This window comes from Camellia sinensis, chromosome 6, assembly GCF_055761805.1.
Source record: "Camellia sinensis isolate YWXY chromosome 6, ASM5576180v1, whole genome shotgun sequence".
NCBI classification, from domain to species: Eukaryota; Viridiplantae; Streptophyta; class Magnoliopsida; order Ericales; family Theaceae; genus Camellia; species Camellia sinensis.
This window is the reverse complement of record NC_138966.1, coordinates 120897647-120969735: the sequence shown is the minus strand read 5'-3', so window position 1 is coordinate 120969735 and position 72089 is coordinate 120897647.

Below are 72089 nucleotides of genomic sequence, written 5' to 3'. Positions count from 1 at the left end.
GTCGGAGGAGAGATCCGAGGGAGAGGCAGAGATAGGGATGGCCAGAGCTGCCTGCCTCAGTGACTTATCGGAGACGTTCAGGGGAGATTTGCCAAGTCTCCATTAAGCTTGCACCAGCCGGTTATGCGCTTGTCGGAGTTCGAGGCCCGACTTCGGTATGCACTAAACTTTACATTTTGCATATTTACTTCATTTCAACTATGCTGTATAAAATATTGATCCCTTCAACGCACTTGCAGGCACCCATAGAGTACACAAGGCAGGCCCTCGGGTAGTGGCTTCCCTGACTGAGATGGTACAGACGAGCTTGGATCTACTCAGCCTCTACAGGATCCCGATAATTTCTTTCAACTTGCATTTCATGCCACGAAATTTTTCTGCAGACACATTAGCACTTCAACTGTTCCACACTACATTGATCTGACACATTGCACCAAAACACTACATCGATACACTGTTCCCACACATTACCCACGGCATACATACACTACAATCATTTACTGCTCATGGCACATCCATTGGAATCATTCACTGTTCACCACATACACTGCAATCATATACACCGCGACTAATGCATTCTCACGAATTGCGCTTTTCAGTTTCCTTTCAAGATGCCAGTCCCATCACCACCCCAGCAGGAGCAGCGGCAGGACATTTAGTTCCTTCCCCAGTAGCAAAGAGGAGAGGGAAACAGGCTCAGGCACATAGTTGGAGCGGAGTTAGGGGCACCCGTGGCGAGAGTGGCCCTTCAGAGCCCATTTTGGGCGATGATGATGATGAGACAGGCGAGGAGGCTGGGACAGCGAGTCGACAGTCTAAGTCATCTGATGGGGAAGGCGACGACGCCGGCTCGGGCTCTGCCAGTAGGGAGGCTGGAGAGGCTAAGGAGGGTTCCAGTTTAGGCTCTAATCTAGCTTCAGATAGCAGTGCCGATGGTGACAGTGCTCCAGAGTCTGCTCAGCCGAGGAAGAGGATGAAGAGGGCATCTCAATCTTGAGCTGGATGACACCGATTTAGATGCTTTTTGCTTTGTTTTCTCTTTTTGCTAGTAGTATTAGTACATTGTACAACCTTAGGCAGCTTTATTTTCTTTAAAACTTGTACTTTTTTGCAAAAAGAAACCATGATTGGAATGAAAACATCTTTTTGGTTCAAAAAGTGCTACATTCTACATTCTAAACATCGCATAGCATCACACAATATGAAAATGAAATTGATCCTTGTTTGAAAACTGCACAGTCAAATTGCATTGATCTTAATCAGGTAATGAACCAACTAACAACTGAAAGAACAAAGCAACTCGATAATCAACATGCATACAACTCGATAAGCAAAATGCATACAACTCGATAAACAAGGTGCAACAACTCGATCAACAAGGTGCAACAACTCGATAATGACAAAACGCAACTTACCAAATAAGACCAGATGGTTATAACTTAAACAGGCATGCTCAGGCCTGAAAAGAACCAAAACTAGACCCCGAAAGGTGCCAATAACATAATACAACTGTTGGCAAAAAATTGGATCTTCACACAGGAGATCATTGAGCATGAAGGGAGGCTTCCAGCCATGGGGAATGGCTTGCCGACCATTGATGACCCCCTGCAGGCCATCAATGAGCCACTGCCGGCCATCGATGAGCAGAATCTCCGAAATGTTGACACTTGTCCTCCACTCAATGCCTCATCTTCCATAAAGGTTCTAGCTTCATAGTTTCTTCATTTCAACTTCATTTTTGCCCCAAATGGAAGCATTTCTTGCCCAAAAACTCTCTGATTGGCTTGCAGCTTTAGATGGCTCGAAAAAGTTAAATTTCTAGGGTTTCAAAATAAATACACTATTCATGCTGAGCCGCACCCCGCTGCATTTTCCGTTCCTCTATGTCATGGCTAGGTGTTGGAATCCGGTAACTCATGTTTTTAGCTTTGGCGGACAAGAGATATGTCCAACTTTTGAAGATTTCCAACTTTGATGGAATCTCGGGGCGATGAAGAAATCTTACCCCAATTCCATTTTTGGCCACATCCAAGCTTTAGGATGGGCGTGTGGGCTTACTTTGCATGACGCTCGGTCTTTGATTCACGACGGAGAGCTGGATATTCCGAGCTTGATTCATCGGTTTTCTGACGCCTGTGAATGCAGCGACCATCTTTGGCAGAGTTTTCGGCGACACGCCCTCTACTTATGCATGTTGTCTCATTTCTTGCTTACCCCAGGCTTCGGAGGGTCTAGCATCTGTTTGATTGAGGTTACCCAAGGCTTGAAAGAGGGCAAGAGCTGCATCGACATGACACTAGCTGAGACTTTGATGCGTTTGGATGCTTTCCGTCGCCAGGAGACAACCAGATTCGCAGGGAGTCCACTACTCTTACAGGCAATGTTTCCCACCCTTCTCACATGTGTATTTCTCACATCACTCGACCCTCAGGCTCTGTTTTTCTCTCAAAACCCTTTCTCACTTTTCTCTCCACGTACACCTCTCTATTCTTTAATCCCCATTATTTTTTTCATCCCTTCCCAGATATGGCTGATGGACAAGTTGAAAGTGGTGGACTCATGCCCAGCATATTCAGCACACGGCTATTTCTTCCAGCAATGACTAGTTGATGCCCCAGATGAGGGATGATGGTGCGAATGGATGTGCAGCCTATCTGCTGTCAACATTGCTTGGCACTGCCCTTGGCTCAATCTGCTGGCGATGAGCTACAGCAAGTCCCGGCAGCTTGGGATTCAGCTGATTGGCTTGACACATTGTGTCTTCTACTTCCCATTTCAATTCAGGCGACAATTTGGGCATGATCAGATCTGCCCAGAAAAGGGGATAGAGTACCAGCTTCATTTCCGGTCCAAGGCTCACAGCTAGCTCGGTATGCAACATCATGGAGAACAAGAGAACTTTTGGCCCTTGCTTCCAGTTTCAGTTGTGCCTTTTCTGGCGAGTGCATAACTTGGCTTGAAAATGAGGCACAAATCGGGCCTACTTTGGCATCAAAGGCTTCCACCAGCTCTGGGAGGGGATGCAGGAACACCTGACTATGCCCTAAATTTATTGCTTTAATCTGTACTTTTAAGTTTTTTTTATGAATGTAATAAAAAGCAACTTCAATTTGTATAAAGAGCAGAAGAACTCTCTATTGAAATCAATGAAATTGAAGGTAGTGGGTATTGAAAATTTTCCGTTTGGTCCAAAAATGGTCTCAGTCGTAAAAAGATTAATTTGAGCAAAATCAACTTTTATTAAAACTTTTCAAAATCATTTTCGATATGGATCATAACTAGACATGCCCGGAATCTATCCTCGAGATGCACAACCCCGGATCCAGCAACTGAAAAGTTGCCCCTAGTCTGAATAGCACTGCACTGGAGATCACAACCAAACTCTTGGATGCAGAATAGACGAAGATAACCAACATGATCACATGGACAAAGTTGATTTGGGAAGTGTTTATAGCTGGACTTCAGAATGAAGTTGCCTACGTATCCCAAAGATGGGAATCATAATTTGGTTCAAGTTCACTCGTGTGTTAACACTCTCCTTTTGCGCTCTAACTTTTGCCAAGGCTGCCCTTTCTGGGTTTTCAACCTTACGAGCTCAGTTTTTATTATTTCAAATTTTTTGTGCTCTAATTTTTACCTAGGTCGCCCTTTCGGGTTTTTGGCCTAGCGAGCCACTCAGGGATAGTATTTCTTCAACTTGTCCATGTTGATTGGCTAAGAGAACTCAAGGCCATCTAGGTCCATAACAACGACAGCTCCACCCAACCAGATAGACTTGATGATGTAAGGACTAGTCCAATTAGGTCTGAACTTGCCCATTTGGTCGTGGATGGGAGCTCGGTTGTCTTTAAGCACCAAATCCCCTTCTTTTAAATTCCTGGACTTAACCTTCTTGTTGAAAACCCTGGCATTTCTTCGTTGATAACCCTGGACGTGAGACAGTGCTTTCAACCTTCTCTCGCCAAACAGCATGAGTTCTTTGAACCTGCTTTGCTGGCAATCTATCTCAGCTATCTGGCACTCAGCGATGACCCGCAGTGATGGAACCTCAACTTCGATAGGCAAAACAGCCTCCAACATATAGACCAAGGAGTACGGAGTTGCCCCAGCAGAAGTTCGAATTGAAGTCCGGTAGCCCCAAAGAGCAAATGGTAGTTTCTCTGGCCAGTCCTTGTAGGTTTCCACCATTTTCTGCAAAATATGCTTGATGTTCTTGTTGACGGCCTCAACAGCTCCATTGGTTTACGGCCAATATGTGGATGACTTATGAAAAGCCATGTTGTACTTCTCTAACAAGTCAATCACCTCCTTTTTGAAGTGGCAACCATTATTTGAAACAATCTCATTCAGAACCCCATAGCGACAGATAATGTTGTTCCTGATAAACTTAGCAACATGCGATGCCTTCAACACGGTGTAGGATTAGGCCTCGACCCACTTTGTAAAGTAGTCTATCGCTACCAGAATATACTCATGCCTGTTCGACCCCTTTGGAGTAACTGCCCAAATCATATCAATCCCCCAGACTGAAAACGGCCACGGTGAAGTCATGTTGTATAGCTTTGACAGTGGAATGTTCATGCAGTTTGCATGGATCTGGCATTTGTGGCTTCGTCGAACAAAGCCGATACAATCCTCCTCCATGGTTGACCAATAATAACCCTATCTAAGGATCTTCTGGGCTTGCATTACCCCGTTCATGTGCGCTCCGCACTCTCCTCTGTGGATGGCCTCCATTAGGCGCTTAGATTCTTCAGCATCAACACACAGTTTGTGCATCCCAAGATGACCCCGCTTGTACAGTTTACCCCCGCAGACGACAAACTGAGCAGCCATTCTTTGAACTGCCCTTTGATCTTTGGCATTTGCCCCTGGTAGATAAGCCTCATTTTTCAAGAAGTTCCAGATGTCATGATACCAGGGGCTTTGACATTGTACTTCATCTATGGCGGCAGTTAGCTCATAGGCCGGTACATACCGCTGTTCAATGATACTTGGACGCATCCGGAGTCCTAAAGGGATGTCTATCATAGAAGATAGAGTTGATAAAGTGTCTGCAAACCTGTTGCTCTCTCTCAACAGATGGGTGAAGGTTAACTTCTCAAACCTGGGAATTAGGACGTCCAGAGTTTGGTGATAGATTTTTATCCTTTCTTCCTTCACTTTCCAGTCTCCTTTCGCCTGAGACACAACCAGGTTCGAGTCGCCAATGACGTCCAACCTTTTTGCCCCTAGTTCTAGGGCGGCTTCTAAGCCAACGATACATGCCTCACACTCTGCCTCATTGTTCGATATTTTGAATCAGAGTTTGAAAGCCAAGGGTATGTGGGAATTGTCGGGTGCTATCAGTAACACCCCTATCCCATACCCGTACTGATTGGACGCTCCGTCAAAGTGCATGGTCCAGACCTCTTCTTCAAACTGCAGAATGGCCTCGTCTAGGAACAGATATTCTACTGCTTCATCTCCCTCTACTGGGTGATCGGCTAGGAACTCCACTACCGCTCTCCCTTTCACAGACTTGCGCGTCATGCACTTCAGATCAAATTCGGAGAGAAGAAGCAACCAACGGGCTAGCCTACTCGTAAACGCTGGTTTCTCGAAGAGATATTTAATGGGATCTAATCTCGAAACCAGTATTACAAAGTGAGCTAACTGGTAGTGCCTCAACTTCCTGGTAGCCCATACCAAGGCTAGACAAGCCTTCTCCAGCGGAGTGTAACGGGTCTCATATTCCAGCATTTTCCTGCTCAGGTAGTAGATAACATTCTCCACCTTATCCTTAGATTCCTGCGCAAGCATGCAGCCCATCATCGTGTCAGTCACTGATAGATACAGAATCAATGGTTTCCCCTACTCTGGCAGCGACAACACAGGTGGATTCTGTAGATATTGCTTGATCTACTCGAAAGCAACTTGGCATCAGTTATCCCATTGGAACTTCTTTCCTTTCTTCAAGAGACCAAACAGTGGTTCACAAGTCAAGGTTAATTTTAGAATAAACCGTCTTATGAATTGCACTTTACCCAGAAAGCCTTGCACCTCCTTTTCAGTCCTTGGTGGTCGCATTTCTAAGATGGCCTTAACCTTGGAAGGATCGACCTCGATACCCCTTTATGTGATCAAGAACCCCAGTATTTTCCCTACTGTAGCACTGAAAGCACATTTCTGAGGATTCAACCGCAACCGATACTCTCTGATTCGTTGAAAGAATTTCTTCAAGGCAGTGTCGTGGCCCTCTTTTTCCTTGGACTTGACAATCATGTTGTCCACGTACACCTCAACCTCTTTGTGGATCATGTCGTGCAAGATCGTGGTTGCAGCCCGTTGATATATAGCCCCAGCGTTCTTCAAACCGAACGGCATCACCCTATAACAGAAAGTTCCCCACGGGGTAGTGAAAGTAGTTTTCTCTCTGTCTTCGGGTGCCATCAAGATTTGATTGTAGCCAGAAAGCCCATCCATGAATGAGAGCAGCGCATGCCCAGCAGTAAAGTCTACCAATTCGTCGATATGCAGCAGAGGAAAGTCGTCCTTCGAATTGGCTTTGTTCAAATCTCTAAAGTCCACACATACCCAGATTCTGTCGTCCTTCTTCAGCACCGGAACTATATTAGCCAACCATGTCGGATACCCAAATACTAACAGGAACCCTGCATCAATCTACTTGGTGACCTCTTCTTTGATTTTCAGAGCCCAGTCCGGGCGAATTCTTCAGAGCTTCTGCTTAACAAGTCGAGCCTCTGGGTCAAGAGGGATCCGGTGTTGTACAATCTCAAGATCGATTTCAGGCATGTCTTCGTAGGACCACGTGAAAACATCTTTGAAATCTTTTAATAAAGCGACTAAGCACTCGCGTTCCTTAGAAGACAACGTGGACCCTATCTAGACCAGCCGTGAGTCCTTCTCAGTACCAGCATTAATTGAGGTGATTTCATCAACCAAAGGTTTTACAAACCTCTCCTGCTCTTGATTAATCAAATGTTTCAAAATCGGAGGAATTTTTTCCTCGTTGTTTTCATCAAAGTTTTGAAAGTCCTGATTAATGCAATAAACTAAAGGCACAGAAAAGTACTAAGAAGCCACAGCAACACCATTCTCATTAATAACATCTAGTTCGTCTGATTTTTCGATTACAACCGACTCAAAGGAAAATGAAAAAGACGACCTGGACAGGACAGTGGTTTCTGGGTTATCAACCCCAGGAATACCAGACTCTGACTCAGAAGAATCGGAATCTGATTCTGACTCCACAGACTCTGCAGAATCAGATTCTGGTTCACTACTTGACCCAGAATTGCTAGATAAAAAGCCTTCATTGTACTGCCAAACAAGGGAATGTGCGATAGATGCATCCAGAATGCCAGAAGAAGTGCCCACAGCCAAGTTACCCCCAATCATGGAAACTGAGAAATTATCCCCCAAGCACTCCGGTGTGATCTGAGGATCTGAGAGGAGACAAGTAGTGCTACCCCCATCTCAATTTCTGTGCTCTCAGACTCATCCTCCTTGCACTGCTCAGCCTCAGTTGGTAGGTCAGTCTACTCTTCCGCAACTTCATCCCCAGATAACTGAAGGTCAAAAAAGATCTCGAAGCCGGGCAAACGCCGCTTCTCTAAATTCAACCATGGCTCCGAAAAGCTGCAAAACAGGAAGTCTTCCCCCTCCCGGACAAAGCGTCCGTTTAGGGTTCCCTAGATAGGTCTGTATACCAACTTGTAGTGCTTCCCGGCTTGCTTAGCCTTGGCTCTTCCAGCCATTTCCCTTTCTTTCCTTGCCCAATCCTCCTTAGTAAGCAAGTAACCTAAACCAAAGGTATAAGGGTTGTGTGGCACTTCGGACAATGTAGCGACGCCCTTCCGGCCACTCCGTCCTAATCCCATTCCGGGTATGTGTTGAAGCTTGTTCATGAGGTAAACAGATTGCGCGCTAACATACAGTCCCTTATCAATAGCCAGCAAGTCCTGTACTACCCGAGCCTCAGCCAAGGTGAATCCCTACAAAAAGACATCCTCCATGCCATGTTCAATTTCCAAAACTGGTGTAGAAACCTCTGGCGGCAGATGTATCGAAGAGTTCCTGAAAACAATTGCTACCCCCTTCCCGTGGGAGTACTTCAGCATCTGGTGTAAGGTGGAAGAGACAGCTCTCACCTAGTGCAGCCACGGCCACCCAAGGAGTAGATTGAAAGTGGTTGGAACATCCAAGACATAGAACTCGATGTCTTGTTACCCCGGGCCGACCTGAGTTTTGATCCGTACCGTCCTCATCACCTCCCGACTGGTGTTATCATAGGCCCAAATTACCTGGGCTGTTGGTATGAAATATTCAGGCTTCAACCCGATAGCATACGCCGTTCTCGATGGACATACATTGATTGCAAATCCCGTGTCAACCAAGACAACCAGTATCCATTTCTCCTTACACTCCATAGAGATATAGAGTGGCCTGTTATGTTCAGCGCCCGGTAGTTCTTTATCTGTGCAGGTTAGAGTCGGGGAAGCTCCACTCGGAAAAACCAACCCTATCAACTACTCGGGCATTGTATCAATCGAAAGTTTGGCCCTGTCCATGGCTAAAAGGATGGCCTGTCTATGCACCCTTGAGGCCATAAGCAGTCCCCAGATGGAGATGTCTTCTTGAATTTTCTTTAGATATTTCAGCACTGCTTCCTCCTCTAGCAGTTTGTCTTTCTACTTCTTTATTTTTTCCGGACACCTCTGGCTAGTCCAAATATGGGGGCTTGAAGTACCGCCCACTTCGAGTCATATGGTCGACCTTCTCAGTGTACCAGGTGTCATCTGGTTGATTCTGCCCCCAGTCCTCGTCTGTGTGGAAAAAATGTAAGTCATCGTCTTCCCACCACATTCCATTGACAACCGACAGACAACTGTCTGATTCCGCTGTAGCTGTTTCTATGCTCACAACACATTTTGCACCCTCAGGTGCCTTGGCTTTTCTAGCCCTGTTGTCATTCTCGATCCTCTCTTGCTCAAACCTCTTCAATGCAGCCTCATGTTCAGTGTTTGCTATACACAAACTGCCCAAGTCCCGAGAAAAATTCTCAGCACTGGTGCTCTTCGGCGATTCTTCCTGATTATTGACTATTCTGGCCACTATAGATATTCCTGCTTCTGACTGACCCTGTTCTGATCGAGGCACCTCAATAACATTTAGCTCGTCACTGAGCCACCCTGCATTATCTGCCGATTCATTTAGGTCGAACCAATTAATGCTCACATCCCCCGAATCATGCTCGTTAAAGAACTGCAGATTAGCAATGTCCTCCTCCAGCACGGCAAGATCATCTAGCCCCTGACTCGGCCTATCCTCTCGAACCACATGCACCTCTGCCCCAGTTGGCAACTCTACCCTCGGTTTAGCCTGATCTGCTGATATAATATAACCACACGAGTTGTATGCTTCCTCAGTAAAGCTCCCAGATCTCTCAGGTTCTGAACCAACATTCCCATTCTCCTTCAAGGTCACCCTGGCTTTGTCTTCGAAAGTCACCACCACTGGCTTGGGCTGGGTTAGAGAGGTGCTCATCATGCACAAGTCTATGCTATCTGGGATGAACACCTCAGGCTTAGGCAGGTGGGAGGGAGTGATGTAGATGTTAGGGTCGTATAGAATGGCCATGGTTTAGATCAAGTTGATTTGCTTGGGTGGTAGAGCTTGGTTATGTGGTGGGAGTGGGTTGGTAGTGACATTTCTCTTGTCGGGAGACGCAATCACCTTGTTGTCAATGAGGTCCTGGATCTCATGACACAGTCTGAAGCAGAGGTCGGTGTCGTGACCGTGCTGCTGGTGAAAGGCATAGTATTTGGCCGGGTTATGTGTTGGCGGGAGATTATTTGGTAGTGGGCGTGGTTCCAGGGGCTTCAGATGCCGCTTTCTAATTAGAACCCCCAAGGCTTTGGACAAAGGCATTTACAGCGGGGTAAAAATCCTCTGGGTCCGGGGTGGATATTTTGCTGGTTGTGAGCTGGTTCCGGATGTACCGGTGAAGGGTGTAGCTGTTTTGGGCGTGGTGGTGACCATGCCGACGTCTGAAGTTCTTGCGGCTGCCCTACTATTGGTAGCTGCATTCGAACCGCGTGTAAATGCCCTCTTGGGCTGCTTTTTTTCCTGGTCGATCAGACCTTGCTTCATAGCATCTTCAATCTGTACTCCAATCTCGTGTAAGTCAGCAAAGGTGGAGAGGGGTAAGACGATCATTTTCTATAATAACTTGGGTTGCAGGTTGCACACAACCATCCTTATCTGATCCTTTTCGAGTGGCCGAGTTGTCATCATGGAAGTCTTAGCCCTCCATCGAGTGACAAAATCAGAAAAGCCCTCTTTCGGCTCTTACCTGGTTGCTTCAAGATCACGGGTCGTGACCTCGATTTGGGTGTTGTAGGCATATTGGGCAATGAAAGCCTCGGCCATTTCCTCCCAACTCCTTTTCACTGAATCCTCCAGCTTGGCATACCAAATGGCCGCAATACTCGACAGGGTCCGACCGAAGAGAGATAGTTTATGGAGTCTAGTCAAGCCCATCGGGCACAGAATATCCGAGAATAACCTCAAATGAACCATAGGATCGTCTATCAGCTAAATCCTCAGATCGATGAATTCTCCGAACACTGGTCCAGAGTGCTCGGGGGGTATCTGCCTCGTTAGAAACAAAAATAAAACACTACCTAGCAAAAAGGAAAATAAAGCAAAAAGAAAACAACAACAATCAGGAAACGGATAGCGTCCCGGCTCAAAATAGAAACAACATATAGTTAAAATTATAAGTTGGACAATCTGTTCTCAAACACTGATTCCTGCCCCCAAATCACTGCCTCAAATCTGATACCCTCAGGTAAAACGGATACCCCCAAACATTGATGTCCTCAGACATGATACCCAGACTTGCATCTGATACATACATCCTGTAGAGATACACCCTAACAGCATATATCAAGCAAGTGAAAGCCAAAACACCCCTATGGTCCTGCTACTACAGTTCGGACTCCTATCACAGTTTTGAATGTAATCTCACAAAGTGTAATGCCAGACTGATAAACACCAAAGAGTCTAAATCTGGCAATTGGTTTTGAAAAATCAACTTTGAATCAAAAAGTGCCAAACATGGACTGCTTTGTCAGATTACAGAGTCGCCACCTAAATATTTTATTTTTAAGAAATTTAGGAAACCCTTACTCGTGCCAAAGGCCACGTGTCCGTCATCACTAAAGTTGCCTCGGCTCGGGAACTTGGGTACGAGAGGAGAAGATTCTGAAATGAGCACCCCCGCTCACCCGATCAAAGAATCGGTCTCTACTAAGCATGATATGTTGTTTTATAAACACGTGTTCTTTTTCTGATTATTAGCTAACTTACTATGTGATGCACACAACATACAAGTATAGACTCAATCACGAGAATTGGAACAAAACAATTCATGTTTGTTTTCGAAAATAGTTTGAAAATGCTACTCGCAAGTAGGCTAAAGAGCGGATTTTTCCACCCTCAAGTGGGCTTAAAACATGATTTGCCACTTCTCAAAGTGGGCTTAAAACTCATTTTTGATGAATTATCCCAATTCAAGCAATAAAGCCTCCATCCACAGGCATTCGTGCAGTTTATCAAGTAAGCACATAGCCTCATGGCAAGCAAGTAAAATATGGCAACACGTACACTCATGCAAGGATGTTAAAGCATAAAATTTACAGTGCACTCCAAGCCAAAATAGAAGCTAGTTAGAAATATGCATGATCCTAACTATGCTAAATGCCTAATGCAACACATGCAAAGAATGCAACTAAATAGGCTCGGCTATCTAAGATGACACATGAATGCAACAATTTGATACATGTATTCAAATAAGTATTGAATTATAATGTAGTTTGAATGATGCGCCGAGCCCGGTGCATGCAAGACAAATGAATAATGCAATCATGCAAGCATAAGGTATGCTAATCGAAATATGCCCTAATCTAACCATTGAAAGGGTTAAATAAAAGGGAGAAAGAAGTGGGGTTGGAAGACATGCACACACACACACCCTTATTACAACAACACGCCCTCTCGAAGGAAGGTTCGAATGAATACGCTAAGCTTATCCAAGCTAGGCTAACCAACTAATATAATTAAACTAATTAGACTAATTATTACAACAACTAACTAACTAACAAATTAATTAATTTACAAATTCAACCTAACTAACGAGTAAAGCTTTAAAACTACGCTGCCTCGGCTCTGTTCGAAGAAGTAGAAGATGCATGCTCGGTTTTCGCCCCAAAAAACTCTCCGGTTTGCTCTTTAGAGGCTTTGTTTTGCAGGGTGTCCCCAAGAACTTCTGCTGAACCTTACCAAAACAATGCTGAGGAGTGCACCAGTGACCTGCCAGCCATGAATGGTGGCTGCCGGCCATCTGCCGGCCAAGAATGTGCCTCTGCCAGCCAACAATGCAAGGGTGCCGGCCAACAATGAGAGGGTGCCGGCCACTAGTGTGCTGTGACACCAAACTGCAACAGAGCACAAAATAGAGGAAAATAGAGGGTCTCCCAAGGACATGTATGTACTATGCCACTCCTTATCATCTCAAGACATCAAGATAGAGGCACTATTGGATCCAAAACCATTAACCAAGTATACAGTGCATGATGGCCAAAGATCTAACTTGCACAAATTCAAATAAATGCAAGACAAACAAGACTCTAGGACTATCACCTTATCATGAAAGATCAAAGGCAATGGAGACAAAGGGAATTGCCTCATTTTCATCACTTTGAGTATAAAATGGACCAATTCACCTTATGTTTAATATAACGTCCGATTGAACACAATGCAATGCAATGCAAATGTAACATGCTTATCTTGACATGTTTTACTTGATTCAATTCTTGTTTACCATTTTAAGTTACCAAACCATTCCTTAATTGATTTGTCCAAATGTGAAAGTCCTCTAATGAGATGAAGGTCAATCAAAAGATGACTTAAGACATGAGAGAAGCCATGCCTTTGACTAGTAGAAACCCCCAAGAGAGGATTAAAGCCATTTAAGCATAAGCCTCAATCCCATGGCTTAAGCACAACTTAAGACCAACCAAGCCTTAAAGCAAATCAAAAGTGAAGAAATGGTGGGGCGGGGGGGGGGGGGAGAGGGGGATGGAAGAATTTCAGTGCTGAAATGGCATGAAACATGAGACACTAGCATGCAAACAACTCATGTGCAACATGTTTGGAGACTTAAGCATTGAGACTAGTGAAGGTCACAACACTAGGACCATGCAACGCAATGCTCTAATGGTCAAACCAGCTATGGACCGACCTCGAACATGCTAAAACAGTGGCCACAAAGTGCTGAGATGGTAGCATGGAAAGCAAGAAATTGATACTCATGCATTGGCTCATGAACAAGGCATAAGGCACAACCCTTAAACACAATGAAAAAGTGATACGTGTGAGAGTGTGACAGAGCAATATGCTCTAAAATCACATGCTACATGATGCCAAAACATGCAAACATCACAAGCAAAGCATGCTAATGACCTTAAAACTCAAAGCTAGTAAGGGCCAACAACACTATAGCTATACAAAGCAAGGCATGCATGACTAGAGCTATTCAAAACAGAGCTAGAGCATGCTAATTAAAGGCCAAAAACATGCTGGAGTGGAGTCAACACATGCTAGGATAATAAGCTAAAAAATGAAGCATGCAAGTCTAGTGAGCAAGATTACACTACAAGTGTAAGAAGCATGCAAGAAGTGGTGTAGACACCCCATTTTTGACCGACCTTGACACTCAGACGTCACCAGTTGAGCACTTGGTGATATTGCATAATGTGCTCGTTCAGAAGTTTCAGAGTCGCGGCTGCGAGCCCCGCCTCCGGACTTCCGGACCTTCTTCGGTGCCTTGTCTCGGTTTGCGAACCAGACTCGGTTTTCTCTGTTTCTTTTCCTGAGGAAAGGGAGAGGTCCCGTAGACTATCTCTCAATGCCCGTGGGCTACATTTGGTGGCCGTAGGCCATTTTTCCCATTTCGGAGCCCGGTTTCCGGTTTTCGAAGCCGTCAGGCCGTGTGCCTCGGTTCGGGACCGCCTAACCATCTCCGTTTGCTCTGATTTTTGGCATACATCTTATTTTCTCCCTTTTGAGGGACACTGGGGTCTGAGAAACCCACTTCGTGGCCGAACGCCACTTTCGGTGTTTAACGGGCACTTTCCGGGGCCCCGAACTGCGTGTTTTGGCCCCCGAACATTCGTTTTGCATCGGTTTTCGTTCATTTTTGGCAGGTACCTCTGTTTTATCACAGGGAAGGTCACTGAAGGGTGGGAGGCCAGCAATTGTTGCAGCAACTAGTTATTTCTCTTCCGGAGCCTCCCGGCGCCCGTTTTTCGCACTTCCGGGCTAATGTTGAATACCTTGGAGCTAGTGTTGCCAACTTTCAACCACATATCTGTGATCTACACACCTGAGAGGCCACTAAAAGTTGGTGGCCGGCCATTAAGGTCACCTGACCCTTTTGACCCCTTTCTTCCGGGCTAATGTTGAACCCCTTGGACCTTTTTTCTCGAACTTTGAACCACATATCTGTGATCTACACACCTGAGAGGCCACTAAAAGTTGGTGGCCGGCCATTAAGGTCACTTGACCCTTTTGACCCCCTCTTTCCGAGCCAATGTTGAACCCCTTGGACCTACTTTCTTGGAATTTCAACCACATGGTTGTGTTGTACACACATAGGGGTACCTCTCCAATAGCTGGCCGGCCACAAAATCTCATTGACCCTTTTGACCCCTGGCCGGCCGGCTAGGGGGTGTGGCCGGCCGGCCACCTCCAGCAAAAGTAAGAGGCCGGCCTGCTTCCTTGCACTGTGTACTTTACAGCTGTGGGGCAATATCCCCCAGATATTTCCTGTATCCGGGGGATATTTTGTGGGGGAGTTTTACCCTCCTTTCCCCCCACCTTTACACCCCTTCTTTGGCCTATATAGCAAGCAAACCTTGTTCTTTGTTAGGGTTAGAAAAACTCTCCTTCAAGCTTCCATAGCCAACTCCATCTTCTTCCTTCTCAATTCTTCAAAAAACCCTAAGCCCCTAACCATCATTCCTTCTACACCACCAAGCTCTACCACCACCATCTCATTTCCAGCAACAAGTAAGGATTCTTGAAGGCTAAAGAAGCTGTAAATCCATCCAAGAAGCAACAAAAGTTTGAATCTTCAAGGGTAAGTAACACTTTTACCCTTTTGACCCTTTTTCTTGATCTATTTCTAAGCCCCATTTGCTTTTTGTTTCAAGCTCCGGCCCTAACTTAAAAGGGCCCTCTTTTGAGCTCATCTTCACTTTTCATGAAGGGCTCAACCTCGTTTGAGTCCTCCATAATACACTTGCTTCATTGATCCTCTTATGTGTCATGATTTTGCATGCTATTTTTGGCCCATGAGAAATCTGTTTTTGAGCATGTTATAAACTGATATGAGGCTTATTTTGAGCCCCTATTCAACATTGGAGAAGGGCTCAACATTGTTTGGTGTCTCCATGTGTCACTTGTAGTTATATCCCTTATTTGGCCCCATTTTTGCATAAATTGGCAACCCTCTTTGCTTCTGTTTTTGGACCTTGGTCCGAACTTAAAGTGGTCTTATTTTGGCCTATACTCCATGTTTCATTCACACTTTTTTTCTGTTTGGTGAATATTTTGTATACTTCATGTTATAGCCATTGTTGAGCCTTATTTTGCATCACATTTCTATCATGTTTGTATACTGATTTTGAGGCTTCCATATACTGTAAATGTTCATATTTTTGGTCCATCTTCAGTGTTGTAGAAGGAAATTTTTCAGTTTGGGTTTTTCTTATACCACTTGCATCATTACCCCTCTTTTGGCCCCTATTCTTGCATGCTATTTTTGCCATACCTATACTTGCTGTTTGGCCATGTTCATAACTGTGAAAGTGCATCTTTTGGGACTGTCTAGCTTCTGTCTTTGCATTGCATGTCCATATTGTGCATGTTTGGCATAGCTATAGGCCATTTCGGGTGCCTTATGTTGCATTTCGGGGCATTTCCTTGCATTTCATGTCATTTCGCTTCATTTCGGGACTGTTTTCCCCCGTATTTTGTTGCTGAAATTCCATTAGCATGCTTGCATATCATTTTTGCCATATTTCATTGCATTTCATCATTGCCTCGGTTTGCGTGCCCGTGTACACGCATTTCGAGGCACTTCATTTTTATCCGACGGCATCCTATGTGAGTGTGGCTGAGGCTCACTCATGCTGGTATAAGCCCATTTGTCATTTCCATGCCATTTCATTTCATTTCATCATTGCCTCGATTTGCGTGCCCGTGTGCACGCATTTCGAGGCACTTCTTTTTTATCCGACGGCATCCTATGTGAGTCTGGCTGAGGCTCACTCATGTTGGTATAAGCCCATTTGTCATTTCCATGTCATTTCATCATATTTTTGCATCGCCTCGGTTTACTTGCCCGTGTGCACGCATTTCGAGGCACCTCATTTTCTGCTATCGGCATCCGATGTGAGTGTGGCTGAGGCTCACTCATGTTGATATAAGCCCATTTGTCATTTCATCACATTTCATCATTGCCTCGGTTTGCGTGCCCGTGTGCACGCATTTCGAGACACTTCTTTTTTATCCGACGGCATCTTATGTGAGTGCGGCTGAGGCTCTCTCATGTTGGTATAAGTCCATTTATCATTTTCCATGTCATTACATCATTCTGCCATTGCCTCGGTTTGCGTGCCCATGTGCACGCATTTCGAAGCACCTCATTTTCACAGCATTCTGCCATTGCCTAGGTTTGCGTGCCCGTGTGCACGCATTTCGAGACACATATCATCGTCTCGGTTTGCGTGCCCGTGTGCACGCACTTCGAGACACATATCATTGCCTCGATTTGCGTGCCCACGTGCACGTACTTCGAGACACATATCATTGCCTCGGTTTGCGTGCCCGCGTACACGCACTTCGAGACACATATCATTGCCTCGGTTTGCGTGCCCGCATGCACGTACTTCGAGACACATATCATCATCTCGGTTTGCGTGCCCGTGTGCACGCATTTCGAGGCACCGCATTTTCATAGCATTCTGTATTTTCTCGGTTTGCGTGCCTGCATGCACGCATTTCGAGGCATTTCATTCCATAGCATTGTGTATGTTAGGATTGCATCTTAGTTGCATTTCATCCATATCATGCATATTGCATCATGTCCGGAATAGGAGTTAGCCTGAGCACGGGAAACGAGGTACATTTCGTACTCCGAGTGACGGAATGTGTCTCAATTCCCCCAGTCACCGACACTCCGGATTATCCATGATGGAGTTAGGTTTTAGCTGTAGTTTCATGTGCATTCATCCTATATTGAGTCGTGCATTTCGACTCCTCGGCCATCATGCCTCAGTATGCGTAATTGGTGGCATGAGGATCGAGACATGCATATATCTGTGCAAATACATTGCTATGCCCCTTTCCTGCTCTCTGTTGTAGCAAAACCAGGAATCAGCAACCTTTTGGGGCTTGGCACGCATTTCAAGAACAGGTGTAAACAGAGGCTAATTGGGGCATTCCGGTGGATTTCCGCGCAAGACAATCCGGACATGCATCATCCATCAGAAGCAAGGCAGTCCCTGGCTTGCACGCCAGTTTTATTTGCTTTCTTAGTTAATTCATTAATTAATTAGGATTCTGTAATATTCTCATATTCGGACTGTAATATTTGGACTGTAATATTCTTTTATTTGGGACTGTATATTTATTCGGACCCTCTGCGCGAGGGCCACAACTGTAATAAGTGTGCGTGTGTATGTTGTATGTCTTCCAACCCCACGTCTTTCTCCCTTTTATTTATCCGCTTTTGATGGTTAGATTAGGGCATGTTTAAATTAGCATACAGTATGACAGCATGTTTGCATCATTCATCTGTATTGCATGCACCGGGCTCGGCGCATCATACTAACTGCATTGTACTTTCAATTTCAAAGTTGAATACATGATAGTTGTAGCATTTCATATACCATCTTAGAATAGCCGAGCCTGCTATAGTTGCATTTTGCATGTGTCACATTAGGCATTTCTGTATATTTAGGATCATGCATGATTTCTAATAAATTCCTATTTTGGCTTGGAGTACTCGGTAAGTTTTATGCTTTAGCATCCTTACATATGTGTGAGTGACTGCCATGAATAGCATGCTTACCATGAGGCTATGTGCTTATCTGATATATCTGCCTGAATGCCAGTGGGTGAAGGTTGGGTTACTTAAATTGGAATAAATCATCAAATGTTTCAAGCCTGCCTGCGGGTAGCAAACCATTTTCAAAAACAAACATGAAATGTTTCGTTCCAATTCAGGCGACCCGGTCTACATTTGTATGCTGTGCACATCATATAGTAACCTAGGCTAATAAACCGGAATAATAACTCACAATGTTTTCAAAAATTGATATCATGGTTAGTAGAGGCCGGTCTATGATCGGGCGAGCGGGGGTGCTCACGAAGTGACCTTCCCCAATCGTACCCAAGTTCCCGAGCCGAGGCAACTTTGGTGATGACGGACACGTGGCCTTCTGGCACCGAGTCAGGGTTTCCTAAATTTCCCAAAATAAAATATTTAGGTGGCGACTCTGTATCTGGCAAAGCAGTCCATGTTTGGCACTACTTTTTCAAAAATCAGTTTCTCAAAATGATTTGCCGGATTTGGACTCTTTGGTTCAGATTAGGAACCGTGACATTTCAAGAGTCCGAGCTGTAGTGACCCCAAATGAACAGAACGGGAGCCAACCCTCCCGGGGCGTTCGGGGACGTCTACAAGTGGCCAAGCCAACTAAAAACAGAGCTTAACCATGCTGAAATAAGGCCAAAAATATGCTGAGATCAAGTTAAGAGATGGTAGAAACACATGCTCAACTACTAAGCAATCAACACATGCAAACAAGATATGAAGAAGGGGGACCACCGCCTCTTATTTTGGTCCTCAAAACCAACTTTCTGCCACTGAAATTCCTTTGAGTTTCAGTGGTAGAAAGGCCAAGAAAAGGGTGTTTCAAAAAGCTTTGAAAGAAGGCTCAAAGGCTTTTCAAGCCAAAGAGCAAAGGGGGGTAACCACCCCCTAACCACACAAGGCTCAAGTCAACATTTTTAAGCCTTAAAAATATAAATTTTTTTATACTAAAACCAGCTCAAAGTAGCATACAAAGATGGCCAAGCTATGAACTAGAACAAAGCTTAAAAGGGTGAAATCCTTACCCTTGTAGCACAGCAACAAATCAGCAAACTTCTGAGCCAAAACCACTCCAAGGAGTTCAAATAAGGCCTCCAAGATTCTCAACACTATGGTGAAGGTGTTTGGCTAAGGGTGCTAGTGCAAAGGTGAAGAGAAAATACACTTTCAACCACAAAATATAGAGAAAGTATTCTAGAGAGAGAGAGAGAGAATTCTAACTTAGCTCAAACTTTTGTAACCCTTTGCATGCATGTAGAAAACCTCTATTTATAGGAGATACAAGGAGCCTTCAAACAAATCCAGCCCTCCACGTGCATGCAGATGAGCTAATCTGGAGCATTCTGTCGCGAAAATCGAACACTCGACGAGCAATCAAACTTGTTGCTAGATGAACCTACAAGAACATCCAAGTCTTGAGGACGGTCAAAAATAGGGTGTCTACAATATCATTAAATCTTAAATACCATTGCCTAGAAGCTTGTTTAAGGCCATATATGGATTTCTTTGCAAGCTAAATGTTCTTTACCTTTCTTTGCAAATCCTTCTGGTTGCTCTATATAAATTTCTTTATCCAAATTCCCATTTAGAAAAGCAGTTTTCACAACCATTTGATGCAACTTTAAGTCATAATGAGCTACAAATGTTAGGATGATTTTAAGCGAATCCTTCTTAGATACTGGAGAGAAGGTCTCTTTATAGTCTATGCCTTTGTTTTGAGTAAAACCATTGGCAACAAGTCTAGCTTTAAATCATTCGATATTGCCTTCTGCGTCGCACTTGGTCTTGAAGACCCATTTACACCCGACCTTTTTTACAATTATTAGCCAATTTGATCAGATCCCAAACACCATTCTATTCCATGGGTTTTAACTCTTCATTTATAGCATTGGCCCATTTAGTAGAATCATCACTATTCATGGCTTGTGAAAATGAGAATGGATCTTTGTTAATCCCAATATCAAAATCAAATTCCTGTAGATACACCATACGCCATCTGGAATGGCAGGCTTTCTTTCCCTCTGAGATCTTCTCAAAATTGCCGGTTGTGGTGGTTCTACAATATTTTCAATGGTGGTATTTCATGAAGTGGTGAAACATGAGATGGCGAAGGATTTTCATTATGTTGTTCGTTTTCCCTTAGCCTGTAAAATAGTATGAGGAACAATAATTTTTTGATAACGGTCAAATGTTGGCACATCTACCCCAATTTCCTTGAAATTCACCACTCGTGTTTTCTCACTCCCACTACTTTCACCATTCTCTAGGAATCTAGCATTACCAGTCTCCACTATCCTCGTACAAAACCAATGAAATATCCAGATATCATTCTTGAGTCTAACTTTTTCTCTTGTGGGTTGAAGATTCTTGCCTTTACTAGACAATCTTAAATATGTAAGTGTCTCAAACTAGGTTTCTTACAAGTCCACAACTCAAAGGGAGTTGTTGGGACCGACTTACTAGGAACCCTATTTAAGATATATATTGCAGTTTTTAAAGCTTCACCCCACAGTGAAATGGGTACAATTGAGTAACTTAACATACTCCTAACTATATCTTTAATTGTATGATTACACCTTTCAGCAACTCCATTCTGCTGTGGCATACCAGGCATTGTATATTGAGCACGAATGCCTTTCTTTTTTAAGAATTTAACAAATGGGCTAGGATTTTGGCCTGACTCATTATATTTACCATAATACTCACCACTCCTGTCTGATCTCACTATTTTAACCTTTCTATCTAACTGTCTCTCGACTTCACTTATGTACACCTCAAGGATATCAATAGCTTGAGACTTTTCATGAATTAGATACACATATCCATAACGTGAGAAATCATTTATAAATGTGATGGAATATTTTTCACCACTAAGACATGGGATGTTGAGTGGCCTGCAAATATCTGTATAAATTATCTCAAGAAGCTCATTACTTCTTGTGACACCTTTCTTGGTTTGTTTGGTTTGCTTTCCTTTAATGCAATCCACACATATCTCAAAATCAGTGAAGTCTAGATTTTCCAAAATCTCATTCTTTACCAATTTTTCAATTCTATTTCTAGAGATATGCCCCAACCGTCTATGCCACAAGATTGAGGATTTTTCATTAATTAGACCATGTTTTAAACCAATATTCGAATGCAGAGTTACTAATGATTGTGCAAACTCATGATTTAAGGTAATTTCATATAAACCATCACATAAATTACCTGAACCAATCATTATTGAATTAAACATTAAATTGACTTTTCTATAACTAAATAAAATTGAATATCCAACATTATCTAATTTGGATAACGAAACTAAATTCCAAGAAATTAAAGTAACATAAAAAGTGTCTTCTAGATCCATTTGATGACCCGTCTCTAAGATCAGTCGATAGGTTTCTACAGCTACGACTTCAACTTTGAGATGGTTCCCCATATAAATCTTTCACTTTCTTTCGGTTTTCTAGTTGAGAGGTATCCCTGCATAGAATTTGTAATGTAGGTCGTGGCCCCAGAGTCAATCCACCAAGTGTTAGAAAGTACTTTAGTAAGATTTGATTCATAACAAACAAAAGAAAATTTCTTACATTTCTCTTCGAACCAAGCCTTTCGCTTGCTGCAGCCTTTCTTTACATATCCCTTCTTGCCATAAAAGTAGCACTTGATAGTGAAACCATTCAGAGCTTGATTTCCTTCCCCAGGCCCATTCTTGTTCTTTATAGCTCCATGAGTTACAGCCAATGCAGTTTGACATCCTTCCTCCCTTAACCTCACTTCCTCCTGAACATACATATTAGTCAGCTCATTCAAACGCCACTTATCTGTGTCGGTGTTATAGTGAATTTTGAATATGCCGAAATGTGATGGAAGTGAGGTGAGAATAAATTGCACGAGGAAAGTTTCATCAACTTGTATCCCTAAAGTTTTAAGCTTTGCAGCTTTGTCAGCCATATTAAGGATGTGATCCTAAACTCCTCGGTTGCCATTATATTTCATTGTTGTCAATTCAGCCATAACAGTGTCAGTAAGTAAAGGGACGCCCGATGCAAGAGAGTGCAATAAGGTGGGAACTATCACTGAAATAAGATAGAACATGTGACGCCCCAAATTTTACTCGAAAGGTTAGGGTATCGTCACTAAAGAGTCCTTTAGTCAATAACCAAATAAGATCCTAGGAAGGTCGGGGGAGTCAATTTAGCCTCCCTTTTAAGTCCAACCACCATAGATAGCAAGGTATCTTTTTGATAGATCTTAAAAGGTATGAACACAAGGTCTCATAAGTAATGCGAAGATAGGCATAAAAAATATACATATTAAAGTTTTGATAATTATAATGATGAACTATTGATATCACAAAAGTCTTTCCTTTAGGCAAAACTTAGGTATATCTATTGTCCACTCGTCAAGAATCACTTATGTAGGTCTGAAGTAATTTATGCAACTTTTCAATTAGTCATGTTACATTTGGGTATTCAATTCTAATTTATGAAAGTACATAAGTTACATTACCCTACTCAATTCATAATTATTTGAAAGTGACTCTCCTTTGGGATAGTCTCAATCTCCTAATGATAATTGCAATTGAGAATATTATCGACCTTAATGTTATCCTTTTAACAATTCTTTTATGTAGTTCTATAGTCATTAGTTTTTACAAATCTAGGCCACTTTGGCAGCTACTAAATTAGTAAACCTTACAAATACGGAACTAACCAACAATATTCTTGTTCGTCCAGAGTTATTATTATTATTATTATATTGGTAATTGCAATCATATAAAAGAATCAAATTATGCAATATAACAATCATGAATATCTCATTTAATGATTAATAAGAATTACACCTAATATGGATTAACCACTTCAATATTTAATATTCAATGTCATAAAATTATATCATGATATCAAATTTAAGTCATGAAAATTTATAAATATCAACAATAATAGACAATAAGTGTACATAATCAGATAAGATAAAGACATAATTATCTAACATAATACAGTCAAATAAATATATCTAACATAATCAGACAAGGTAAAAACATAATTATCTAACATAATACAGTCAAATAAATATATTTATTTAATAGACCGAACAATTCAACAAAATTCTAAAATTGCTTTTAATCTATGCACTTTGCCATAATGGCAGTCAATATAAATATAACACTCAATTTAGTGTCATATTATAATGATTATAAAAAATATTATTGCTAAAATTAATAATAAATCGAAGCATGCATATTACGTGTTTATCATGCAATTTCAGTCCCTCATTATTGGAGCCGATAGACCTGCTCACCTCTTTAACCTTACTAGGTGAATTGGCTTCAGATGGTTATGCCTCAGAGGACACATCAGAAAAAAAGCAAGGGACCATACTCAGTATCATGAATAATTATAATTACAATATAATAACAATATTCATAAATATATTATTATTTCAAGCCGTATTGATTCACAAAACTAAGGCTCTGATACCACATGTCAGAAATTAATGTACATGTAACCATAATAATAATGCGGAACTGAACATTATAGGATCTTGAATTCAATACAACTCAAGAATAAAACAAACATACCTTTGTCAGCTATTGAATTAGAGAAGTTGAGAAAATACCCTTAATAGTTGAACCTTGAATTCTTGATTCACTTTCTTCTTTCTGTCTCTCTTAATTAGGATGACTATAGAACTTAGAGTGATGGAAAAATACTCATATCATGTAAGGAGAGTCACCAATCTTTATATAGAAGAGAGAAGAGGGCCAGATAAACTCTATCAGAAGAATTCATGTCCATCAAGGTTTCCTTATTATCTTAGAAGAGTAATTATCACATATTTAAAATTCTAATTATTGAACTTTATCTCAAATGTTGGCTTTATCTAGTTGTAGAGTCCAAATAAAATAAAACATGTAAAAGATATGTAGGCTATTGGACCACACCAGAAAATAAACCCAACATTGGGTTCACACACTGCATACTTTTAAAACAAAACACAATACAACACAACACTGCCCTCTATAAATAATATCCTAATTTGTTCCTCTCCATCTCAACACAACACAACACAACACTCGATTCATTCACACACACACACACAGATGGTAGCTAAGGGATGGAAAAGCAAGGGCAAGATGGAAGAAGAGAACTTGTCTAGTGGAGGAGAGGAAGGAGGTGAACATACCAATACTAATGCCGAAGGGTGGTTCAAACCCAGAAAGTCCATCAAGGAGATCATGGCTCATCTTGTTCTCCATTCTCTCCCTTCCAAAAACAACAACCACCACAACTGAAATTTATTTCCATTCTAATATCCTCTCAATGCCCATAAATCATTGTAATATTTCACCAACATCAACTATACCCACATATATATATATATATATATTTGGAGCATAGTTCTAAATCGCAATATCGGGGTAATGTAATGGTATTGATCGCAGAGTATCGGTATCGGTAGTATCGGTTGGTACGTATCGGGAATCGGCTGATGCGGCCGTGAAATTTTAAAAATCATTAGAAATCCCTCTAAAACTCAATTTTATGCATTTTTTTTTTACTCTTTTAGCCTTAATTTGTCACATTTTAATCAAAATTTTGATATATAGGAGCACTTTTGACTTAATTTCAACTAAATGATATATATTTATTTGAGTCTCAAGCTTTTTTTGGCATATGTTAAACTTTTAATTAAAAAATTCTTAGGTTCGAGTCTTCGCTCCTGTGAAAATATATATATATATATATATATATTAATATAAACAAAGAAGCAGGTGTATAAACAAATAAATAAAAGAAAAAAAAAACTAAACATTTACAATCTACAAATCTACCATAAACACATGCACCTACATGTACGTGAGTACCTCTCTCTGCTTATCCATTTCAATAACATTCCTATCCTCTCTCTCTCTCTCTCTCTCTCTCTCTCTCTCTCACACACACACACACACACACACACACACACACACACTATTTATCTATCTCTAAAAGAAAAAATATATATATGAAATACGAATAAAAAACAGAGCATAGAAAGAAGCTTGCAGGTTGCATAGGTTCTGTGCTTGCCCACTTTTATTAAAGCTCCACCCAAGAATGTAGTGGTTACTAGTAAATAGTCTAGTAGAAGAAGAGAAACCAACAAACATAGAATCCAAGAGAATTGAAGAAAGATTGATGTGTGTTGACAAGAGAGGTTGGTCTGGTTTTGGACTTCAAATAGGAGTCGGCAACTCAGGGAGAACAACAGCACAACAACAACAAACAAAAATAGCAACAGAGCATAAAACAAAGCACAACTCATCCATGTATTGGATTGTATCGGACTGTATTGCTTCATGTATCGGATTCAGGCCAATACGTATCGAGACTTGGTCGTTGCAGTTGCGAATTTTATTCTCGTTGGTATACCGGTCCATATCCGAATCAGCACTCTAATTTTTCGATACTAATCGGCCAGTATGGTATGTACTGACCGATATTTAGATCTATGATTTATAGTCAATCACTTCTTCACTGATGCAACTATACTTTTCACTTCACTATATATGTATGAATTTTTTTTGTTGATTTGATGAATGGAAGTGTGTGGGGGCCGAATATATGGAAAAATCAGATGGTGCGTACCATTGGAAGACTGATATTAATCGGCTATATCCTACGAGAGTGGGGAGTCGAATATAATATATGTGCCAAATAAGTGTAAGTCCTTAGTGCCGAATAAAAGAAAGGACAATGATTAAAAAGTAGGCCCTGGCCCCGAGGATCCAAAAGAACAGGTATAAATACAAGGACAACGATTATAGAAAGGTATGTAAGAATCATTCACAAAACTTAGTAAAGAAGCTACCTTGAGTATCTGAACTAACTTGTCCGTCGGAGTGCTAATTCCGGCACCCCCGACCGGAGTGTTTGTATCTTTTCAGGTGACTAGCTGAGGATCACTAGCATCTCCCAGGATTCGAATAGAATTTTCGAACTACTTCTCCACAATTGGCACCGTCTGTGGGAATACTCAAATACATCCATGGCAGGCGTGACTGAAGATCCTCCGGCAGCCATTGACGAGACCACACAGGGAGATGACCTCACTCCAGCAAATATGCTCGGAAAAGAAACCATCGATGTAAGACGCACCTTGAACTTCGACTCACCAACGACCTCAGCGCAAGAGACAATGCAGGCGATCATCGAACAAGCAAAACAGAATGAACAAAGGCTGGAGAACATGATCACTGAAAATGAACGTCTCTGTCAAGATTTGGCCCTCGAAGTCGCAAAATCGAGAGAAGCCATGCGCCAAGATCCCGAACGACCTCCGAGGGCCGGTGGACAACGACCTCGAGCCCGATCAAAGGATACCGATAGCGACTCCAACTCATTAACCACGGAGCTCAACAAGAAGGGACGATCCGAAACTTCCAGCTCCTCCGAAAAGAGTCTACATACAAGGAACAAGCGCAGGAGGAGCAGTTCAGACGAAGAGGACCAGCACGATCCTTTTGTCTGACGGATTGTAAGGGCAACCCTGCCCAAGAAGTTCAAAGCTCCGTCATTCACTCTCTACGATGGAAAATCAGACCCCACTAATCATATTCGTCACTACAAGCAGGCCATGACATTGCATGCAGACAACGAAGCCCTCATGTGCTGAATATTCCCCAGCAGCCTGGGGCCATTAGCTGTCAGGTGGTATTACAAGTTGGAGCCGGCCTCGATCAAAAGCTTTCATCAATTACAGAAATCCTTCAGGGCCAGGTTCACCACCAACGAGGTGCAGCCGAAACAGGCCGACTCTCTCTGGGCTATGCAGATTTAGTCAGGAGAAACGTTCAGAGCGTATTCGGCGCACTATTGGAAGTGCTTCAACCTCGTCGACGACGCTTGCAACGACTCCATGGCCATCACCGCCTTCAAAATGGGACTATATTCTAACAGTCCTCTTCGCAGTTCCCTGACCAGAAGACCTCCCAAAACAGTCTGGGCGTTGATGAAGAAAGTTGAAGAGTATTGCAAAGTGGAAGATGATGCCTTGAGAATAAAAGTCGGCCAAATGTCCAACAAAACGGCCCCCCTGAAATTGCTCAACCAATAAGTTCCACGCCACCTCCTAGCCCAGAGCCTCGGTAACGCGCTAAACGAGACAAAAGGCGGGATACTCGCCGATCAAGCGATCAATGCTCCCACTAGACGAATGAACAACTACAAGTCGACAGCAGGTGTTCGAGGCGTGCCGACAAGAAGTACACAGAGTTGTCAGAACCAATCGCTGCAATAATGACCAAAGTCCAACACCTTCCATTCTTCAAATGGCCGTCAAAGATGGTGGGGCCGCCTGTGCGAATATCACAAAGATCACGGCCACGAAATGGAGAGTTGTTACGCATTAAAAGATCATCTGGAAGAACTGGTGCAAGACGGCCGACTGCAACAGTACGTGAGAAAGGGAAGCCAACCACGACACTGGCCTTAAGGCAGGACTCACCTCCACTTGGCGTGATCCATATGATCTACAGCCTGTATGCACCCCCAACCGTGCACACAATTCAATCGCATCCAATCCCCCAAAAGCAACGTATTCCGACTGAATGGCCCAAAGAAGCTCCGACAATTACTTACAATGACTCCAATCTTAGTGGCACAACAGCTTCCCACATCGATCCGTTGGTCATTAAATTACGCATAAATCGGTTCACCATTGAACGCATTCTCATAGACCCGGGGAGTACTTCGGAGGTTATGTATTACCAAACTTTCATCAAACTCGGCCTCAATGAGTCAAATCTGTCTCCGGCGCCTCACCCATTGTTCGGCTTTAATATGAATCCTGAATACCCGTTAGGGAAGATCATACTACCTGTTCGAGCGGGCTTCAGAACGGTCGAAGTAGAATTCCTGGTCATAAAGCTCCCTTCGCCGTATAATGTCATTATGGGGTGAACCTGGATACATATTATGAAGGCCGTTCCAAGCACTTATCATCAGCTTGTGCGCTTCCTGACAGCCCATGGCATTGTAGAGATCCGTGGCTCCCCCCAATTGGCACAAGCAGAGATTTAATGAAAACCCTGTCACTGAACCGACCTGTGGGCTTTGATACTTGTATATATATCACTTCTGCAATGCAAACCATTTTTCTTCGTGGCTCCATTCATTTCTCAAAGCTCCCTTGGGTGCATGACACCTTAGGGCCGATTAAAGTCGCCGAATTCGGAGCCCCCTTGGGTGCACGACACCTTAGGGCCAATTAAAGTCTCCGGATTCAGAGCCTCTTTGGGTGCACGACACCTTAGGGCCGATTAAAGTCTCCGGATTCGGAGCGCCCTTCGTGGATATCACGATTGGCCAAACAAAGTCTCTGAATTTGGAGCCCCCTTGGGTGCATGACACCTTAGGGCCGATTAAAGTCTCTAGATATGGAGCGCCCTTCGTGGATATCACGATTAGCCAAACTAAGTCTCCGGATTCGGAGCCCCCTTGGGTGCATGACACCTTAGGGCCGATTAAAGTCTCTAGATTCGGAGCCCCCTTGGGTGCACAACACCTTAGGGCCGATTAATGTCCCCGGATTCGGAGCCCCCTAGGGTGCATGACACCTTAGGGCCGATTAAAGTCTCCGGATTTGGAGCCCCCTTCGTGGATATCACAATTGGCCAAACTAAGTCTCTAGATTCGGAGCCCCCTTGGCTGCATGACACCTTAGGGCTGATTAAAGTCTCCGGATTCGGAGCCTCTTTGGATGCATGACACCTTAGGGCCGATTAAAGTCTCCGGATTCGGAGCCCCCTTGGGTGCACGACACCTTAGGGTCAATTAAAGTCTTCGGATTCGGAGCGCCCTTCGTGGATATCACGATTGGCCAAACAAAGTCTCCGGATTCGGAGCCCCCTTGGGTGCATGACACCTTAGGGCCGATTAAAGTCTCCGGATTCGGAGCGCCCTTCGTGGATATCACGATTAGCCAAACTAAGTCTCCGGATTCGGAGCCCCCTTGGGTGCATGACACCTTAGGGCCGATTAAAGTCTCCAGATTCGGAGCGCCCTTCGTGGATATCACGATTGGCCAAACTAAGTCTCCGAATTCGGAGCCCCCTTGGGTGCATAATACCTTAGGGCCGATTAAAGTCTCCGGATTCGGAGCCCCCTTGGGTGCATGACACCTTAGGGCCGATTAAAGTCTCCAGATTTGGAGCTCCCTTGGGTGCATGACACCTTAGGGCTGATTAAAGTCTCCGGATTCGGAGTGCCCTTCGTGGATATCACGATTGGCCAAGCTAAGTCTCCAGATTCGGAGCCCCCTTGGGTGCATGACACCTTAGGGCCGATTAAAGTCTCCGAATTCGGAGCCCCCTTGGGTGCACATCACCTTAGGGCCGATTAAAGTCTCCGGATTCAGAGCCCCCTTGGTTGCATGACACCTTAGGGCCGATTAAAGTCTTCGGATTCGGAGCGCCCTTCGTGGATATGACGATTGGCCAAACTAAGTCTCCGAATTCGGAGCCCCCTTGGGTGTATGACACCTTAGGGCCGATTAAAGTCTCTGGATTCGGAGCCCCCTTGGGTGCATGACACCTTAGGGCCGATTAAAGTCTCCAGATTCGGAGCACCCTTCGTGGATATCATGATTGGCCAAACTAAGTCTCTGTATTCGGAGCCCTTTTGGGTGCATGACACCTTAGGGCCAATTAAAGTCTCTGGATTCGGAGCCCCCTTGGGTGCACGACACCTTAGGGCTGATTAAAGTCTCCGGCTTCGGAGCGCCCTTCATGGATATCACGATTGACCAAACTAAGTCTCCGGATTTGGATCCCCCTTGGGTGCATGACACCTTAGGGCCGATTAAAGTCTCTGGATTCGGAGCCCTCTTGGGTGCATGACACCTTAGGGCCGATTAAAGTCTCCAGATTCGGAGCCCCCTTGGGTGCATGGCACCTTAGGGCCGATTAAAGTCTTCAGATTCGGAGCGCCCTTCGTGGATATCACAATTGGCCAAACTAAGTTTCTGGATTCGGAGCCCCCTTGGGTGCATGACACCTTAGGGCCGACTAAGTCTCCGGATTCGGAGCCCCCCTTTGGTGCATGACACCTAAGTGCCGATTTAGCCTCTGGATTCAGAGTACCCTTTGGCACGAACAAAACAAAACTCGCCAACATCGCAAATAAGATGCTTAACTATGCATATAAAAAATTCAGAATAAGACGCAAATGTTCGAAATAAAGCTTTTTATTCAATCAAACAGTTGTTACATAAACGCAACCCGCATTTGAGCATTACAATTTTTATTTAATGACATAGTTGTTACATTAACGCAACTTTCATTTGAGCATTACAATACCCATTTCCAAACTTAAAAGCTAAAAAATGGAGAAGACGCATTGGTAAAGCTGTAGCGCCGAATCAACTCCCGTCACCCGGAAGTGCTCCGCGGTTTGCAATGCCTTGAGCCAACCGTGCCCAAGTCCTCCCCTGATACCATTGACAATGTCAAGGCAAAGATCCAGGACAAGGAAGGATAAAAACCCAACGGTCGTTGCCTTTCCTTTTGGGGTGATCTGCTTCGATGACTTAAAGATTCATGCCAACTTTTGGACGCCCTACTTCCCATACAGATAGGTCCTCTACCACGCTCCGTGGCAACACCAAGATCGGCTGAACTCCAGTCTCTCTAACTAACATCCCCACTTATCCCACCACACATGAGTGATTGTTTATCTGCGCGAAGCGCCCACTCCTTTTATTTTCAATACTGGCAGCGATCTCGAGGCCCCAATCCCGAGGCGATTTCACTAACACTAAACTCCATGAGAAAAACGTCGGTTGACATTTGCCATGGCATAGTTATCCAAATGAATTTTTGAAACACGTGCACTGGCCGAAAATCTAGGCCCCGAGCCGAGTTGAATTTACTGCAGCCACTCAAGTTACAATAGCCTCATTCAGGGATAAACGGCTATCATGTATGGGTCGACCCTGCCGATCAACATTTATACATTCATTCAAACATTTACAATAAAACGAAATGCATACATACCAAATACAAACTGCAACAAAATATTTATCATAGAACATTTTTTATTCGATAAAACAAGCAATATATTACATAGTTTTGAACGCGATCTGCGTTTCAACCTTACAATAAGTATACTTATACGGCATCACCCTCATCCTCACTCTTCTCGACTTCAAAAGCAGAAAACAGAAAATGTTTACTGTGGTAGAGTGGCGATGCCGAATCAATGCCCGACGCTCGAAGAGCTTTTGCGGCTTTAGATGCCTTGATCCAACCGTGCCTAAATCCACGATTTTCACATCGGCAAACTTCTTCGGCAAGTTTTTCCTTGGTCTTTTCGATTCCAACTTTTCAGCCGTCATGAAAACCTTTCTCATAGGCCCTCCCCTTCGCGTTCTCCATTGCGAACATACTCGCCGTCTCACGATCAGCAAGCGCGGAACTGATGAGCCGACTAGTAACCCTTTCTTCCACGATTAGGTTTCCGTGCCCGACAGGTTGTGCCTGGGCCGTCTTGGTCTTCCTTAACTCGCGCTCAGCCGCCTCCGCGCGAGCCTCCAAACTTCAAATACGTTCCTCTTTCTTCTCAATCTCTCGGCGGGCAGCGCGCAACCGCATGCCAATTTCATAAGCAGTGTAAAGCCCCTTCACCGCGCTGTGAATGCCTTCGCGAAATACTTCGCAGTCCTGACGACCTACCATTGATTGCTGAACCTCAAGAGGAAAAATTGTCGAGCAAATTCAACCGCTACATTTCGGTCCCGAACGATCAAGTCCACCTCTATCATAGGTCTATTCCCCCACAAATACCGCAAAGCTTAATGGGCACGGATTCGAGTCAGATCCCTTCTCGACTCGAGGTTGAGAAGATCTGCCTTGCGACTGCTTGTCCCGCCTGGGCGACCTGCTTCGACATCGAGGAGACTGACGTCTCTCTCGATCCCTGGAACTCCTACCCCCTGTGCGCGAAGGGTCACCACCTCGATGCATGTCTCCACCCAACTCAGCTAGCGTCTTCGCTTCCCCTCTGCTGTTAAAGAAAAGTCTGTTCGACATTCACGCGATACCTTCAAAAGCTAGAGTCAGTTGTTTACTGTGTTCATAAAAGTTGTACCCTTAATCATTTATCCTTTACAGAGGCAGCACCCTCAAGGCAATTTCATTAATTGTGAAAACCTCAATCGGCCAGCGCTGACTGGATAGACCCACTAGCGCCCGAATGATCATACACCGCCTAGGGCAAGGACGTGATAGATTTATCAATATATTCGGCTTAAGTGCCCCAGTCGGCTCATGAATCGACTTCAGAATGATCATGCGCCACCTGGGGCAAAGGCGTGATAGATTTATCAATACATTCGGCTTAAGTGCCCTAATCGACTCATGAATCGACTTCAGAATGATCATGCGCCGCCTGGGGCAAGAGCGTGATAGATTTATCAATACATTCGACTTAAGTGCCCCAGCCGGCCCATGAATCGACTTCAGAATGATCATGCCCCGCCTGGGGCAAAGGCGTGATAGATTAATCAATCTATACAGCTTAGGTGCCCCAGCCGGCTCATGAATCGACTTTAGAATGATCATGCCCTGCCTGGGGCAAGGGCGTAATAGATTAATCAATCTATTCGGCTTAGGTGCCCCAGCCGGCTCATGAATTGACTTCAGAATTATCATGCACCGCCTGGGGCAAGGCCGTGATAGATTTATCAATACATTCGGCTTAAGTGCCCCAGCCAGCCCATGAATCGATAACAAAACTAAGTTCGCCTCCTCCGGCGCCCGAATGATCATGCACCGCCTGGGGCAAGGGCGTGATAGATTTATCAATATATTCGGCTTAAGTGCCCCAGTCGGCTCATGAATCGACTTCAGAATGATCATGCCCCACCTGGCACAAGGGCGTAATAGATTAATAAATCTATTCGGCTTAGGTGCCCCAGCCGGCTCATGAATTGACTTCAGAATTATCATGCGCCGCCTGTGGCAAGGGCATGATAGATTTATCAATACATTCAGCTTAAGTGCCCCAGCCGGCCCATGAATCAACAACAAAACTAAGTTCACCTCCTCTGGCGCCCGAATGATCATGTACTGCCTGGGGCAAGGGCAGATTAATCAATCTATTCGGATTAAATGCCCCAGCCAGCCCATAAATCGTTTTAGCATAATACCAACGAACTATTCGGCATACGAATGATAAGATTGCCATGATATTCAATCATAGAAAAGTCAACAAAGTAGTCATTCTAACTAAAGTAGTGAAAGGAAAACATTCTACACCAACATAACATCACAAACTGCGTATTAGTAGTGAAACAAGAAGATAATTTTCATTAATAAATTAAGCGCAGACAGTAGCCAATTTATACATGAAAACTACTCGGAACCAACAAAAGTCCTAAAAACAAAAACATACATTAAAAGGGAAAGTATTTCATAAAATTCGAATGACTCCTAGATCAATCCTCGGGGTCAGACTCAAGTGGCTCAACGTCCACCTGCTCATAAGGAATTGGCAAGGCCAATGTAACCCCAGCGGCATCAAGGGCCTTGAGCCACCCGTGTTTGAACCCCCGATTCTCAAACTTGGGGACTTCATCTACGTATTCTTTAAAGGCGGCGCCTTTTCCTACTTCGAATGCGGCAGAAGCCTCAGATTCTGCCTTTTCCTTGGCTGCCTTCAACTCTACTAACTTAGTCTCCATCTTGTTAAGCGTCTCCTCAGCTAGCCTAAGCGATTCTTTGCTCGCATTCGCCCTATCTTCGGCATCAGAACAGTGCTGATCAGCAGCCCAAGCCCTTTCCACTTCGGCTTCGGCTCGCGCAGTCTCCATAGCGGCCCTCATCATCCCAAACTCGGCCTTGCTCTTTTAATCGACCACTTCTGACTGCAAACAGTCAATCCTCTCAAGGGCATCGTGTAGGCGGCGGCCCAAGTCGGCGATCCTGCCAACCGTCTGCAAAACGAGTTGGGATCGTTAGATGCCATAGGCAACCAAAATCAAAACAAGTCAAAGTTCAGCTACCAAAAGGGCCGACTGCGCAGATAGGGCTATAGCCACCAAATCCGGCATGGCATGAAAGGATGCCTTATCAGCTAGTAGGGAGACTAACGCCGCCAGGCTCAAGGCTACCGCCGAGTCGGTAATGATGGATGCGTCAGAAGGAATCGGCGTGTCTCTAATCTTTGGCTGAACAATAAAAGGAACAACCACATCCGATTCTTCTAAGCGAGGCCTTTTGTCGGCAAGACTATCTTCTGAACCGGCCTCTCCCTCGATGCTACGCTTCTTGCCCCGCTCTTCTGGAATCAACCGTTCATCAATGACCGGTTGTTCAACCTCTTTCGCTATTTTGGCGGCAACAATCTTAGCCGGCTCTTCAATAACAGGTTCGGAAGACTCAACCAAGGCAGGTCCAGAGCGGACAGCCTCGGCCTTTTTCTGGGCGGCCATACACTCAGCATTTTTCTTTCAAGCCATCTGCGTGAGGCTTTCCCCAACCATACCTTCAAAAAAATCGCCGGGTAAGTCTCCCAAACCTCCAAAAATATCTCCAAAAGAAAACTTCGCCCAACCCGAAGTGGACGGCGAGGTAGGCTGATTACGTCTGGCTGCCTCAAACGCCGAGTTTACGGCCTCGTCAACCTCTTTGGCCTCCTCAGCGAACTCTTTGTCTGGTTCGGCGACTACCTCTACCACCGGCTCGACGTCTTGCCCCAAGTCAGAGGCTTCGAGACCAACTTGTTTGAGACTATTGAAGCTAAGGAAGATAAGAGCTGCAAGCTGTCGATCGCCGGATGGAATTAGAATATTGTCAGCAGCCGAAAAAGTAGTGTAAGTAGGCTTGTATCGAAGAAGTATATGGGCCGCTCTCCCTTGCTTTTGTAAGTTTGGACGGCCGAAGTATCCGAGTGCAGTCGCAACCTGCACAAAGACCGCGTTGTCAGTAGAAACCAGAATCTTCTTCAAATTACTGCCTGCAAAAGCAAAGGGTTAGACACATGGGGAAAACTGAGTAAAAGAAAAGTTCAATAAAACACAAGGAGACACACGGCAACCTGGTTCACCCCTCCGTCTGGGAATAGGGTCTAGGCGATCCTCGCCTTTGCCAAATTCCCAGTTCCCTCGGATATTGACCATTACGTCATCCACACGCTTGCCAGAACTGGCGAGCATGGTTACCAAATAATGGTCAGTATCCTTGGCCCTAAGAAAGTACCGCCCAAGCCGACCAGAAGATTTGGCTAAAGCATAGCAGTGCCGAATGGCCAGAATCCCAAGGTCTATCCTGAGGTGCCAGTTCAACTCTACGATCCCCATTACAATTTGAAAAAAGTTTACGTTGGGCTGAGACGGAATCAAACCCCAATAGCGGAGGACGGCCCTAAGGAATGGATATAGGGGAAAACAGACCCCGCCCTCTGCAATGGATAGGAGAGGAAAGACGATTGAATTTTGATCCTCCCTCTCCATATCCAGAGTGTTGTCCGTCACTAGAGATAGATGAACATCATCGGGGATGGAAAAGTGTCACCGGAATCTGGAGACACGACCCTCAGAAAGGAGGTCTTTCAGGTGTTTGGCCATTTCCACGGGGAATAAAGGGTTCACCAAAATGAAAATAATAAACAAAAAGTAAGATTGTAAAGAAAAGAGAAGAAGACTTACGAGGAGCAAGGGAGACGAGGGTAGACGGAGAAGAGTTGTAGAGAATGCGAGTTAGAGAAGGGATATCTGCTGGCAGTCCAAGAGTCTCGAATACTCGACGAACTGTGCATTCGAAAGGACTGAAATTTCAAATCACAATAAATGCGAGACGCACGATTGAAACGGGAAAGCGTAATGATGAACGAAAAGGTGTGCGCATCCTGACATCTATATTGGGGTACGCGAAGCCGCCTGACCTATTTTAACCTTTCCAATTCAAGACCAAACACGCCGATTAACTTCCGTCAATGGGGAGTTCGGGGGGCAATTATGGAGGCTGAATATATGGAAGAATCAGATGGTGCGTACCGCTGGAAGACTGATATTAATCGGCTATATCCTACGAGAGTGGGGAGCCGAATATAATATATGTGCCAAATAAGTGTAAGTCCTTAGTGCTAAACAATGATTAAAAAGTAGGCCCTGGCCCGAGGATCAAAAAGAACAAGTATAAATACAGGAACAACGGTTATAGAAAGGTATGTAAGAATCACTTCACAAAACTTAGTAAAAAAGCTACCCTGAGTATCTGAACTAACTTGTCCGTCGGAGTGCTAATTCTGGCACCCCCCCACCGGAGTGTTTGTATCTTTTCAGGTGACTAGCTGAGGATCACTAGCGTCTCCCAGGATCCATAGAGTATTTCCGAACTACTTCTCGACAAAGTGCATTTTGCTTTTTATCTATGTTTTAGTTTCTATATAAATGTAAGAGTAATGATACATAACTCTAATTTGAGCACTCTAAATAGAGTTCTAGTGAGGTAGAAAAGAGAGAGTAGAGAGAGATAGAAAGAGGAGTATGGGTCCTACCTTCATATGGGTACTCTCTACATCGTTAAAGTTATATTAGAGCTATTGTAAATGTAATCAGTTAACTTAACATATATATATATATATATATATATTTTATTGGCAAAAAGAAGTTTACTAGTGAAAATGAGGGAAGAGGTTACATCAAGAAACATGAACTATGGGGGGAGATGCATCGTAACTGGACTTAATCCATGGTACAATATCCATCTCATATTTATATATACATTTATAACACATGGTTTTCTTAGGCAGCACTTCTCACTGCTACAATTATTGAAATATTCGCTCACTAAATATCAACCCATATCTCTTAAAATATTCTGTATTTATTAAAAATAAAAATAAAAAAATCAATATAGTGATTTGGATCTGGTGGTGGCTGATTAGCTTTGGCAAAGTTAAAATCTAATCTCTATCTTCATCGAATGTTGAAAAACTGAGACAGTCTTCCTTCCCATAAGGAATATTTAGTGACCGACCATGTGCATAGCTGACATCATTTTTCATTTGATTTATTACGCAATAAATCGTTATATTCTTCTTAATACATTTTTAAAAAGGGGAATTTATCGAAAAGTCCTATATGACTAAATTATGATCTGTTTGGTCCCTCTGATTTGTTGTTCATTCGACAATACCTATTGCGTTGTGATTGCTTACTGAAAAGTCCTTTTTTGAATGTTTATGACTAGTTGCTTGACGGATATGCCCTCACGTGGGTTATGGGAATGTTATGTTTGGTTTGGTATGTGTAATCCTGACTTTCTTGGGAGGTGGGAGGGGTGAATATTTGTTGATAAAGTTTTCAAACTAGGGTTTTCATTTGTAAGTGCATTTGTATTGTGTGACAGTCAGGAAGTGCAATAGTTAACGTCGACACCATCGTTGAACACAGGTATGTCCGGAATTTTGTATTACAAAGTCATCCTTCATCATTCTCACACATTCACACCAGTGCACAAATCAATGTCCTAGTTATCACACCGACAGTGGAACAAGAACGGAGAAACATTCATACTTGTGTTTGACGCCAACAGTGCAACAATCAATCTATTTTTTTTCGGTGACAAAATTTTCTGTGTGACAGTCCAACAGTGTTGTAGTTGACATCAACCCCACTCACTCCATCTATAACATGGTTTCGGAATCACACCATAACTGCGTGAACCCAACAATGAACAACTATAAAGTGAACCCACTCACTCTATCTGTAACGTGGGTTTCAGAATTAGGAATCACACCATGTACTTAATCTATAATGTGATCTCAAGGATGAACAACTTACCTACACAAAATTGATCTGAAAACTATTTCGAATACAGTCCTACAAATCATGTTTGTGGGATTTAGTCACAGGTATTTGAATTTCAAAACCCACGACAACAGCAATTGAAAAAAAAAAAAAAAAGGTCAGGTTGTTGAATGCGAAGACGAAGTTGAGATTGATGTACCCGTCGGAGCAAGATCAGAGATCCTAGAGGATGATGAAATCTGGATTTTTGGGTACAAGCAGTGAAATCGACGAGGACGATCCTTTTTTGGATGAAAATTTGCTTGAAGAGTTCAAGATGATGAAGTTCAGTACATGATCTGTGATTCAATTAATGAGTTTGATTTTGATTATTGGTGCTTTAGCTTGTAGCCTTGCAATTCCCAGATTTAGGAAGAAAATATTGTATGAACTTGAATTGTGGAAATGGGAACTCATGATTTTGGTTATGATCTCGGGTTATGAGAAATTTGAAACGGAAATTCGAAACTAGTTCAGTGTGCCTTATTGCGCGTGTTCACGTCACGCACGAAACAACACTTATGACGTAACCACGTTCCATTTCTATGCGTGTTACAAACCTACAAAATTAAAAAAGGTATTAGTGTACTTTTTGGATCAACGTGACACACAAACACTCATTCACCTTCCCTATACAAACCCACGCCAACTATCAACCAATAATACTAGCAGTGGCAAAATAGTCAACAAATAAATTAAGGGACCAACCAGTTACCAAGAAAACATTTAGGACCTTACGGATTACAAGTTCACAAAATAGGATTTACTGGTCAATTCCCCTTTAAAAAAAGTATTTTCAGTATATTCTTGATAAGTAAATTCTTATGTGTAAAAACAAACTCAACAAAACATTCAGTTGAGTTATATTTTTTGAATATTATTATAAAAAAATTCTTATATATAATAATACAATAATTATAGATATCAAACAAATTATTAGAATTTAGTGATAGAGAATCAATGACAATAAAGAAAGTCTACTTGCTCAATGAAACATCAACTGTTTTAAAAATTCAAGTTAATTAGCCAAAGAATTATATATCGCAGAGATTTCATACACATAGAAGCATAAATAGAAAAAAAAAATGTATATGGGAAATTCTATGGTATACATCACATTAAAGGGAATGTATCATATGTATTTGTTATATATTTTTAGAGTGTAGGTTATGTATTTTTGTGATAAATGTTATGTAATTTTTTGGTAGAGTTACGATGATTTGTAATTCAAAAATGAAGTGGCTCATTTTGGGGTGATATTACAAAAAAAAAAATTCCGAACATTTTCTAACAAAAAATATGTAATATTACCAAAAAAAAAACTAAATGCATAATTTCATTTTTGAACCATAAATTTTTGTAACTCTATCAGAAAAAATACATAACAGATATCAAAAAAATACGTAATAAGAATACATATAGTATATATTTTTTGAATAGTGTATACCATAGTATTACCAGTTATATAATAATAACAATAATATTGAGTTAAGATTTATAAAACTTATGGGTGGAACCTTTTTTTAAATCTTTTTTAATCATTTGTACATATATATATATATATATATATATCTAATTTTATGTATAATTAATTGATTTGTATTTATGAACTTATTCATTTATATTATTCAATAGTGGTTTTAGATTTAATAATGTTTTTTTTTTTTTTTGTTAATATGAAAAAGTTTACTCAACTACAAGATACAAAACAAATATCATAAGCCTGTTTGAGTTTTTAATTGGTATTAATAATTTCAAGGTCAATGACCACCACTTTATGACCGAATTATTTTATCTAGAACAAACCGTGCCTCAAAGTTAAATGTGGATGATATATGAGCTTTTTGTTTTAATTTTATTTTTATTTTATTTTTTTTTACTTTTAATATTATGACCAAAAACTCTAATGGCAAAATTCCTTTGCCCATCCTGAGGTAATCTAGGCTTGGCAGGGTTCGTGACCATCAAGCCAAAATTTTGGAAGGTTTTGCTTGCCGTATTGGTTATACTTCTAATAATATAGCTGAATTATGAGCTCCTCGCATTGCTCCAAAAAAAAAAAAACTCTGCATGCAAACTATAAAAACTTAATTGTTGAATTTGATTGCATTCGAACTCGTATTGGTCTAAAAAAACACGCGTGTATCAAGCTCTTCTGTAGGACTCCCTGCAGCTTCTGCATAAATTGCGCAATATCTGGTTTTGCTTTACCTATTGAGAGGGCAATCATGGGGCTGACGCTGTTGCAACTTTGCAGCCATCCTTTTGCATGAAGTTCTGTTTATACACCATTCTCCTTTGTTTTTGTACCCTTTTTTGAATAAGGACTGGTGTGGCCAGGGGTGGAGTCACGTTGGAACTAGGAGTCACGTGCCCTCCCTCAAATTTTTAAAATTGCACTTTTACCTTTATTTGAAAAGTAATTAATTTTTAAAATTCAAAATATGTCATAATTTTTTATATCTCATCTTCTTCTTCTTCTTTTTTTTTTGTGACAAAATCTTTGCTAAACCAACAGGGTTAATCTATTAGTCAAAATTTTTGCATTTTCATTAGTATGAGGTTAGAGGTTCAAATATCTCAATTTGGTTATTGATTGTATTTTCCATGTTATTTATTTATGATTTCTCTCTCTTAATTTTGAAAATATTTATTTATATTAGTTATATGGTGTATTAATTTTCATTATGATTATAATTCATTAGTTTCATCATAATATGATTCATTAATTAAAAATAAAATACAAATACTTGTAATTTGTCATTGTAAATATTTAATTTTTTAAAAATATTTTCTTTTAAATTCTATATTATTTCTCTCTTTTCTCTCATGTCTTTCTCTTCCACTCTCTTTTTCTTTGGGTGTATTTTGGTATAATTTTGTCATTCTCATTTTTAATAATATCATGTATATTATGTGATCGTATTTTAAATTACAATGGTCATCATGTTCACAAAACTAAAACAGCAAATTATATTAATAATAAATAAACAATCAAAAATCAAAAACATAAAGTAAAAAAATTAACTAAATTAGGCGCAACTTTAAAATTTTAAATATGAAACTATGTGCATTTTCAGTTGTTTTATTTTCAATTAAGAATCAAAATTATTTGCATTGTGATAGATCACTGTGATCTTAACTTAATATTATCCTTCATAAATCGAAATCCTGACTCCGTCACTAGGTGTGGCCCTCCTTACTTTGTTTTTGTATCCAATGTATTAGACTTATCTTTTACTTTGTTTTTGTATCCAATGTATTGGACTTCTCTTTTAAATTTAATGGATTAGTATTTTGTTGGAAAAAAAAAAATGACAATTCCTTTATTTTAATCCGATTTTAATATAAAAAGTTTGAGAAAACGTTGATTGAATAAGTCGAAACTATTAAGTTTGGAAAATGTCTCGTAACTCAAATTTTGTGTCTCAAAAGTGACTCAAATGGCCAAAACGACGTCGTTTTGGCCATTTTTATGTTGTTCTGTACTCAAAACGACGTCGTTTTGGCCATTTGAACCACTTTTGAGCCACAAAATTTGAGCTACGTAGCATTGTCGATTAAATTTATAATAAAGTATGATCAGGGAAGTCAGTGTCCTGTTGGTCCTGGGTTTGCTATTAGACCGAAGGTAGGTGAGATGATGTTAGCAGGGCGGGTGTTGCATAAAGAAGGGCTGCAACCTGGTATTGCGCAATGGATCTCACAGCCACGCGATTGGGTTAAGTTGAATGTGGGGGTTGGGTTCAGGCACAAAATCCAAAAAATCTAACTGTTGCCCTCCCATATTATTCAGGGTCTATTTTTTTATTTCTAAATAAATTATTTTTTAATTAAAAAAAGTCATAAAGTAAATAGGCTATTTGATTTGGTTAAATAAATAATTTTTTTATCTCAATAGAATTGTTTAAAGATGATTTTATGCTCTAGATAATTCTCATTTGAAAACCCATTATTTTAATATTTTTTCATTTTTTGTAAAAATATATAAAATAAAATAAAAAGTAATTTGATAATTTATCATAATTTTTTAATTTTTTTGTTTAAAACTTCAACAACACCATAATTATAATATGACAATTTTTTATATAAAATAATAGTAATCATAAAAAGACTCATAACTTCCTTCATAACAAAATATATATATATATATATTTATCATTTATCTTCAGCACACACGTGCGGGTTGAACTATAGCCGTCAACAAAGGGATGAAGTGTGGCCCTACATATTTGTGGTTCATTTCTAGTAGTAATAATTAATATATTGAAAAAGAAATTTTAACTTGTTGGATCAATTAATATTGCCTTTAGATTATACTACCTGTTACTTTTTTGTATATTTTTTTTTGGCAGTGGCTTTGGCCCAGTCCAAGATCAGACTGGATCGTGCTGTTGGGCTTGTGGGGGCCCACCACAAGTCCCGTTTTGATAATCTGAATCGTTCAATGTGTAGAACTCGTCGAGTACTATATGCCTGTAAAAAATCACGTTGATCGGATATCGATAACTATATGAACAAAATAGTTTTTTTATCAACCGTCAATTGTTTCACCGTCTATTTTTTTATACAAAATTGATTTGATCACATAGCTATTGATATCCGATCAACGTGATTTTTTACAAGCATGTAATACTCGACGAGTTCTACACATTAGGCGGTTCGAATTATCAAAACGGGCCCAAAAAATGGGCCCCATGGGCCGAACTGGACGAATCCAGTCTTGATCTCAACTTGAGACAAGCTAGAATCTTTTTTTTTTTTTTATAATAAACCATGTAAAAAAAAATACTTTTCAACATAGATCTATATGTACCTTTTTATAAATTGATGTAATTATATTATAAAGTTTTATAATATCAATAACAAAAAGTATAATTTTATTACAAATTAACGTAATAAAAAATATCGAAGCAAAATTATAAACTTTTGAAAAATGATTACAAAATTTTGAATATTTTATTACGTTAATTTATGATGATACTACACATTTTATAATTAATATTATAAAATTTTATGATAAAATTACATAAATTTATAATAAAATAGATATAGTATGCACCCCTAAAAAGGTACACACAATAGACTTTTCCCATCTTTACTTCAATCGATTCCATTTTTTGAGACATCTATTACATTCGCAGTAGAAGATCTGAGTACGAGTATGATAGTAGTAATCCCAAGGGTTTAGCCTTGGTGGAAGAAACCTGGGATTTGGAGGTCAGGTTCGACTTCCCTCCATAGCAAAATTTTTGAGGCTACAGATTATAGAGAATAAACTTATTTCAAAAGGTTTGTTTGGATGGTTGGGACTTAATTTAGTATACACAAGTTGATACATGATACTCTCTATACAAATAATATAATAGTAGTAAAAATCATTACGCTCACTGGCAGAGTCAGGTTTTCGATTTAGGAGGAGCAATATTAAGTTATAAGATCATAGTGATCTACCAATGCAAATAATTTTGATTCTTAATTGAGAATAAAACAATTGAAAATGCACATAATTTCATATTTAAAATTTTAAAGTTGTGCTCAATTTAGTTAGTTTTTTTACTTTATGTTTTTTATTTTTGCTTGTTTATTTATTATTAATATGATTTGCTATTTTAGTTTTGTGAACATGATGACCATTGTAATTTAAAATACGATCACATAATATATATACATAATATTATTAAAAATGAGAATGACAAAATTACACCAAAATACACCCAAAGAAAAGGAGAGTGGAAGAGAAAGACATGAGTGAAAAGAGAGAAATAATATAGAATTTAAAAGAAAATATTTTAACAAAATTAAATATTTACAGTGACAAATTATAAGAATTTGTATTTTATTTTTAATTAATGAATCATATTATGATGAAACTAACGAATTATAATCATAATGAAAATTAATACACCATATAACTAATATAAATAAATATTTTCAAAATTAAGAGAGAGAAATCATAAATAAATAACATGGAAAATACAATCAATAACCAGATCGAGATATTTGAACCTCTAACCTCATACTAATGAAAATGCAAGAATTTTGACTAATAGATTAACCCTATTGGTTTTGCAAAGATTGTCAAAAAAAAAAAAAAAAACACAAAACACAAAACACAAAACACAAAATACAAAACACAAAACACAAAACAAAAATAGAAGATGAGATATAAAAAAATTATGACATATTTTGAATTTTAAAAATTAATTATTTTTGAAATAAGGGTAAAGTGCAATTTTCAAAAATTGAGGAGCGCACATGACGCTCTGGTCCCAACGTGCCTCCGCCCCTGACTGTGCTTATGTTTATATTATAAATTCGATTATGAATTTAAAAGTGATTTTAAACATAATTTAATTGAATATCCATCTATATATTATATAAGTAAAAATGAATTTTCAGTGAGAAGAGTTAAAAGAATTCTAAGTACTCAATCTAAATTTCTTGATTTTTTAATTTAAAAATATAATTAATAAATCACACACTAAAACTTACTTTTTGAAACAAGAAGTACATTTTTTATTCTTAAAATCATTCCTTCCTTACCATCAAACACGGAAGGACTTTTCTAATTAAGAAAAAATAATTAATAAATCACACACTTAAAAAAAGAGTTTTCCAATTAAAAAAAATTAATAAATCATACTCAAAAATATTTTGTCGTAAAATATTTTCTATTAAAATATTTTAAATTCTTCACCATAAAATATAAAATAATTTATATAATTAAAATTTTATAACATGTTTTTTTTCCTCTCACCATGGCCATTACTACTCAACGTATATATCATTAAACCTCATTATTTTCATACACAATAAATATTAATATGGTTTCTTTACGCGTCAAACTCTGAACTCAATTTTTTTTTTAATTTTAAATTTTTTAAATAATGAAAATACTAAGTGTCATTATGGTTTGCATTTTAATTAGTTCATAATTAAATTCATGAAGTTTTATATTAAGCTCTAAAATTATGCCACCATAATTACTATTTCAAATTACTTCCTTAATTTATATTCACTACACCAAATATATTTTCAAAATTGCTTCCTTAACATTGCATTAATGCATGATTTTGATATATTCATACATACACATATGGAAAATAATTAATTCTTTAACTTCAAATTTAAACATTATTAATTTTTAAACATGACATGGGCTACTCTCTAGTCCTTCATCAGATTGGAGAGGTGCTGTTATTTTTGGACCATATTTTAATACTCTGAACCATGCATATTTTAAGATTTATTGAGTACATCATCCTTGTGAAAAATCAAGTCGATCAGATAATGACAATCATGTATTATTAATTTTATATGGAAAAAAAATGGACGTGAGAAAGCAAACAGTTTATACAAAATTGATCCAAATATGTAATTTTTGTTATCTGATTGACTTAATTTTTTTTGCAGAGATGATATACTCGACGAACCCTAAAATGTGAATGGTTCTAATCATCAAAATGAGGCCCAAAAATTGGCCCATTGAATGTTTAATCTGATATTGGAACCCCAAACAAGCTCATATCGGTCACGAATCGATAAATTATGATATAATTTATACATAATGTTTAAATTTATTATTATCAAATATTTTTACTAATTAATTGTTAATTTTTTAGATTAAGTGTAAGAATAAAGCTAAAATATGACAAATAATTTAGGGCAACTCTATTTTAGATAATCTTTTAATTTATGAATATATAACACTATTTATTTAATAGCATTAACACAAATATATAATTTTTTACCTAAGTTCAAACTTTTTTTAATAAATATGCATAAAATATATTCATATTTGTTATTTAAAAAATAAAAATTAATTATAGATATTTAATTACCAATTTAATAAATAAATAGATCAAATGATTCATAAGTTGGCATAGACCACGATAATTTTTAATAATTAGGTGAAGGTCACGTTAGCATAAATATACAAGTCATTTATGTGTAACATTGATAAAAATGAATAAAATTTAATTGACTATAAATCATTTTTACTACATATTTTAGATAAATTTTATTTTATTGTTTAATTTTAAAATTAATTTTTGATTATTTATTTATACTCGTGTATAGCACTATCAAGGCCACTTTATTGGCTCTTAACACAGAGTAAAAATAAAACAAACTAAGATTTTAAAAAGAAAAATGATTTTTTTTTATTTATTTAGTAGTTTCAGAATACAAAAAAAATGTTAAAATTTATAGGTTATTGACACAAAACAAAATTAAAATGAAACTAACTAAGATTTAAAATAAATAAATAAAAAAGTGATGCTTAATGTTTTTTTTTATTATTTAGTAGCTCCAGAATACAAAATTTGTTGAAATTTATAGGTTATTGACACAACAAAATTAAGAAATAAAAAGGTGGTCCCTTGAATTTTTTTTTAATTAAGTAGCTTTAGAATACAAAAATTGTTAAAAATTATTAGTAGTAGACACAAAATAGAGTTAAAATTTATATACTAAGATATCATAAATGCTTATTTTACAACAATACAAAATTTAAATTTTAAAAAATTATAGGTGCCATTTAACTCTTATCTAATTTTAACTTACTACAGATCAGTTCTTATTTTTGATTTTTTTTTTTTACAAATTTTAAAAAATTATAGATGATATTTCACTCTTATCTAATTTTTAAAGTACTACCCTCTTCTATTCTATTATTAGAGTTGCATTAGATTTTTTTTTTTTCAAGTTTATCTTATTTTATTTTTGAATTTTTAAATTTCAACTTGATTTTTTATTTTCAATCTTCATTTAATGTTTTTTGAATTTATCTCTACTTCATTTTTCTAAAATTTATTTAATTTTCTCTTTCTATATTCTTATAGTTCTTCCTCAAATTTAAACTTAATTTTTTTTTTTATGTTTTTTATCTTATATTTACAAAATCCACTCTCGCTCTTAATTTTCAATTGAGTTTATTCTTTTTCAAAACTTTATCTAATTTTCTCTTTCTATATTCAGTGTGTTTGGTTTGAGTTTTTGGATTTTCGTTTTTTTTTTTTTTTTTTTTTAGTGAACATTTTAAACATTTTTTTTTTTACTTTTTTAGATGCACCTTACTTAGATGTATCTAAAAAGTAAAAAATTTGTGAAAAAATATTTCAAAAAATTAATAAATACATAAAAAAAAAAAATGCACTAAATTCTCTTCTTTTTTTTTTGGTATTTGGTGAATTTTTAAAAGGTTTTTGTTCCCAAATTTTTTACTTTTTAGGTATATTTATGTTAGGTATGTCTAAAATTTTTTTAAAAATTACTTAAAATATGAAAAAAAAAATCAGTAAAAACAAAAAGTACGGAAAATAGGAAACTAAAATTTTCTGAAAAGTGTTTTTAAAAAACTTTAATCTTCAAAACTTATACATACATATATATATATATATATATATATATATATATATATTTGTTTATCTTATATTTATAGAATTTCACTCTTACTTTTCTTTTTCAATTAAGTTTATTCAATTGAATGTATTTCAAAAAAATTAATTAGGCCTACATATCAATATACACATAGGGTGTGTTTGATTGGACGGACTGGATAATGAGGGATTAGAATCCATCGGACTTGAATCTTGGAACTTTGAATCTCCCGGACTATTTGATTGGATTGGATATGTATCCCGTATTTGTTTTTTCATGAGATTAGATGTCTGGCAAAGACTATTTTTAGTGAATCCATTGTTTGGTTGGACGGACTGGATAAAAAAAAATGTGCAAAATACTATTTTACCATTTTTCAATTGTTTACTAAATAATAGCAATATTAAACATATCTTTAATATTTTAATTATTTTTAGCTAGATTAAATAAAAAATTATTTGTTTTATTTTTTACACAATTAAATAAATTTATTTTTAAAAAATTAAATAAATAAAATATCAATAAAAATATATGTTATTTTCTTAATTAAAAATTTAAATAAATTTATTTTTTAAAATAATAATAATTAAATAAAACATCTATTAAAATTTAAATAATGAAATTAAATAAATTATAAACAAAATTTTAAAATAAAACATGAATAAAATATCTATAAAAAATTATTTTAAAAAATTAAATAAATAAAACATCAATAAAAAGTTAAATAAAATTATTTTATTTTTAAATTGAGACATTTAAATTCTATTGAATTTTACTAAATATAATATATAATTAAATAGTAAATGGTCAAAATGGTCATTTCACCAGATAATCCCAACAGTGATAGTCCCCCGAAAATTGTCCCATACCCTCACATGATACAATAGTCCCTCATATGGGGGATAAGGAGTCCGGCCAAACTCCATGTCCGGCGGACTAATAAAAAACAAATGTCGAATTGAATGCTTCCCCCAGATTACAATCCACACAGTAAATACTCTCCCCCATTATCTCTCCAATCAAACATATCCATAGTGATCACTCAAATCTATTATTTAAATACTCATTTAAATTAATATCATAGTATTTAATCAATTTCATGGGTTTTACGCTAGTTTTTCAATATGTTAGAAAACATGTTACTCTTACAAATTATTGGTTTTTTTAAAAAAAAAATTAACCACATACTTCTACACTTAGACCATCTCCAATGGTTACTCAGATTTGTCATTTGAATTTTGTGAAAAAAACTCCTTTTTCTACTCTAACATTTTCATCAAATAGGTATCAAATGCAGAATTTCACTTTTCTTTCATCAAACTGAGGACCATTGTGCGTTTCATTAAATCACTGTTCATAGCCGTTGCCGGATGTCCCCCCTTATGTTCCCCTAGATGTCCTCCCGAATGACCATCTCAATGAAAAAAAATTGTGAAAAAATTGCACTACCCGATCGACGACCTAAAGGAAAAAAATAAAAAAAAAATTATATTGGCCGATCGATCAGCCGGATATCAGTCTGTAGCCTAAGGTCCCTTACCTACACTCATATATCACACCATTTCTCTCTCTCTCTCTCTCTCTCTCTATATATATATATATATATATATATATAAGAAGGATTGATGTTTGTGGTGGTGTTTTGGAAAGAATCGGCTAAAAGATTAGCCCAACAAGTGGTTTGTGCTTAAAAACGTAAAAAATTAGGCAAGGCAATGGATGATATCTCTGTTATCTGCCTCTTCTTCTACAATTCGACATATTCAAACTTTCATAGCTGTTTGTGTGTATATTCTTTTTTTACTCTAGTGTACCTAAAAATGAATATAGAGTTGAATAACAAATATATTGGTGACCATGTCCCTATTTTCTGTACAAACAATAATATATATGTATATATATATATATTTGTAAGACACATATTTGCATCACTTGTTGAATTACTTCCCTTATAGAAGGAAGAATTAAAGGGTTGACAAGAAATTATTCTATTTTTTCTCTCTCTTCTCTGTATAATATACATAGAAATTTTTTCAAACTAGAGAAATTTCCAAAACACAAAAAAAATCAAAGAAATTTCTCTGAATTTCTCTGAGTTAGGTGAAATTTCTCTAAGTCGAAATTTCTTTGAATTTCTCTGAGTTTGGCAAAAATTTCTCTGAGTCGGGCAAAATTTCTCTGAGTTGGGTTGAAATTTCTCTGATTTTGGGCCAAAATTTTGATATATTTTCTCTGGCATCTGAATTTTTCCTAATCCATGAAAATATATTGCTTGTTTGATTTTCACTAGTTAGTTGTGTCCTTGTGTGTAATTTTCCCCTTGAGAAAAATTTTCTCTAGCATCACAATTTTTTTTAAACACATTGGATTCACTTTACTCTATATGCCTCGCTTGATTTTCTATGGCTAGTTGTCTCTTTGATTTTCTCTCCAATTTTCTCTGACATTTTAATTTTCCCTGACCACATTAAACTCCCACTAATTTGTGTTGTTTGTTTGATTTTCACTGGTTAGTTGTTCTTTGAGCTGAATTTTCTTTGGCATTTGAATTTTCTCTGAAAATATTAAACTCTTACTACTTTAGGTTACTTATTTGATTTCACTGATTAGTTGTCTTCTTAGGTGTAATTTTTCCTTTGAGATGAATTTTCTCTGGCACTAAGATGTCCTCTTTAGATTAATTTTCTTTGAACATATTGGTGTCTCTTTCTCTCTGTGCCTTGCATGATTTTCTGTGGCTAGTTGTCTCTTTGATTTTCTCTCAAATTTGATTTTTTCCTGACCACATTAAGCTCCCACTAATTTATGTTGCTTGTTTCTTTGACGAACTTAACATGGTGTTTTCTTGTAAAAGTTATAGAAAAATTGGTTTGTGAGCAAATTAATTTTCTTTGTAATTTTCAAAACATAGAGAAAATTGTGAACAAATCAGACAAAATTAGTCAAAGCACACAGAAAATTGTGAGCAAATCAGAGAAATTTCCAACTAGAGAAATTTCCAAACCAAAAATTTCTTTGTGTTTCGAAATTTCTCTGTAAAAATTTGAGTTACCCCAATTACTATAAAAGTATTTCATGTCCTTTATGTTATAAAAACTTAATATGAGAGACCTTAAAAAAAAATCTCCTTTTTTAAAAAAAAAAAAAAGATTTTCATGCATTTTTTTTAGGTATATAAAGTGTATCTAAAAGTTTTTTAAAAAAAATTGATTAAAATATTACAAATTAAAAACTTGGAAAATTGTTTTTGAAAACTCAAAACCAAACATGGTGTTTATTCTTACTTAAATAAATAATAAATAAATCGAGTGTTACAAGTTGAGTTTATTCTACCTTAAACGCGACTAAAAATATAGTCCAAGTTTGATTATACTGACAGGGATGATATCCCCAGTTGTGTCATAAGGATGTTGTGTAATAAGGCAAAATAGACAACCTAAAGGGGTTGGCTTGATGGGTACAACTTAGGGTCTGGAATTGTACTTCCTCCAAGTTTTAAGTTCAATACTCACTTACCTTAATACGCTTTTTGGGGCTAAACCATATAGAGCCCTTTTATTCTGGCTTTAAATGGAGCCCTTGTAAGTAGGCGATAGGATTGATCCTCTATGATTAGTTGAGATGTACGTAAGTTGACTCGGACACCCAATTATATATATATATATAATAAAAAAAGAAGACACAACAGACACATCATACTCAGGCCTCATTTGGGACACATGCTATTTTAGTAACTTTTTAGCTTTTTACGAAAAGATGTGCAGAAAAGTAGAAAGAGTGATGTGCAACTCATAGTAATTTTTTGACTTTTTGGCTAAAATAGCTACTCCTCAAACGAGATTGTATTATAATCTCATGCTATAAAACAGTAAAAAAAATAACATTTATTGCACTTTCAAAATTATCATTTTAGGATAACCAACAGGGTTAGTTTGATTGGTTAGAACTATTGTATCTCGTTAGGATGTCAGTAGTTTGAATCTTATTACTTGTATGTGGTTCTTACTCCTTATGTATTAATTTTATAATTGTAATTTATTGAATTTTATTGTAATATTTCATATGAATCAAATCTATAAAAAAATATATATTATTATCATTTTAGGACACAAATTTGGATGTTTCCAATTCAAAAAATGATACAATGATGCAGAGAATTTGATAATGACCATTTGAGCAAGTCAAGGTTCGAAGGATGTGAATATGATTCCTCTTTTCTCTGGGCTAGGCTTATTATGTTGGGAAAATTTAGGATAGTTGTCTCTGCATTTTGATAATTATATTATTTTAGTATCTGTAATTTTAATTGACTCGATTTTGATCTTTAATTTTAAATTTTGTGTCAATTTAGTCCAATTGATAATATCTTTAATATTTTTTTAAAAAAATTATCACTAAATTGATTGAGATTATTTACTGAGTTGAGTAAGTTTATAAGTCCAATTGATTACCCCTCTTTGTATTTTTTTTTTATTAAAATTATGACACATGACACTTATGTACATATTTTTTATAAAAAAAAAAAAATCAAAGAATGATAATCAATTGGATGAAATAAATACAAAATCTAAAATTAAAGGAAAAAAATATGCCAATTAAAAATATATGGACTAAAATAATACAATGAGTAAAATATAGACACCATTAATGTAATTTTACCTATTTTGTTTTTCTTCAATTCTCATTTGATTCTATCATGACCATGACTATGATACATAACCTTTTGATATAGTGATCCCGGTTTCTCCCCGTCATTTATTGTATTTCGGACACGCGTTCCATGGTTCTATGTCGTTGTCTATATCTTATTTCCATCGTTTATTCTTTCTATTTGAGTTGTGGGATGTGTTGAGTAAGTTTGGAACAGGTTGGTTGTGAGTTGGAACAAAAGGTTGCTGCCCAGGATTTGGCTTCTTCGCTCGAGCGAGGCTTCTTGTGCTTGAGCGAGCCTTGTTTGGTGTGTCTCTTCGCTACGTCTGTGTCTCTGTGAAGACCTGAAGGTTGCTATTCTTCGCTCGAGCGTGTGATGCCCCGAATCTACACTATTAGTTTCAACAAAGGAGAGCCACTAATAAGTCCTATGGTCAATAATCAAGTAAGATCCCAGATCGCCGGAAGAGTCAAATTGGCCTCCCTTCTAAGTTTAGCTTTCTTAGGCAGCGCACTACCCTTTTGACTGATCTTAAAAGGTATTAACACAATGTCTCATAAGCAACGATAGGGTTTATATTAGTATTAGAATATAAGTAGATAATAACCACGAATGCCCATAATTACAAAAGCTCGTTCCATTATGTTATATCCCAAAAGAAAATTTAAATCTTCATATGAGCCTTACAAAATATGAAAAGGAAAATTTCTAACTTTTCTAAGATAGCCAAAAGTCTTCGAAGGTTTTAGGCTCGTCGTCTCCAGCTATAAGCTCCACTTCAGCACCTGGTATGATACGTCGTGAGCTTTGAATGCCTAGTAAACGCACACACACCCCGTCCCTTTTTCCCAGTCCAATACACAATCACAAATATGACAGCAAGTAATAAAGCATGATATTCAACTGAACAAATAAAGGGTTACAAGATTAGATGTTAGTAAACTAAAAATCCCCCAAAGAGACTTCGTCCTCCCAACCACAAGAATCGGACACGGATTATTCGGTATGCTCTCTCTTTTGCTGCTTTGTTGCAGAAGTAACCTCGGATGCCTACCAATGGTTATATACCGCGTAGTGCCAACCGCAGGGCCTCAAAAGAGATGGCAATAATGGGTCTTGCCCAAATCCCTCCTCACACCAAATACCTAGGGTCCGAATACAACCGCTCCATTCAAGGGTTCCGAAAACCACTTGCGCAAGACTTTAACTTCCAAATAGGGAACGCATCCCAACAATCCATACATCACATATTATCATCTTTTCATTACTCAAGTGATCGAAAATCCAATACTATCCCATTTAAGTTTTCCGTTTGGATTAGTGTTTAAGTTAGTTAGTACAAGCAAGTAACAAGAACATACAAGCAAGTAACAAAAATAAACTTGGATAAGTGTAAGCATCATTGAAGGGCTAGAATATAAGATATACAACCATGGCAAGCGTAATATCATATTAGGAAACATTCATATATATATATATATTAACAAGCATATTCATAAACGCAATAGCATGAATACCAATGCCAAACAGAAATTTCAGATTTAGTACCTGTTAAAGATTAAAATCAAAAGGGTGGTTTCAGATTTTCGAAGAGAATTTAATCTAGTTTCTAGAACATATTTTGGAAATGGGATAGCTCTTCTATATTTTCAGTTATTTAAGAAACACTCCCGCGCTGTCCAGATTTGTCAACCGTTATGAAAATCGGAATTTCTCACAAATCGTTCACTCGTTTTTAATGAAAAAAATTTTAGATAAAAGAAAACTTCCTAAGGAAGATTTTGACATAAAATGGTGGTCCAAAATATTTTTCTACATTTTTCTAGAATTTTTGAAACTTGGTTGTAAAAACAGATTTTTAATGCACAATACTAAAAAACAAGAGGAATTGTGAGAAGAGAGATCCACTAGGGGAAATTTTTATTCCTTTCTTTTGTGTGATGAAAATGTGCTAAATAATAGATATTAAACTCAGAAATTTATCTTGAAGGTGTGCCTTTGGAAGGTTTGAGAGATTTGTATAAAAAAGATAGTTTTGTACCGATTAAGAAAACTACAAGAAGAGTAGAATCATGGCTCAATTCTTTTCATTTTTAACACAAGGAAATTATTAAGACACATCTGAAAACAATGTTTAGAACGCTTAAGAGCATGCATTTGAAAAGGAAAATGAAAGAGAGAGTTGTGTTGTGGCTTACTTGCTAGGCTTGAACAAGATTGCTTTCCTCTTCCTTCCTCTCTCTCTCAAGACTTTTCTCTTGCTCTCCTCTAGGCCGAATGTAGGTGTGTGTGTGTGTTATTTGTGTATGCTATGCTAAGAGGGTGGTTGTATTTATAGGTAAATTTGGTGTGAAAAGACATAAAGGCCCACTAGTTGGAATTGGATTGAAAAGTTTGGATTTACTTGGAGTCTAATGGAGTAGGGAGTGATTAGGGGGCTTAATTATGTGATTAGACAAGATTTAGTTAGCCTCTAGTTGGGATGGAACTAGGTTGGAAACACAACCCTTGTACTTGGTACTTTGCTTCTAGAATGCCATGAAGCCTTGAAAATTGATCCCTTACACTCTCCAAGGTTGGCCGGCCATGGGGAAGGGAAATGAGGAATATTTTATTCAATATAAGAGTACTATGGACATATTCTCAATGTATATATATAGATCTCAAATTGATTTGATGGAACTTATAGTGTAAAAAGTACATGTACTAGTTTTGGGGCAATTCTTGAAATTAATAAAAGAAGTGAGGACTTGGAATTAAACTCATGTATTGGAATCTTATTTATGTAGAATTAAATTAAATTAGGCTAAGGAATCTAATTCGGTTAGGATATTCTTGTTCTGATAAAAATTAAAAAGGCTAACCGACAAGATTCAAAATAATTTAAGAAACTAAGGGGCTTTAAGAAAATAATTCAAACGTAAGGGTTTTTAAAGAAAATACATTTTTCAGGGGCTTCACAAAGCGAGCCTTCTTACGCTCGAGCAAGACCTGAGTTTTGTGTTTCTTCGTTCGAGCGAGCACTCTTGCGCTCGAGCATGCGTCTACGAGAGTGGCAGAACTAAAGCTTCGTAGTGTTCGCTCGAGCGACGCTTCTTGCGCTCGAGCGAAGTCCTTGTTGTGTCTAGTCACTCAAACGACAAGTCCTTCGCTCGAACGAGCCTCGCATATATCAGTTCGCAGCAACGTGTTTTTACACCATTTTTGAACCTCTTCTTCTTCCAAAACCCTAAATCGGTAGACTCTCTCTCTAAAATACCCCTTCTCTCTACAAATATTCTTGATCTAGAGTTCTTCTACCCTATTTCCTTTGTAAGAAGGCTAGAGTGTCATGTGGGCTTCCTTGTGATCCGAAAAACGTGGGATTTGGAGCATCTTGGGTTTCACTCTTCTTCTCCTTTGAGCATCTCCATTTGAGGTAGGGATAATCTACTCTTTGATATGAGTTTTGACCTAAATATTAGTTATTTTGTATAAATGGTGGGATTTGGGGAGTTAGGGTGAAGTTAGGGTTTGGATTTGAAATTACGAAATAGGGTTTTCTGTTTTTGGGCTCCATGTGTGTGTGAGGTCTTGGAAATGGGACTAGTTGTGTATTATGGGTGAAATTTGGCCTTGAGTGTAATATTTGAGAAAATGGAGAAATACCCTAATTTAAATTATATAAACTACTTTGTATAAATAGTGAAATGATTGTGGAAATATGAAATTGGCTTGAAAATCATGAAATTGGAAGAAATTGTGATTAAATGGTGTAGTTGGATTGATAAATTACTCACCTATGGAAAATGTGATAATTTGTCTATTGAGAAATCTATTTATCTGTTTAGATATATCTGTTTTGGGCTATCGGTGGAGGATAGCCATGAATGTTGTAGAAATTGCATGATGATTAGGTGAATTGAAACTAATCAATTGGATTATGTCATTGAATATGACGGTTGGATATAAACATTGAATATGTGATTTAATTGGTCATTGTATATGACAACGTGTTTAAATACATTGTATATGTATTTTGTTTGGTAGGAGATAGGTGATGTACTGCATTGTGTGGGAGGAGATAGGAGATGGACTCCATGGATAATTAAGTTGGTCAGAGTGTCCAGAGTAAAAGTCTTAAAATCTTATATATATGTGGGTGCCGGTTCCGTCGGACGTAGTTCCGTAAAATGGCAAGATGATGGAAGTGTATGAATAATGTTTATGAATGAAATGTTAATAATATGAGTTGTAGTCTCATTTTGAAATGTTTCGATATCAATGAACAATGTCAATGAATTGATTTGGATGAATAAATGGAAGTGGATTGAAATATGAAGGTTAATGTTGTTGGATTACGGAAAAGATGTACGTAGTTTACATGTGTTAAACGGTTATCGGATGCTAATGTTTTAGTTAATTCTCATATATTGTTTAGCATATCTCTACTGGGCATTGGGTTACCCTACTTGGGACACCATTTTTTAGGTACAGGTGATATGCCGCTTCCAAAATCTTAGCTTGGGACGTTTTGGAGTTGAAGACTCCCTTTTATTATTTTGTTTTGATGATTAAATGTAAATTCGAGCTGAGGGCTTTATATGTAAAGAGTTAGAACTCTTCTTTTGCTGTAACCACGTTATTATTTGGAAAGATGTAAACCCATAGGGCATTTATTTGTTTAATATCTTCTGTAAAGAATACTCTGATGGATGTAACATGTAACATTTCTCTTATGTTTTATGGATTTTCTGAATGGATGATTGTCTTATTTTGAGGACGTGACATTTGATGTCAAATATCCTATGATATTATGGGTATGTCATAAATTTATTATTAGAAAAATGCTTAAAACATTTAATTTATGACATTTAAAAATTACGCCTAAAAATTTTAATTTGTTAAATATTCTATCGTATGAGATATAATCTCAATATCATATCATAAAGAGTGATTAGAAGGAATAAATTAAGAGATATAGCATTACTATTATTATTATTCATGGTCTCTCAAATAATTTTGGATATAATTTTCATGAGATTGTTGATTGTAAAAAGAATCAGTCCGCGCACCACAGAAAGTTATGATCCTTTTCATTGTTTAGGCATTTTTAGTTACTTTCAAGAATTTTTAATTTTTCAATTAGGCAAGACAATTGTTTGTTGGCAAAAGGTCACCCCATATTCCTCTAAAGCTTACAGTATATTTTTGCTACTAACCTATAAATTAAGAGTGATAAAATATAAAATATAAATAAATGAATTAAATTTTATAAAATTTATTAGCGGTACCAATTTAAAAAAAAAAAATTATATAGTTTTTTGCGTAACAAGTTCTTTGCACACTTTTGGCCATTGACTAGGAAGTTTCTTTCACCAAAAGAATGGAAAAAAGTTTGGAAATTCGAAAAATTACCAAGAAAGTAATTAAAAAAAAATGAAGGAAAAGTAAAGAGTTAATTACTTAAAAGTTCTATTTACAAAAGTTAAGGTAATTTAGATTCTATTTAAGATTTTTTAAATCAATAAGTCATATTTAGTAAAATTGAGAATATTATCAGTTTTTTTCAATTTTTAAAACTAAAAATATTATCAATTTTGCATAATAATGTTTTGGATAATTATTTCACTAACTGATAAAAAAAATAGAGTATGAGATTAAACATTTTTGCCTTTTTACTTATTGGTTTGATTCAACTATCCAATAAAATCGAGAATATTAACAGTTTTTCCAGTTTTAAATTTGAGAACATTATAATTTTTTCATTTTTAAAGTTTTTTTTTTTCAATTTTGCACATCAATGTTCCATCATCATATTCCTTTACAAACACAAAATTTTCAATTTTTCACAAAAAAATAATTCAGTTTTTTCAAACAGAAATAAAAAAAATTTAGTGTGTTCGGTTTCACTTTTTAGAATTCAATTTTCTGCTAATTAAGTTTTTTGTTTTTCGTATTTTTTTTGTTTTTACTTAATATTTTTTAAATTTTAAGTAATTTTTTTTACATTTTCACCTTACTTAGATGCATCTAAGTAGTTAAATATTTGTAAAAAAAAATATTTTAAAAAATCAATAAATAAACAAAAATACGAAAAATATACTGAATTCTAGTTTTTTTTTTAATTTTAAATATATTTTTGGTATTTTGTGAATTTACTATAGATTCTTTTCACAAATATTATACTTTTTAAGTGTATTTATGTTAGGTGTATCTAAAAAATTTTAATTTTTTTTAAAATATTAAAAAATTTCAGTGAAAATAAAAAAATACAAAAAATAAAAAATTTTAATTTTCTGAAAGTGAATCCTGAAAATAGGAATCAAACAAGGTAATTAGTTTTTTTTTTAAATTTTTTTTTACACATAATTTTTATTTTTTAGTTTTTTCAATTTAAAAGTTGATTTTTAAAATTTTAAAAATCAAAATAAATGTCAAATCATCATATTCTTTTATAGATAATCATAAATGATGATCAATCATTATTTGAAGAACAATTCAGACTATTAAAAAATTAATAAGACTTGAAAGTCCAAAAAATCTTAGTTACGATTTAATGGAATATAAGTTTATAAATTGAGACTTGTATGTAAATGCGTCAAATATGATATAAATTTAGACTTGTTTTGGATATGATTTATTTATTTATTTTTGACTATTTTGCTTATTACGAAAATATGTATAAAAAATAAAATAGTGATGTGACTTAAATAAGTCAATAAATCAATAAGTTAACTTTATTGGTTCGTCCTAAATTAACCTTCAAATTCCGCATAATACAAATTTATAAACCATTAACTCTCACATGATTTTTTCTTTTGATAATTCAGTATCCCGCTTAATAGATTGACTAATTCAAGGATTAATCCCACTGTTTATTAGTACATGGTCCAATTAAAGTCAATGCAAAGTTCCATATGGACTATTTCCAAAAATTATTTGCGTTTAGAGATTTTAAACCTGCGACTACCAGAGAGCCCACTTCTAAGTCCTAGGTCTTGACCAAAGTGTCAGCTTTATTAGACCTATTTTATGAATGATATTTTTTATTTTATTTTATTTCTTTTCCCCTCTGTTTCCTTTCTACATTTCAATATACAAAATAACTATCAATTACTTTAGAGACAAATACAATCTAAGTTAAAGGATTACAATTGTCAAATAAATTTAATTTTTTTAATAAATTATATAAATGAAAGGTCCTATAAAATAAAAGAATTGAATTATGAAAACAAAATTCATTATTAATTTTATAAATTTGTATTTGAACTTGGGAGAAATTGAAGTATGATTAGTCGATGAAAGAAAACAACCATGGTCTATATTCAAGTGCTCATTCCAACACCCAATATAGATGACAGAACATGTAAATGAGAGAGAGAGAGACAGAGAGTCTTTCCAGAGACAGAATCACAACATTTAGCTAGTACTCAGTGTCACTCAGTCCACAGAGAGAGAGAGAGAGAGAGTCTTTCTAGAGACAGAATCACAAGTACTCAGTGTTACTCAGTCCACAGAAGTACATGTGTAATCTGAATTTCACTTTATTCTATATTCAGTCTTCAGCTCAGCACAGAATGTTACAATGCTTTTCATTCTTTAGCATTGTAAAACATTGTTTGCTAACCTTAAAAAAATAAATAAATAAATAAAAGAAAAGAAAATCAAGGAAAGGACTCTCCAACCCGTATGTGGTATCTGGTTCACAAAGCATATCAAAGATAGGACCAACTTTCCCTAACCTTTTATTATCAATAAACAAATTATAATTAAAGGGTAGCTTCATTCATCGATAAGGTTTGTTGTTTTTGTTCTTGGTGGGATGGGTTCAATTTATGAAAATAATCTCTAAAAACAACATAACAAAACTACAAACATTTTGCGCAACTCTTCCCCAACTGTAATGAAAATCTTCTGCACTAAATCGTCTTTTTTAAAAATAAATTGTAATTACGGTACATATTGAGAATAATTTAACTCATAGCAAAGGGCTTTTCTTTTTTGGAGGCAGATGCCCTCCCGTCTACAATTTGAATTGCATAGCACTGTTTGGACTCGTTGGGCCTATCACGGATTCCGTTGCAGTGATTCGATCCATTCATTTTGTTAGATACGTCATCTATTTCATTCACACAAAAAAATTAGATTAATCCAATAATAATAACTTGTTCAATTTATTGCATTTTTATTAAAAAATAGACAATAATTGTGTTTTTAAAAATAAACTATATTATTTTTTATGACAAACGCAATAAATTAAATAAGTTATAATTATCGGATTAATTTAATTTTTTGTGTAAACAAAATATATGAAGTATTTGATAAAATGAAGAGTTCGAATAATCGAAATTGACTCATGGTGGGCTCTATGATGCAACCAGCAATCCGGTAAACGTTTTGGAGTAGAAGGGATATTCCTCTTTTTGTTTTCTTGGTCATTTGCCTAAAGGGCGAATTGAAATAAGATAAGAGAGATTGGAAGATTTTGTACACACTACACACACCTAAAAAAAAGTATCAGGTGCTTCTACCTTCCCGCCACCTAGATAGCAGCCATGTTTGTTTCCTTGAACTTATTCCAAACTAAAAATTAATAATTTATGTAAGTAAAATTTTAAAAATACTATTCCTTCAATTTCAGTACAATAAGTGTTTTTTTTTTTTTTTTTTAAACTTATTAAAGTTATTTTCACCATATAAATTATAAACAGAAGCTACTGCAAATTGTTTGACAAAGAATCCCAAAATCCCATTTAAAGCTGCAAAACTAGAGAAATTACAAATTGCCTCACTTCCCACTACATTACAAGCTGCAAATTGATGATGGTTGCTTATAAAAATAGAGAAATTACAAATTGGAACACATGACTGAAAAAATCATAAACGCATGAAAGGTGTAACTCTTTTTGTGTAAAAAAAGCAACAGCAAAAGTTGCACTCCAAGAAGATTACAAAAAAATTATAAATAATTGTCTCACTTTCCATTAAATATTAATTTTCCCTATAAAAATTGGGGCTAGGCCAATGGTTGTGGCCGGCGAAAATGGTTGCGCTGTGAAGAGAGAAGAGAGAGGGAGGAGGAAAAATAACTTTCCAACAAAAGGTGAAGTTAGCATTTAGAAGTATATATATATATATATATTAAATTAGTAATTTTTGTTAAGTCAATAAATGGACTCATGGAAGGATATTTTGAACAATAAAAGGGGTACTATAATTTGTAATATTGATTTATGGGTGGTTTGAATTCCAAAATAATACACTTAATTGGGTGGTTTAAAAGTAATTTAAGAATTGAAACAACCATTATATAATTATTATTGTACCAACAATTAATTACCGAAATTCTAAGTCATTTTAAATTGGCTTCACTTTCTCGTCAACCACCCATTGATGTTAATTTTTTATGGGTAAAGTCAGTTGTTATGTTAATTGTTACATTATGTATCTATGTTTTGTTTCATATATTTGATAAATAAATGAAGTCATGAAGTCTCTCCTTGCTTCTGTATGGTTCAGTTTGTATATCTAAATGTGTATATATATATATAATAAAAAATAACTCATAAAGGAGCCTCAGTGCCCACATCAACGAGCAAGCAGCTCTAACACTATCAAATTTATCTAACGCAAAAATAACTCATAAAGGAGCCTCAGTGCCCACATCTGTGTCTTTGGAGCCATGTAAATTCATAATCTTTAACTTGTTGAGTGATTGGTGGGTATAGTTGTAAGAAAAATCGAAAAAAATTGAGTGAACTGATTGAACCGAATCAAAAATATATATTTGGTTTGTTTTTAACAAAAATCAGTCTGTGTAATTTTTTAATTTGATTTTTTTCGATTTTTGGTTTGGTATCAATTCAAGCACCTTGTGTATTGAACTAAACCGAAACTGACCATTTCAACATATATTGTAGTTTTAATCTAATAATCTAATAATATTAATAAATATAACCTTATCATCTCTATAATTTTAGTTAGTAAACTCTTATTATATTTAATTTTAATTCTAACTCATTAGGATGCCTTAGTATTTATTATTATTTTTTTGTTTGTATTTTTGTTAATCTAGTAATTGAAAAGTATTTATTAAATGGATGGATTGAATATGTTTGAAGTGGTGAACAAATAATTAATTTAATATTTTTGCATAGATTTGTGACTATACTAAAAGGTGACTCAAGTTTGAAAGGTTTTAGACTAATTAAACCGTATTGAACCAAATCGTTTTAATTGGTTCGGTTTACTGCGATTTGATAAAAGAAACAGTTTGTATCGATACTCAAAATAATAAAATCAACATTATCTGTTTGATAAAAATTTTTATCTAAATACCGACGGTACCAAACGAATTACGTTCTTATTGGTGGGTGTGCTTCCAACCCAATTGGTCAAGGTTCAATTATTAGATTGGGCCGCGAGAAATTTTATTTGATAAAAGAATTGCTGATATCTAATTAACTTTTTTTTTATTATTTTTTTATTTTTTATAACAAATATTTTTATTCAATTTCTTTTTAAAAGTGAAAATTTTCAATTATTGAAATAAGTTGCAAAATAGGCACATCAAATTACATCACAGTTACCAGTGCGCCCCAAATCCAATGAGGAAACTCACGACTTTTCATTTAAATAATAATTAATAATTATATTTAAAAGGCATGTCAATTTGTATAGAAACAGATCTGCTGATTGTTAACTGTTGTCGCCTCTTTAGTTAAAAACAAAAATACTTTGGTGTGTCTCACCCATGATAAGTATTTAGTGTGTTGGGTTTTACGGGTTCAAACAATGTTTTTCAATTTAGATCATGGACGGGAGGAGATCCAACTCCTATCGAAAGGGTGAGTATTGGGTTTTGTGGAACTTGTCATGAAACTTGTTTTGATAATTTGAACTGTTTATTTTATCGAGTTTTATATGTAAATCATTCATAAAAAAAAAATTTAAATTTATCTGATAATTATAATTATAAAATTTATATTATGTTTTTTTTCAAAAATAAAAATAAAAGTTTATTTTTAAAATCATAGTTATCGTTCATTATTTTTTGAAAATAAATATAATAAAATTATATAACTATAATTATTTAATCAATTTAATTTTTTTAAATAATCTATACATAAAATATAAAAAAAAAACGGTTCAAATTTTTAAAATAAATCCATGATAAACCCCACAAAACTCAATGATTCCATTCCGTGTGAACTGTATACAAACCAAACCCATCAAGAAAAACCAATGAAGCCGCAAGATAAAAATTGGTTTCACAAACCCCCCACACACCCACACATAAACATTGACGTAGGTGTATTAACTTGGCTTGGCTTCACAAACCCACACAAGACCACACCCCCACACATACACATTGATGTAGTAGTAGGTCTGTTAACTTTATTTATTTTATCAGCGAGGTGAGATTGTGTGTACCACGACTAATTTTAGAATTTTAAAATTAATAATTAAACAAATCTTAATAAGAGCATCTCCAATGGTAGTAGGTATTTTACCTATCTAAATATTACTATAAAGTATATATTTTATTTTGCCTATCGACTGTTTTATGTTTTTACTCCAACCATGCTCTTTATTTTAGCTATTTATCCAAATATTATTAATTTTATAGAATGCCACGTCAACAACAAAGATGGAGGGAAATGATCCTAAGAGCATCTCCAATGCACTAGGCATATAATACTTGTTAGTTAAAATGCCTAGTGTGATTCACTTTTTTCAATTCCAATGCACTAGGCATATGATTAGGCATTTTGCCTCAACTCATATTCACTAGCTACATGTAGCTAGCCTTCAATGCTAGGCAAAATGTATTCAATCATTAGGATCATTTCCCTCCATCTTTGTTGTTGACGTGACATTCTATAAAATTAATAATATTTGGATAAATAGCTAAAATAAAGAGCATGGTTGGAGTAAAAACATAAAACAGTCGATAGGCAAAATAAAATATATACTTTATAGTAATATTTAGATAGGTAAAATGCCTACTACCATTGGAGATGCTCTAATGATTGAATACATTTTGCCTAGCATTGAAGGCTAGCTACATGTAGCTAGTGAATATGAGTTGAGGCAAAATGCCTAATCATATGCCTAGTGCATTGGAATTGAAAAAAGTGAATCACACTAGGCATTTTAACTAACAAGTATTATATGCCTAGTGCATTGGAGATGCTCTAACTTGTTAGAATGACTCAAACTTCATACTTAGACCTTATTTAGCATGTGAGTGTTTTAATGAAAAAGTTAAAAAGTTATTAACAAAATCAAAAAACCTTAACTTATATAAAAAAGTTAAAGATTATTTTTTCATTCTACTTTTTATACATCTTTTTGTAAAAAAATTAAAAAACCATTCAAAACATACTAATTTTTTTACCTCATATTTTAACCAAAAAAATCAAAAAATTACTAGAATAGCTTGTTCCCAAACGAGGCCTTAATGTTGTGTTTATACGTAAAATTAGATAAAATATAGGTATAATTTATTCATAATTCATCTATCTTTTCTCTTTTTCTTTTCAAGTCCCTTCGTAAATCCACCAACTAAACCCAATGTAAAACTTATTCTCAAATCTTTATTGATCCATCAACCCGTAGAAAGTCTGTTAACTTGGCTTTACAAACCCACACCCGCACACATGCACACACAAACGCTTGGATGGTTCATTAACATTTTGTGTTCACACGCAATCAAACCAAAGAAATGTAGAAAACATTATTAGTTTTCGGTCTATAAATATCCTCCTATATGTTGAGAAGCACAAGCACCACAACACACCAAATACACAATTCAGAGAGAGAGAGAGACAGAGAGAAAGAGAGATGGAAGACAAGGGCAAGGGGAAGATTGGAGAGGATTCTGAAGCTAAGAAAGGACCAGCTACTGTGATTCCGGCACCAAAGACGAAGGTGACGGAGATGATGTTCAAAACTGCAGTTTCCTTCATTAAGAACAACAATGATAAGAAGAAGGAAAAGAAGATAAGTCCTGTTGTTGGTCATGCTGCTGACTCTGCATGATTCAACAATACCCCTTTTTACTGTCATTGTGTGATATGTATGAGTAAAAATTATGTAGCCAATCACTCTCTTGATAAGAGATATCTAATGTCAGTATCAGTGGTTGGTTGGTTGGTTTATTTGTCTCTACTACCTTATGTATCTTTGTTTCCTATATATGATATAGATCAATGAAAATTCTATGGTTTTCTAAATCATTCAATATGTATCTGAAGCAGTGGTGATGGGCAATTACAAGGTTGTGTTACCATGTGCCGAGCAAGCACCACCTTGTTCACTTATACCCATCTCCATCACCGTTTCTCTCTCACCAAGCCTTGTCGGAAAACTTACTCGCGTCCTTGGTCCATGTTAGACTTGTCACACACGGTTTCACTAAACCATCCAAATTTAATTAATATACTGCAACAGTCCCTCCGCTCATTGGTAATTAGTCTTGAATTTGACATTTTAACACTTTGTTGGAGAGTCTTGGGTCGTGTTGCATACACCCCAATGTTAGACTTATCTCTTATGGTCTTTATAACTCACTCAAATTTGATATTTTAGAGACTCTTCCAAATTACTAGACTGTTTGAGCTTGATTAATATATTTTAAAAACCCTCGAAACTGCCTGATTTCCCATACCTCTACCTACAAATGGTGGGATATTATCGTCCTATTTTGAATGAATCATAGTTATTAGATCATACGAAAACAAATTTCTATGCAATATGAAAATTCTGTTTTTATTATTTAATTACTTGAAGTCGTACAGTCTAGTTACTGTTAAGAAATTATGTTAATAAACTATAGTGTCATTGTCTTGAAAATTCATTGTTGATTAGGAAAAGTCTACTGGATTTAATTCAGTCACCAATCTAACATATCTTATGATATGGGTATGTTGTGCGAGAGGCTTGAATGTGCATTTTTAAAGGGTGCATATAATATATTAATAATTTTTTTAATATAAAATTTCATAATATAAATTACCAAATTTATAATTTTTTTTCACCACAGAAGTCTTTTAACCTTTTTTACCTCAAAATGTTATACTATAACAAAAATCAGAAAGTATCATAATTTCACCACTCGTAACTTTAGGCTACACATAATGAATTCACTATTCATAACTTTACCACAACATAACATAATACTCCACAAACATTTATAAATTTAATCACCAAAAATCGTAATTTTCTGACAATTTATACTTTTTTAGGAATGCATGCTATAAATTTCTCAGTAAATTATTCATGGTATGTCAAATGATTTGGATCTAATTAAACGTGATTTTTGGATAAGATTGTTAATTGTTGAGAGAAAACAATCATTTTTTTCTCAGCAAAAAAACTTTTATTTTTTATTTTTTTATCAGCAAAAAAAAATCTTTATTGAATAAGAATCAAGATAGAACCTTATATCGAACATCAACAAAAAGGAAATAAAAACAATCATGGTATGAGGATCAAGATAGAAATCAAATATCCCAATTAAATTGGCACCAATGACACTGAAAAATCATCTGCAACACAATTTCAATGGTTAAAGAGAATTCAACCAAGACAAAGAACAACTGTAGCACAATTCCAATCAGTCAAAAAGCACCTAAACAGGGAACACTGACTACATGACAGCACAAGGGAGTGCATTCCACATCTTCTCATGGACTTGCTTGAACTTAAAACCGTACAAAAAAAATATTATGGATAACCTGTACAAAAAAAAAAAAAAAAAAAAAAACATAACAAAACAAAAAAACAAAAACACAAAAAAAAAAAAAAAACAAACATGATGGATACATCAATAATAGGCGGGATTAAAGTAAAAATGGCATCATCCCTAGATAACGCATTCCAATTCACACTCCGTATTTAGTTACAATAATGTTAAGTATCATGAAAAGCCTTTCATAGAAATAATTATGAAAATTTTGTGACTTGGATTACACTTAGAATAAAGCACCACATACTAATCAAGGTAATCTAAAAATCATAAATCTTTCATTATTATTTTCATAAAAAAATTTTATGATCCCTAACTTTTCGCATTAGTTTAATCATGTGTACGGATTTGGGTACACCAAGAGAAAACAACCAATGCAAGAGCTTAATATGGATGACAGAATGTGAATGTAAAGTGAGAGAGAGGGACAGAGAGACAGAGTCTATCCAGAGACAGAATTACAACATTCAGCTAATACTCAGTCCACAAGCACCCATGTAAACTGAATTTCACTTTGTTCTATTCAGTCTTCAGCACAGAAGGCTACAATGCTTTTCATTCTATAGCATTGATTGGTAAATCTGAAGAAAACATACATCAAAGAAAGGACTCACACAACTATATGTGGTATCTGGTTCAAAAAGCATTTCAAAATCAAAGATCGGATAGGACCAACTTTCCCTAAACTTTTCCTTAAGGGCTACTTTCGCTGCCATTAGCATTTCTAGTCGCCCAAACTCAAGTCACAAAAATTGTTGCCTTGTTTGATTTGTTTTTGAGAAACAAATTTTAAAATTTTTTCTAAAATTTTGTTTGATGTAGTGATTTTGGGAAAAAAAAAAAAAATTAAAAATCACTTTATATCTCCTACACATCACTCAATCACTTTTTTTTCTCTCGTTTCTCATTTTCAATCACTCTTTCTCTTACACACATCTACTCAACTATATAAAATATCAAATCATCTCAAACTCCCATACTTCAAAACTATTTTCAAAATATACAACCAAACAAACAAAAAAAAATTCTAAACTCTTTCCTCAAATTATTTATTTTTTTTTTTGAAAATTTATCTCTCAAAACCAAACCAAACATACTTATGTGTTTCTGAAAATTAGGTAAGACTATTACATTTTATCTGTCTAAAACTCAATTTTAACATAAATCTTATGTATAGATTGAAAATATAATGTAACTCATATTGATGTGTTTTTTTTTGGCATTTTTGTCCTTTTGTGTATAAAAAATATGAGGGGCGATATAACTCAAAATGAGTTAAAAGCTAAAAGCTAGCCTTTAGACAGCTTCCCAAGTTGCCCCTATCTTTGCCTAAATGATAGTAGCCATGTTTCTTTGTTAGAGTTTATTTTAAATTAAAAATTTATAATTTATAGTTCTTATAGTTTGACCCTTGTATTATTTTGATATCTATAATTTTAATTGATTTGATTTTGACCGTGAATTTTTTTACTTTGTTTTAATTTGATCCGATTGATTGCAATTATGATTATTTTGAGGAAAATGTACACGTGAATGCCATGTGCTATGATTTTAGGGACAAAAACATAAACTTGATCCATTTAGTGAGTTAACCGTAATCAATTCATTGATAATGTTTGGTAAGAAATCGTAATGGGGTTGCCAATTGAACTAAAATTTAAAATTAAGGGTCAACATTGAATCAATTGAAAGTATAGGGACTAAAATAATACGAGGGACAAAAAATAAGGACTATTAGTATAATTTGCCATAAATAAATCTTAATACACTCTTTTGTCAATTTTAGGATAATTATTCATTGAGTTTGGTTTCAGTTTTCTGAATTTAGTTTTTTAAAAACTGAGTTTTTTATTTTTATTTTTTGTGCTTTTAGTGAATATTTTTAAAATTTTAAGCATTTTTTTTTTACTTTTTTAGATGCACCTTATTTAGATGTATCTAAAAAATAAAATATCTATGAAAAAATATTTTAAAAAATTAATAAATATATAAAAATAAGAAAAATATATTGTATTTTCATTTTTTTTTTGTATTTTTGTATTTTTGGTATTTGGTGAATTTTTTAAATATTTTCTTCACGAAAATTATATTTTTTAAGTGTATTTATGTTAGGTGTGTCTAAAAATTAAAAGAAAAAAATTGCTTAAAATATTAAAAAAATTCAGTCCAAATAAAAAAAATATGAAAAACAAGAAAATAGAATTTTCTAAAAACTGCTTTGAAAAAGCTAGAAACAAACATTATTTTTTATTCAACTTATTAAAGTTTTTTTTTTTATCACGTCAATTTAAATTAGAAGCTATTGCAAATTGTTTGGTATAGATTTTTAAATAATTGAAAAAATATACTATAAGTATATTTTTTAAAATAGTTATCTATTTTTAGACAAATATATAAAATAAAAATATTATAATTATTAGATTAATTTAATATTTTTTTATGAATTATATACATTAAAATTTTTATAAAATAAACCATTTAGATAATTGAAATAGAACCACGGTCGGCCTGGGCCCTCAAGGTCTCTCAATACAAAATTATTACATAAAAGTTTATTGTAAGAAAATATGAGTTCCCATTTAAATTGGCTTCACGGTCTGAGGTGGTCTTTTCAACTCCGCTTCAAAAATCCATAAACCCAAACACCCACATGGAATATGGCTCTTTGGGCCTTGTTTTCACACACAACGCAATCAATTTGATGGAATACATATTTTTTTAAACTAAAATAATGTAATTATAATAGTTTAAAAGGAAAAATAATTTATAAATAAAAATTTATAAAATAAACATATCCAAAATAATATGTTAGTGACATTTTTTAAATTATAATGATAATAGATGATTTTTTGATTGGAAATGAAACTACCACAAGAAGTCATAATTTTGTATAAATTTTGTGTACAATTATTTATTTATTTATTTTTGTATGTTATTACTCTTTTGAAAATGTAAGCCAACATAATAGACATTGTATTTTAAAGTGGTAAAATTAAAATTTATTATATTGTTTTGAATATTATTTAATTACTTGTGGGAAATTCATATTGACCAGGTAAGTAAGGAGTCATTTTCTTTATAAAATAAAAATAATAATAATCAGCATGCTTGGTTAGAATTTTTCAAAAACTCTTTTCAGAAAATTTTACTTTCTTACTTTTCGTATTTTGTTATTTTTACTGAATTTTTTAATATTTTACGCATTTTTTTTTACTTTTTAGACATACCTAACATAAATATACCTAAAAAGTAAAAATTTGTGAAAGAAACCTTTTAAAAATTTACTAAATACCAAAAATACAAAAAAAAAAAGAGAATTCAGTACATTTTTTATATTTTTATGTATTTATTAATTTTTAAAAATATTTTTTCATAAATTTTTTACTTTTTAGATACATCGAAATAAGATGCATCTAAAAAAGTAAAAAAAAATGTTTAAAATTTTAAAAATATTCACCAAAAACAAAAAAATACGAAAACTAAAAATTCAATTTTCAAAAATTTAATCTAAAAAACTCAAACCAAACACACTGAATAATAATTATTGTTATTTTTTATTGGTCATTATATAAAATTGAGTCACCCACACCTCAAATGGATCTTTTAAGGCCTCGTTTGGGAACAGGCTAATTTAGTAACTTTTTGGCTATTTGGTTAAAAAGGTAGGTAAAAAAAACTTGTATGTTTGGGATGACTTTTTGGCTAATTACGAAAAGAAGTGCAAAAAGTAGAGAGAAAAGAGAATCTTTGACTTTTTGGCATGGGTTGTTGACTTTTTGACTAATTTAATAATTTTTTGACTAATTGACTAAAATAGCCTCTTGCCAAACGAGGCCTAAATGGGCTTCTAGCTCATCAAACACTAGGCTTCTCAAACACACGAGGTCGGTTAAATGTCGGCTTCACAAATCCACACCCCCACACACTATCACACGTCACATGGATATTTACTTTTTAAAGTGAACACATTTCAAAATTTTACATGGTTTTGTATTAATTTTTCTGTTAATCTTTTTTTTTTTTTCTCACCAAAAAAAAGTTTTATTTAAAAAAAAAAAAATTTAAAAAGAGAGCAAGGATACATAGGATCAATTTAGAGGGATATAATCCACTCTAAGGCACTATTTGTTTCAATGAATATAAAATGGAGGATATAATATGATGTGGAATTTAGTCAGGATATATAATAAATAGGATATAGGTATTGGATAATATATCCCCCAATTCATGTTTGTTGCCTTGATATTTAAGATTGAATATATATTATCCATGTTTGTTTTACAAAATATATTGTGGGATATAAACAAGTAATTTCTAAGATTACCCTCATAATATTATATTATACTATATTATATTAAATTCAAAATTTATATTAAATAATAATATATTATATTAAATCAAATTAAACAATGTTATATTATATTAAATTCAAAATTTATATTAAATTATATTATATTAAATTCAAAATTTTATATTAAATTATATTATATTATATTAAATTAAATTCAACAATATTAAATTATATTATATTACATTAAATTCAATAATATTATATTATATTAAATTCAAAATTTGTATTATATTATATTATATTAAATTATATTAAATAATATTATATTATATTAAATAAAAATCAATAATATTATATTATATTATATTCAAAATTTGTATTAAATTATATTATATTAAATTAAATAAAATAAAATAATATTATATTATATTCAATAATATTAAATTAAATTCAATAATTATATTATATTAAATTCAAAAAAATATATTAAATTATATTATGTCAGATAGACAAAAGGGTAAATTGGACTTTTTAAATCATATCCCAACCAAGGGGATATGATATAATGGGGGGTGGTATTGTATATCCTCCACTTTTGGGGATATATAATCCCATAGTATATTATATCCTCTTTGAAAAAAAATTACAAACATGAGATATGTGGACCCCACAGAATATAATATCCAATCTCATCTTTTATATCCTGAAATTAAACAGGGCCTAATATTACAAAAGCAAACTCTGCAATTTTTCTGATAAAAGTATTACTATTTATTAAAAATTCATGTTGGCAAGGCATCTTTCTTGAGTTTTGTTTTTTCTTTGTTGTCAACTAATGGAGTCACCTAAGACACTCACACCCACACCCACACCCACATCAAGGTGGGTCTTTCAACTAGCTCTCTCACACCACGCCAAAATTGGGCTTTAGCGGCGATTTTTTACCGCCGTTAAAGGATGTAAAACCGCTGTTAAAGCC